General features: G+C 45.1%; 1 protein-coding gene across 1 annotated transcript; it reads left to right on the top strand.

Annotated features, from left to right (window-relative positions):
* The first annotated feature begins 18,762 nt into the window (after window positions 1-18,762).
* LOC138299382 (keratin, type I cytoskeletal 12-like) lies at window positions 18,763-46,054 on the top strand. The gene is made up of 8 exons (XM_069237609.1): window positions 18,763-19,260; window positions 21,802-21,884; window positions 23,647-23,803; window positions 27,437-27,595; window positions 28,799-28,924; window positions 41,307-41,524; window positions 41,667-41,731; window positions 45,718-46,054. Exons 1-8 carry the CDS (start codon window positions 18,811-18,813, stop codon window positions 45,813-45,815), a joined length of 1,356 nt encoding a protein of 451 aa, XP_069093710.1. The 5' UTR covers window positions 18,763-18,810; the 3' UTR covers window positions 45,816-46,054.
* The last annotated feature ends 26,035 nt before the right edge of the window (window positions 46,055-72,089 follow it).

Genomic DNA, 72,089 nt, shown 5'->3' with positions numbered 1-72,089 from the left:
ATGCACCGCCAGCCTGTTGGCGGTGCATCCGCGGTCCCCGGCCCTGGCGGTAGTCTACCGCCAGGGTCAGAATGACCCCCACAACAGTGTTTAGAAAAATATAGAATGTTTATCTGGATATTTGTAGATCAACACAATAAAAGATGCAATAAGAATTGGTAGAAATATCACTGAAAAGTGATATAAAGTGCCTTAAGTCTTTAAAAAGTAAACAAAGTCTCTTTCAAGCACAAAGTACCTGGTTTGGAGTGGAAAATCTCCACAGAGGGCCGCAGAAGAGGAGATGCGTGGAAAAATGGTGTGTGCGTCGGTTACGCCCCTTCACACACTGGGTAGGGAATATTGTGAAGTGCATATAGAAAGCGAAGCAGTGCCATCATCTGAACATGAACAGAGCAACCTTGCTGAGGAGTGACAAGGGGAGTGTCTTCCAGTGCTGTACATCTTGTCTCAGCCATGTCAGCGGAGGTTCCAGGTTTGAGTAGTAAAATATCTATTGGGTCCGGGATAACATAAATTCCTAAGTAGCGAAACCCATTTATCATGACACAACCCATACAACCACAGGGAAATCCATTCCATAAAAAATGTAAATAAGTGGCTTGTCCTAGTTGATAGTGTAGCCATAGTAGTGACGGAACTGGTCAAGTACGTGCATTAGTCTATCTAGCGTTCGAGTCAGGTTTGATATATAGAGCAAAATATCATCAGCATAATGGGAAATCCTATTTTCCCACTCTGCCATCCATCGCAAGTCACCCACTAGAGGGTCTTGCTTGATCCAGGCCGCCAGCTGCTCCAGGAGCAAGGCAAATATTAGAGGGGAGAGCAGGCAGCCTTGTCTGGTACCCCGCGAAAGCTGGAACTCTCTAGACGTACCTCCATTTACCATCACTTGAGCCAACGAGTAGGTGCAAAGGAAACTGAACCACGCTAGAAAGCTCAGGCCAAATCCAAACTTGGTTAGAACTGCAAACGTAAACGGGCATTTGACTATATCAAGCACCATCCTCACATCTAGGGAAATCACAAGGGCTTCTTCACAGAGCCTCATGGCATGTTAAAGAACACCATGTAGGCATCTTAGATTTTAGTTGTAGTTGTAGTTGTAGTTGTAGTTGCAGTTGTAGTTGTAGTTTGTCCTGGCATAACCCCTGAATGGTCTGGGGGAATTTATGATGTGATAACCTGGGTTAAGCAGGAAGCGAGCAGCTTAGTTAGAATTAGTTAGAATTCTAATCTCCACACTACGCAATGAGATGGGCCTGTATGAGGCGCAGAACTCAGAAATTCTGGAACCTTGGATCAAGCTGTGGACACTTCAAGGACCCAAAAAGGACCTCTGGAAGAAGATCCAGAAGTTTGGAGACATTTGGAGCAACTCCATGTATTAAAGAGGTGAATTGTGGGAGTTGTAGTCCCAGACCCAAAGCGGCAAACAAGAGCATCTGATCCCTTGGCTGGTGCTGGGGACCACTTTCCTGAATCAAGAAGCACTTCTGAAAGTAATTGTGACAGTGTTACCTCGTGGGTGGCCTGAACTCTGGACTATGTTCCTTTCCAGTTTGACCTTTTTTAAAACTCTTTGAGCACTACTTCCTTCTATGCTCTAGAAAGCATTAATTCTTTCAATATTCATATCTCTGGTTCCCCTTATCCAATTGTAGCCATTTTGGTGTCATTTTAAAGATAAAAATATAATCTATGTTATTTTGTTTTGTGTTTTACTTATTTTCTCTTTTGTGACTTTTAAATGCTTTACTCATTTGTCTCCTAAGTTAAGCCTTGTCGCTCGTTGACAAGCTACCAAAGGTTGAGCTGGGTTTAATTTACTGGGACCTAACTGGACCTAAGTGGAGGTTAGTGGCCTATTGCTAAGTGTAGGGACTTACCTGCCCTTACCAATAATCAATTTTCCAACAATTCCCCTCCCTGCCTTCCTGCATCGCGGACTCTGAACTGCCTGGCTCCCCAAATGTACAGAGTGCCTGTCACCCACGAACAACATAACAAAGGAGGAGGTGGACGCACACAGCAAGTGTCACTCCAAACACTCCCTCCCCCCTTAATAAAGAATCCTTTTACCAAAGCAATTCTTCCTCGTAAATGTCCTCTGAGCCATCTTATATAATGGTGACCCAGAGCAATAGCAGAGTTCACCAGAATGCAACATGGGCACTGAACACTCCCCCTGCTTGTTGGCCGTGGCTCTCGGTCTTCCACCGCTATATGTACTTAAAGTCTAGCATGTCGGTACTTTACTTGTGCAAAGAGTTCCACTGCTGTGATAGGGTGTTCTCTACTCCAAGCTGTGTCAGAGCAGTGCTGTCCTGTCTTTGCTGCCTGTGTTGTGAGCGCCACTTGGATCCGGGAGCCATTTTCCAGTCATCAAGCCAATCCCATGTTCCTTCCAGGGTGTTGAAATACCAGGTATTTCTCTCTGCCACCACCTGGAGTGTCGCCAGGGAAGTTATAGAATCTTTGATTTCTCGATCTCTGAGTGCTTTCTTGTCCTCTAGGAAACTGAAGCACATTGTCAGGACCTTGATCGTGAAATCTGGAAAGAAGGAGATGTTTGCATTTCCATAGACAAGCAGTGGGGCACTTCGGGCTATTTGAAAAATGGCATCCCGATGATGATAATGAAAGATGCAAGCAATGATTGGACGAGGTGGTGCTCCCAGTTCGAAAGGCCACCAGGTTGGAGCTGTTTTAGTATGAGAATTTCCACAAAGAGATCAACCACCGGTCCCTTTGGTCTCTCGGGATTCCAAATATATGTATATTGTTGCATCTCAAACGTCCCTCGTAATCCTGTAGTTGGTCCTCCATGAGTTTAGTGTTTGTTCGAAGTTCCTTGACTTGAGTTTTCAGTGCATGGCCACTGTATATGTCTTATGGATAGTGATAGATTTTTCCACCTCCATCATCCGAGTTTCCATCTTTCGGAGGTCTGCTCTCAGTAGCGTGGCCTTCATTGAAACTGAGTCAAGTTTGGGTTCCAGTGATGTCCTCACTCCTTGGATAGTGGCCATGATGTCGAGGAGAGCCTGTCAGTTCAGGTTTGTGCCTCAGGGGTTCCCACAGTGCCCAGTATGTCCTTAGTAAAGGTGTATTTTTCCAATTTATTTTGGTGTGTGTGCTTGGCCGCTTCCCCTCCAGTCATCTTGATGCACTGGAGAGTTTGCGAGGAGGGGAGGTCGCCCTGGGGATTGCCACTACCTGTCTAGGGGGGACCCCTGCAAAGATCCCACCAACGGCTTTTCCATGACTCACTCCCCCATCTCCATTGATCCTTGAATTAGTGGTCCCAGGGAGCACCTTAGGGCCAATGGGAGGTATGTGTACTCAGGACCTCACACAGATCAAAGACAGCTTACTGCTATCACCACTGTCTGCTTGATCGTCGTAGCACTCCAGTCCGTCCCAGGTCTTCAAACGTGCTGCTCTAACCCTCAGTCACTGCAGCACTCCAGACTGCCTCAGGCCTTCAAATGCGGCACGCCAATCCTGGGCAGCGGAAGTGCCACTCACCATCTTACCAGGGCAGCTACAGTCGCACTCACCGGTCACAGGAGCAGTGAGGGGAAGACACCATCTCAGCCTGCCATCTCTCACTCCCCAGGCTCTCGTCATCATTTGTCTCCGCCGGAACCCCAGCACATCAACATTTTGGTTGTGCGGTATCAGCACTTATTGGCTCTGCTTGGAGGATTGTGTGGATGTACGGTTGCTAGGGGGATTAGGGTGTTGGCCATTTCCCTCAGCAGATATCCAGGTCCCTCTCATCGAAGAGAATTTTTAATTACAATTCCTCAGACACCAAAGAAGACTTTCCTAACTGCTCCTAATCATCACTTATTAAATGTAATAAAGTAACTCAATGCTATCCAATGGGAGAGGTATTCCTCACAATAGTGAAAAACAGATTTGTGGGTTTTTCACTGCAAGGACATGTAAAACCTGAAAGTACATGCCCAACTTCTTAATTACAATGCACCCTGTCCTACGGGCTGTCCAATGCCTACTTTTGGGGTGGCTTATATGTAATAAAAATGGAAGTATAAGGCTTGGCAAGGGGGTTATTTTGCCAAGTTGAATTGTCTTGAGTTCATTATATTTGCCAACAGGCTGCAATGGCAGACATGGGTGTGGTACCATAAGTGCTGCAAGCCCACTACTAGCATTTAATTTCCTGTCCTGGGTATATGGTATACTACTTCACTAGGGACATATAAGTAAATTAAATATGCCAATCAGGTGAAAAGTCAGTTTTACCATGCGTTAGGGAGTGTGCATGAGCACTTTTGCACTGGTTTGCAGTGGTGAAGTGCACAGAGTCCTAAGGTGAAAAAAATGAAGTCATCAAAATAGAAGGGGTGTAGGTAAATAAAATTAGGGGGAAGACCACCGTAAGGCTGACAGGTCTAACAGCAGTTATCTTGGAATGGAGAAATAGAACAGGATCTCTGACTTTGTGGGAGCGTGCATATTGCTAAGCAGTCATTCATTTTTAAGATAGTGACAATTGTGCTCACAGGTTATTGAAAGTACGATCCTGTGGATTCCATCCATTAATGTTGTTTTTGGAAATTTCAAACGTCTTTATCATGCATGATTGCGATTGATTAAATCAGCTTTAACATAACACTGCTCTTTAATACATATGGGCCCTCATTACAACCCTGGGGGTCGGTGTTAAAGCGGCAGTAAGACCACCAACAGGCCGGCGGAAAACAATTGAATCACGACGTTGCGGAAACCGCCAACATAGACAGCCACTTTAACACTCCGACTGCCACGGCGGTACAAACAAACAGCATGGCGGTCACCACCAACAGACAGGTGGAAGACACAGTACCGCCCACACCATTATGACGCACCAATCCGCCACCTTTTCCGTGGCGGTTTCAACGCAAACAAAAACACAGCGGAAACAGGACTTCGAAGGGAAAACGCTCACCTCTACACACCCCACGAGGAACCAGGACGCCATGGAGCCGGAACTCCAGATACTACCTGCAATTGTCTTCCTGCTCCTCTACCAGGAGCACGACCGACGGCGGCGACGACCACGGTGAGTACTGCACCTACGACCGACACAGGGGAGGGGGGAGGGAAAAGAGAGTGACACGCACACGCAACACGCAACACCTCCACCCTCACCCACAACAACACACACACCAATACATGCTGAAACATTACATTTACATCCCCCAACGCCCCCTGGAAGAACGCAAGGACAAAAGGAAATGAGTTGAACGAACGTAATCAATAAAAATCCATTAGTCAAAAATATATATACACTATTAACAAATATGTACACCATGATTTCAAGTCTATGTACTGCACCATATAGTGCCTGGACCACTGGGCCCAAAAAGCATGCGCGAGGCCCACATAAGAAACCCGATCCAAATGGAGAGAACACTGCAGGGGCATCAGATCGAAATAAAACAGGCACCTCAGGGGGAAGGGAAGAAGAGGGCACCTCAGCCGGATGAGTGCACGACGCCAGCTCCACGAGGGGGCTCAATGCCCATTGATGTATCCTGGGGAATGCAAAGCCACAGTCTCTCAAGTCTCTCCAGTGGGTGGTTTGCCAACTGCTCTATCCTTGGGAGTGCAAAGCCACAGTCTCACAAGTATTTACAGTGGGTGGTTTGCCCACTGCTTCATCCTGGGTAGTGCAAAGCCACAGTCTCACAAGTCTTTACAGTGGGAGGTTTGCCCACTGCTTCATCTTGGGGAGGGCAAAGCCACAGTCTCTCAAGTCTCTCCAGTGGGTGGTTTGCCCACTGCTCTATCCTGGGGAGTGCAAAGCCACAGTCTCACAAGTCTTTACAGTGGGTGGTTTGCCCACTGCTTCATCCTGGGGAGTGCAAAGCCACAGTCTCACAAGCCTTTACAGTGGGTGGTTTGCCCACTGCTTCATCCTGGGGAGTGCAAAGCCACAGTCTCACAAGCCTTTACAGTGGGTGGTTTGCCCACTGCTTCATCCTGGGGAGTGCAAAGCCACAGTCTCTCAAGTCTCTCCAGTTGGTGGTTTGCCCACTGCTCTATCCTGGGGAGTGCAAAGCCACAGTCTCACAAGTCTTTACAGTGGGTGTTTTGCCCACTGCTTCATCCTAGGGAGTGCAATGCCACAGTCTCTCAAGTCTCTCAAGTGGGTGGTTTGCCCACTGCTTTATCTTGGGGAGTGCAAAGCCACAGTCTCTCAAGTGGATGCCTTTCTCCTCTGGTTCTGGAGGGGGCTTAGTGCCCAGAGTGATTCATCCTGCCAAGGACAGAGGTAGTGGATGTGATTCCCCACTGGTTCTGGAGGGGGCTTAGTGCCCAGAGTGCTTCATCCTGCCAAGGACAAAGGTAGTGGATGTGATTCTCCACTGGTTCTGGAGGGGGCTTAGTGCCCAGAGTTCTTCATCCTGCCAAGGACAGAGGTAGTGGATGTGATTCTCCACTGGTTCTGGAGGGGGCTTAGTGCCCAGAGTGCTTCATCCTGCCAAGGACTGAGGTAGTAGATGTGACACTCCACTGATGGTGGTGCTACATGCAAGCTGGCCATGCCCCTGACCACCAGCCTCATACGAATGACAACTGGGGATGGCAGCCATGTCTGCAGTGGTGCCACTGGTTCAGCAAGTGGCGTGGCCGCTGGCGGTGCTGGCGGTGCTGGTGGCGGGCTCAGTAGCAGCGATGCTTGTGGCGCTCATTGGGCAGCGGTGCTGGTGGGGGCCTCACTGACCTAAGTGCTGGCGGCGGTGTCCTGAGCGGCGGTGCTGGTGGGGGGGCTCACTGACCTCGGTGCTGGCGGCTGTGTCCTGAGCGGCGGTGCTGGTGGGGGGCTCACTGACCTCGGTGCTGGCGGCGGTGTCCTGAGCGGCGGTGCTGGTGGCGGCCTGACTGAGGTTGCTGCTGGCAGCGGTGTTCTGAGCGGCGGTGCTGGTGGCGGCCTGACTGAGGTTGCTGCTGGCGGCGGTTTCCTGAGCGGCGGTGCTGGTGGTGGTGCCGGTGGCGGTCTTGTCCGCCGTGCAGGTTGGCGGCGACTTGCCTTTCCTTCTCAGCCCCTTCCCCACCTTGGATGGTGGCGACGCTGTCTTGCTACTCCCAACTATTGGCTTTGCAGAGCCCTTGGTGGCAGGTGTTTTGGCCTTCCCCCTCCAGGATGTGGGCAACTTCTTCTGCTTGGGAGGTGGGGGAATGTCCTTGGCCTCCACCCTTTGGACACTGGCAGCCCTGCTGCTTGGCGCACTCCAGAAGCCGGTTACTGCTGGCACCCCTGTGGCCGGTGATGTGGTGGCTGAGGTGCTGGGTTGGGACCTTGAAAGGCGGGCCCTAGGGGACGGAAGAGGTGAGGGAGGTGAATGGAAGAGGTCAAGGTTTGACAGGAAAAGTTTTTTCGACACACTGGGACAGGTAGATGGAGGGGGTTTGGGAATGAATTAAGAGGTAGTGGTTGTAGGAGGTGTTCATTTGCTGACTGGGTGAAGGTGCATGGGCTGGAGGCTGTCGTGAGGTGGATGGCTGTTGGGTGGGTGTGTGGCTGCGTTTGTGTAGTTTGGGAGGAGGGCTCACAGACACACTGGGAGAGGACACAGTGGATGTGTGAATAGTAGTGGAGGTGGTGAGTGCACGTGAGTGGTGTGTGGTGATGGGCGTGCTGGTGATGGAGGTAGTGGCTGAGGATGTAGTGCATGCAGGTGTGAGTGGAGACGTGACAGGGAGGGAGGAGGGAGACGTGGAAGAGGGAGACACAGTGGAGGCAGTGGATGTTGGTATGTCTGCATTGGTATGATAATTGTGTGAGTGCCTGTGGGATGTGTGGTGCATATGTTTGCCAGAGCTACCCTTGTGTGTTGAGGTGTGTGCATGCTGGTCTGATGGTGTGCTTGGGATAGGCTGAGGTACAGGGGATTGGGTCTGGGTGGAGGAAGTTAGAGGGGGGAGGTTGGACACAGGGACAATGGCTGCCATCAGTGCTGAGGCCAGAGACTGAAAAGCTTGCTGTTGGGCTGCCTGGCCAGAATGAATGCCCTCCAGGTATGCTTTTGTCTGTTGCAACTGCCTCTCTACACCCTGGATGGCATTCAGAATGGTAGACTGCCCAACAGTGAGGGATCTCAGGAGGTCAATAGCCTCCTCACTGAGGGCAGCAGGGCTGACTGGGGCAGGGCCTGAGGTGCCAGGGGCGAAGGAGATGCCGACCCTCCTGGGTGAGCGCCCACGGGGCACACGCTGAGGGGCTGCTGGGAGGGCGGTGCTGGTACGGCAGCTGTACCTGTAGATGCGGAGGGCACAGCGGGGCCCACCACCGCAAGGGAGCTCCCATCAGAGGAGGAGTCGGTGTCGCTGGTCTCTGCTCCAGTCCCCACCGTGGAGCTCTCCTCGCCCTCATTCCCACTGGTGAATTCAGAGTCCGTAGTCTCGCCCTCCAGGGCCATGTGGGATGCAGCTCCCTCCTGCTCCGGTGGCACAGCTCCTCCGCCTGATGATGCTAATGCACATAAGAACAAGGAGACCACAAAAAGGGGGGGAAGAAAGAAGAAAGACATGTTCAGTGCATGCAATACCGCTACCGTTGGCGGACACTGCAGACACAGCAGCCCTCTGCACTACGCCATGCACTTAGAGTTCCCTAATTGATCACAGGGACATGGGGCACATGGTCTATGGCCGATTGCTGCACACATGGAAGTCACAGGAGCCTGACTGGGTGTAGATGGCTCTTACTGCTGGTGGGGTTGGAGTGCCACTTGGCCTGCCTCACAAAGGGTCCTTGCCTACAAGGCTCGCCCTGTCCTAGGGGAACCCACAGCCCACCTCCCCCACGCAGACAGCTCCAATGCACGCAGAGTCAGATGGCTGTGACTGTACTCACCCCCATATGGCTGCTGTAATGCCCTCAAGCGCCCGTCCAACTCTGGATACGCCACCACCAGGATCCTGAACATCAGGGGGGTAATGGTGCAACGGGCACCCTTCCCACGTTGGGAGGCCATCCCCAGCTGAGCCTTCGCCGTCTTCTTGCTCCAGCGGCGAGTGTCCTCCCATCTTTTTGGCAGTGGGTGCTCCGTCTGAGGTGGACCCCCACGGCCCGGAGGTCCTTGGCGATGGCACGCCAAATATCCTTCTTCTGGTGGGCGCTGACCTAGAGGAATAGTACAGGGGAAAAGGGAAAACATTAACCGTCCTGCCCATCACAGTCATTGGCCAACATTCCCACCCTTGCCCTGACGCACATACACTCACCGTCGTATCATGCACGCCTCATCCCCCCTATCCTATCTCCCATCCACACCACTCCAAACAGGCATTGCCCTACAGCATGCTCACAGTGTACGCACCTGTTTGTCTGGAGGACCGTAGAGTAGCGTGTACTGGGGGAAGACGCCATCCACAAGTTTCTCCAACTCCTCCAAAGTGAAGGCAGGGGCCCTTTCCCCAGACACTTGAGCCATTGTCCCTTCCAGACTGAGGTCACAGCAGCACTTGCAGTGTAGGTCCTCTCCTGTCGAAGATCAGGTATCAAGTGAGTGAACAGACAGAAAATGGCGGTCACGTCCGTGGCAGTGCGTACCGTCTCCACCGGCGTACATCGTCATTGGCTCCTGGGACCCATAGGGTCCAATGTTAACCAATGTAGGATTGCGCTGCGGTCTTCGACCGACTACTGTGACGGTGTACAACGCCAGCGCAGTTACCTCATATCCCCTTGTCCCACTTTACAGGTCAGGCAGGCGCCATTTCAGGGGGCCACATGGCATTAATTTCAACTGCATCACACATATCTAGGCCTTGCATACACACTGAGACAGGCACATAGCGGATTGACTAATGTGAGCAAGAAAGTTGTTATTTTTGTACCTTCATGTTGGCTGACCCTCTGATCACTGTTCTCATCCATAGAGCACGTCCGCTGGGGCAGGTGAGGAGATGGCGCCATCCTCCAGTGTACAGACCGCTGGTGGACCTGTCGACAATGGAAGAGTGACATGTAATAGTCACCTACAGACTTGATCGTGCCACAATCCAGGAACTGTGAGCCCAGTTGGAGCCAGGCCTGATGTCAGCAATACCCCCTCTAGTGCAGGTGCTGTCAGTACTCCATTTCCTGGCAAGTGGGTCTTTTCAAACTACAGTGGCCATAGCATCAGGGATGTCCCAGCCTATGTTCTCAAACGTGTTGTCTAGAGTGTTGTCTGCCCTGCTGTAACACATGCGCAGCTGCGTTGTTTTCCCTGAGATGGAGGATTTGCCCACAGTGAAAGGTGACTTCTATGCCCTGGGACATATCCCCAACATCATAGGTGCCATTGATGGGACACATGTGGCCTTGGTACCCCCCGCAGGACTGAACAGGTGTACAGAAACCGGAAGAGCTACCATTCTATGAACGTGCAGATGGTGTGTTTGGCAGACCAGTACATCTCCGATGTGAACGCAAAGTTTCCTGGCTCAGTGCATGATGCTTACATTCTGAGGAATAGCAGCATCCCTTATGTGATGGGGCAACTCCAGAGGCACCATGTGTGGCTATTAGGTGAGGACATGGACCTATACAGTGTGAATAGTTGTCTGGGTCTGGGGTTGTGCCTAAGGGCTAGTGTGTGTCTAACAGCTGTCCCTCGATATTTGCAGGTGACTCTGGCTACCCTACCCTGTCATGGCTACTGACCCCAGTGAGGAATCCCAGGACAAGGGCAGAGGAACACTACAATGAGGCACATGGGCGAACTAGGAGGGTTATAGAGAGAACCTTTGGCCTCTTGAAGGCCAGGTTCCGGTGCCTCCATATGACAGGTGGTTCCCTATACTACTCACCAAAGAAGGTGTGCCAGATCATCGTGGCCTGCTGTATGCTGCACAACTTGGCTTTGCGACGACAGGTGCCTTTTCTGCAGGAGGATGGTCCAGAAGGAGGTCTTGTGGCAGCTGTGGAGCCTGTGGACAGTGAAGAAGAGGAGGCAGAAGAAGAGGATATAGACAGCAGAAACACCATGATCCAGCAATACTTCCAGTGAGACACAGGTAAGAAGACATCACTGCCTCCTACATCTGATATAATTGTTCTACCTCTCATCTGTCTGTCACTTTCACCCAGTGTTGGGAGCCTGATTTGTCACTTTGCCTTTCAATTTCACAGATGTGGGTCCCACTGTGTGACCTCTGCTATGTTACCTCATGGACTAGAGCTGTGTGACATAGGTATGTTGAAAATACTATAGACATTGCTATTTCCCTCAGTTATTGCAAATACACATTAGTGAAAGCACAGACTGACTCCAGTTTGTTTTGTGATTCAAGGGTGTTTATTTAAGTGCAAAATAGTGGAGGGGTTTGTAAAATGGCCAGGGGTGATGGTGGAGGAATGTCCATGGCAGAGTCCAGTCTATTTGTCTCACAGGTGCATTGTCCAAAGGGGCATAGGAAGTGGGGCTAGGGCAGTTTAAGGATGGACAGGGTGACAAAGTGGGATAGTAGGATGACATTCAGGGTGGTCTCATTTCTTGGTGGGGGTCTTGGCATTGTTCTCTGTCTTTGTCCTGGATCTCAGGGACAGTTTGCGGGGTGGTTCTCCATCTGCAGGGGGTGGGCTGCTGGTGTTGTGGTCCTGTGGCGGTGCCTCCTGTCCACTAGCACCGGCGGAGGTGGTGGGCAGTTCATCGTCCAGGCTAGTGTCAGGGGCCCCTTGTTGTGCCACAGTGTCCCTCCTGGTGTTCACAAGGTCCTTCAGCACCCCTACAATGGTGCTCAGGGTGGTGTTGATGGATGTGAGTTCCTCCCTGAACCCCAAATACTGTTCCTCCTGCAGCCGCTGGGTCTCCTGAAAGTTGGCCAGTACTGTTGCCATCGTCTCCTGGGAATGATGGTACACTCCCATGATGTTGGAGAGGGCCTCGTGGAGAGTGGGTTCCCTGGGCCTGTCCTCCCCCTGTCGCACAGCAGACCTCCCAGTTCCCCTGTTTTCCTGGGCCTCTGTCCCCTGAACCGTGTGCCCACTGCCACTACCCCCAGGTCCCTGCTGTTGTTGGGGTGGTGGGTTAGCCTGGGTTCCCTGTAGTGGTGGACACACTGCTGCTTGACGTGTTCTGGGGACAGAGGTATGGGCCCACTGGGTGGGTGCTGTGCTGGTGTTTCCCGAACGGGAGGCTCTGTGGTGGCCTGTGACTGTGTCAGGGGAACCAACTGTCCTGAGGACCCAGATGGGCCCTACTGGTCATCTAGATCCAGTTGGACAGAGCTGCTGTCATCACTGTGGGCCTCTTCTGTGGGGGGAGTGGATATGTCTGGAACCTCCTGTCCAGTGATGTTGGGTTGGGGTCCTGCAGGGGTGTAAAGGCATGATTATTGCATCTGTGTGTGCCATGGTGTGCAATGTGTGGGTGACCCTGTACCCCAGTGCTAACATTCTTGTGTGGGACCTTGTGTGATAATTGTTTAGGGGTCTGTGTGGGTATGTGTAGTGGACATGCAGTGGTGATGGGTGCCATGCTTTGTTGTTGCATGCAGGGCTTGGTGTTGGGATGTGTGGTTTGTGATAGTGGGACATATGTGAGGAGTTGGAGTGATGGGGGTGAGGACGAGGGTAGGGGTATGTGATAGCATGCAGGTAGGGTGGGGGATGTAGTATTTAAAACTTTGACTTACCAGAGTCCATTCCTCCAGCTACTCCTGCGAGGCCCTCAGGATGCAGTATAGCCAAGACCTGCTCCTCCCATGTTGTTAGTTGTGGGGGAGGAAGTGAGTGTCCGCCGCCAGTCCTCTGAACCGCAATTTGGTGTCTTGAGACCACGGAACGCACCTTCCCCCATAGGTCGTTCCACCTCTTCCTGATGTCATCCTGTGTTCTTGGGTGCTGTCCCACTGCGTTGACCCAGTCCACGATTCTGCACCATAGCTCCATCTTCCTAGCTATGGAGGTGTGCTGCACCTATGATCCGAATAGCTGGGGCTCTACCCGGATGATTTCCTCCACCATGACCCTGAGCTCCTCCTCAGAAAACCTAGGGTGTCCTTGCGGTGCCATGGGGTGGTGTGGGTGATGTGCGAGGTGGTCTGTGTTGTGATGTGTGGGGTGATGTTTAGGGGTGTGAGGTGTTTTGTGCGTGGAAGGTGTATGAGTGATGGTGTTGTGTGCCTCTGTATGCTGGTGTGGTCTTTGCTTTTCTGTCTCTCTGCTTCTCAACATTTTTAGGTTGTAAGGGTTTGTGGGTAATGTGGGTGTGTGTTTTATATTGTATTCAGTGTGTGGGAGTGGTGTGTGTATGTGTATTAGGTGTATTTGGAATGGTCCAATGTGGTTGTGTTTTGTAAATGTGTGTGTATTTTGAGCGCGGCGGTGTGTACCGCCAATGGAATACCGCGGTTGAAAGACCGCTGCGTGGATTCGTGGGTTGTGATAGTGTGGGCGTATTCCTATTGGCGTGACAGTGGAGGTTTTGTTATCGCCAGTTTATCACTGACCTTTGGTGTGGCAGACTTGTGTGGGTGTCTAGATTTTAGCGGATTCCGAGCTGTGGGTCGTAATAACTGTGGTGGGATTCCTCAGCCGCGGCGATGTGTTGGCGGTCTTCTGCACGGCGGTAAGCGGGATTTACCGCCGATGTTGTAATGAGGGCCATAGTTTCCGAACTTCATTCTCATTCCTGAACAGCGCTGACCGAGTTTACCGGGTGCTTGAATCGCTAGGGAGTCATGTAAATATTTATTGTCATAGCATTATTCTGGGTGACAAAAAGGAAGCTTTTACATAGTTATGTATCTTTGCTCAGAGGGCTGTGTCTCTATGGGAACAGATTATCCAATTTTTAACACGTGCCTTGGTTGGTGTTTCTTAATGGAAGTTAAAAGGAGAGAATAGAAGTGCACAAACTAAATTGTATTCAACAATCAACTGACACCTAACTGACCAGAAGATACAAAATTCAGAGGCTAGAGTGACCCACAACACTGTACTCACAACACCCCACTCCTCAACTAGCTCAATGGGCTCCCAATCAACAAACAAGCACTTTTCACAATACCCATGCAAACATACAAACTTTGCACATTAGCCCCACTTACCTCAAGATCTGCATAATGTTCCACAAACCTACCAGACACCTCCGATCAGCCAGTTTGACACTCGCACACCCCCTGCACACGCAGAATCGGATCTGGTGGTTGTGTCCTCTGCTAGCTTGCTCCTAAAGTCTGGAACGACCTGCCCCTGCACATCAGAGCTGCATTTTCAGTTCTTGAATTCAGCAAGAAACTGAAGATCTGACTCTTCACCTGGCCACGCCTAGACTCGACCCATGCAGCTCCTACATTTAGTACCATGATAACCTCCCGGTGAGTCATGCACCATACAAATACACATAACACACATTAGCACTGGTGTGTTCTTAAAACCCCATCTTCTGCAAGTTTAAAAACTTAGGGCATGCTTACAATCTTGGCAGATGGAATACTCTGTCACAAATGTGACTGATAGTTCAAGGAATTAGGATTTCCATAGGATATAAGGTCAGGATATCCGACACGTTTGTGATGGAGTAGCCCCATCCACCAGGATAATAATCAGGCCCTTGATGTAGGAGAGCGAGAAAACTAGTTCACAGTATCCTAATGTGCTTTAATAAGGCAGACTGGATATACGTCATACTTGTGATGGAGCACAGGCAGGCACACTCTAAATCAGTTCCTAACTATTGTTATGCTCCCTTACTTACTGCCATCAGAAGGTTGACATCTACTAGCTTCTACTAGCTCATCAACAGGTGACTAAAGCTTCTTGTGATTTTCATCAGGACTGTTGACCCTTTCTGTCTGTATATTTCTATTTTGCCTTCACATAGTGAAAAAGAAGAAAACTCCTTATCTGCGTTAAGCTAAAGTAAGATTCGGAGCGCCAGGGACTAAATTCATAAATACTGGTCCACTGTAGGTGCTGTAGATAACATGCATTTAGCACAGTAGATGTAGTGGTGTCATACGGTGTTTAAATCTTTCCACGCCCTCCTCCACTGTTCATTGACTGTTTTGACTCAGAAAGTGCTCTCTATATTATCAGTACGGAGTATCGTTATCATTGCATAGATTATCGCAGAATATAAGGGGCAACTGGCATGTATCTCATTATTAAATTCTGGGAAGCACAGTGGTCAAGACGAAACTATCACAGTGACATAACATAATTCACACTAGCCCTTAGTGGATGCCCCCTAACAGAGGAACAAACCACGGATATGGAGCAACTAATTTCTATCTCGTAATAGAGACAGGGTTATCAGGGAAAAGTGAGGCAGTAGTTTGGTACATCAGGGTTATCGTTGCACAAAATGTGGCTTTTGTCATGTCAATGCTAGCACCAGACCATCTACATAGAGCCTACCGGACCCCATTTTTGTTTAAAGCATTCATCAACAAGCCAGCTGAAAAGAATTTCAGGTTAAAATGTATGTTCTCCTGTTTCGTGAGAGGAAGCTTGACTAGAATCAGCCAGTGTCCATTTCTGCTATAAGGCCCCTTTAGCACGTGGTCTTGAGCTCAGAGTCATGAAACAAAAAAGTGTTCTAAACACTTTTGGTTTTGGGTCCAATACTTACACTCATTCCTGCCTTTAAAGTAGGCAAACTTCAAAGGAAAGTCTTTGTATTGCACAAGACCCTGCCTTTTCTGCCCTGGTTCCAGACACACTCTAATGGGTTGGAGACTGCATTGTGTAAAGACGTGCACAGCCCTATTCCAGTGCAAGTGCCAGCTACTCCCACCACTTTAGCCCAGGAGACCCATCAGGATATGCAGGGCACACCTCAGCTCCCTTTGCATGGCTTTCTAGAGTGAATTTACAAACAGCCTAGCTGTCGTCCTGACCCAGACATGTATTCCACTGCCAGGCAGATGCACAGAATGGTTAAGCAAGAAAATGCCCACTTTCTAAAAGTGGCATTTTCAAACTTACAATTTAAAAAACAACTTCCCCAAAATATGTATTTTAAAATTGTGAGTTCAGAGACCCCAAACTCCACATCTCTATCTGCCCCCAAAAACAAAAAAGGTCAGAAAAATAGGAGGAAGGAGGCAAAAAGTTTGGGGATGGCCCAGCAAAAAGGGCTAGGTCCAACAGGCAGGGTGGGCCAAACTGCCATGATGGCTGGTGTATCCTTATACTTCAAATGTGTTGCCTCCAGCACACACACAAATGAACCTGAGAGGAGCCTTTTGTCACCCCAAACATCTTGGAGCCTTGGAAGGGGAAGGGAAGAACTTTCCAGAACCAGATGTGGGTTTAGTACAAGGAAACCCCCCAATTCAAAGGCTGGCACCAGGTATAAATACAGGACCCTCATAACAAATCTTCAGTATACTCCTCGTCCTGTGGAATATTTCGGAAGGACTTCTTGGACCCCAGAGGACTGTCCTGCTGCTGCCAGAGGACTATCCTGCTGCTAGGTGCGTGTCTTGCTGCTTGACCTGAACCACCTACTGCATCATCAAGTGACTCCAAGGGTTCATTTGCTGTCCTTCTGTCTGAGTTACAGGGACATAACAAGCTCCAAAGACCTTGTACCCTGCACCTGGTCTCTGCTGATGTGAGTCCTAACAATCCCAGGTGGTGCCCCACAGGTCCTGAACCCTTGGAAGTGGTGTTTTGGGGGTACTGCTCCTGTTTAACCCTAAGTCTTGGGACTGTAAAGGTTTCCACCAAAACGTGGCCTGAAAACTGACAGAGGACTGGGATGCACCTTCCAGCCAATCCATCTAAGTTGCATTGCTGGTTGGCTTGACTCTGCTGTAGCTCCCGCTATGTTCTTCTCCACAGCAGCGAATCCTGTTCAGCAGGACATCTCGGCAAAGGTATTTGGCCTTGTGGAACCATTGTCAGATACAGCCTGCAGCTTTGTCCCAGTGGAGATTTACAACTTCCAAAAAGACACAATGAAGTTAAAAATCTTCACAGTGACTCTGTCCAATGACTCCCCAACAACAATGACTCCTCCTCCAAGGAGACTGCCAGCTGCCTTGCCAGCTAAATTTTACGTTCTTAGGAACTCTTCTTTAAAATTTTTCTAAGTCCAAAAGTAAGTCTAGACCAGGCCCTACCCACCTATTGTGTCCGAACCACACTACATTGATTGCACGATCAGATACCCGAGATTGGCGCTTTGATAATATAGGTGGTAGATTTCATTTAAAACTTTCAAAATTCATAACTCTGGTTATACTCATAGGATTTAATTTTTTTTACTGTCATTTTACTTATTAAAGTTATCCTGTATTTCAAAGTTGGTTTGGGGTTTTCCTTATGTTGTGTTTTCACTTTTTTACTGTTTGTGTGATGCATATTGCACTTTACCTCTAAGTTAAGCCTGGCTGCTTTGTGCCAAGCACCCAGAGGGTTAAGCACAGGTTAATTTAATGATGTTCTGGTTCACCCCACAAGGTTTGTGGTTGTTGCCGGAGGGGGGCTTCCAGCCTCACCTAACTGGTAATCCTAAAGTTTACAGTGCCCATTCATACGCCATCTGTGATTAAAAACTCCTAGCCTTTTTAGACTACTGAAAGTGCTCCAATGTCATCCCAGTGTCAGACTGTGCAAAAGACAAATGCCAGAAGCGCAGGATAACAAAACAAGAATGCAAATTACTGACATCTTTACCACATCTGTGTGGCATAATATTAGTTGGCCTGGCTAAAATTTACATTGTGCCAGTGCATATTGCAAAATTTCATGTTACACGTTATTACCCAATTACACCACATTGAGTAATTTTTCAACCATTCTCGGCAAAATTATAGTATTGGAGCACGGAACAACAGAACCATAACTAGAATGTCACAATTGACACAAATATGCATTCCTCTCTAAAATACAGCATTAAATGACAATTCTGATTTGCATAATTACGCACAATTTTCTGGAAATTCGCGGAAGTTTGCAAAAGAAAATTACACGAATTTCACACACTCCTAGAAATTACGTGAGACCTAATAATATCACAGGGGCCAAGAGTGAGTGTTCTATGAATGGGATGTCTTAGAAAGTTGTTGCACAGACACAAATGTGCACGCTTCCGGCTATTTACAAACTTTTGCAACGCATGTTCTCATTCTGGATAGCGTCGAGATTTTACTCCTATTAAGGACAGGCACGTCCCAACTCTGAATACGGTCAAAGATTTGCTCCTGTTACTGTTTGATTCTGGATGTGGTAGCAGTTGTACTCCTGTCGATGTCTGGTGTACATCTGTCCCCAAGGTGTGTATGGGAGGGAAACACCTCCATAATTGGTGGAGGTGTACGTGAAGGGTAACTGCGTGCGAAGGAATCGCTTTTCCTTTTGTAGACAAAATGGTCTGTTACGTTAATGCATGATTAAATGTCCAGCACGTACTTTTACACACGCATAAATGGTATTGTATTGAATGTGCTCAGATTTGACAGATGACTTGGGAAGGAACAGAAAAATATGTAGTTAAACAGGGTAGAGAGAATTGGTTAAAATAAGAGGAAATGATTGCTTAATTGTGTTTGAAGGATGAATAGAAATTGCATCAGGTTTGACCTCTCCCACTCCACCCCTTTCACATCCGACCATCGTCAATGGATGGTAAACAGCCCTGGGGGCGCCAACAACTCAAGCGAATAGAATCTTCCTAAGAAAGGGAACTCCCAATGCGCAGAAATTGGTGCAGGTGTTGATGTTTGCCCACTCCTGAGGACAGGCCTCAGAAACGGAACACCCACTGAACTCTGTATAAAAGGCTGGGATAGATTTTTGATTGCCAGCCTTTTTAGTAGGAGCTTGTTGCTTGGCTGAAAATCATGGCTTACCAAAGCATCAAATTCCGACGGAGCAGTGTATCCAGTGTGGTGGGTGGTGGCGGTGGTGGTGGTGGTGGTTTTGTAAGTAGTAGTGGAGTTGTTAGCAACAGCTTCAGTGTGGCACCAGGGATCCATTATAGCCAGGTGGGAAGTGGAATGAACTTTAGCTCTGTCAATGCTGGTGATGTGGTTAATGGATTCGGTGGTGGAGCAGGTGTCAGTGGTGGAAGGGATCCCCTTCTCTCTGCTGGGGAGAAGGAGACAATGCAGAACCTCAACACCCGCCTGTCCTCCTACCTAGAAAAGGTGAGGGATCTGGAGGACTCTAACACTGACCTGGAGCGGAAAATCAAGGAGTGGTATGAGAACAATCGCCTTGGTGGTGCTGGGGACTCAGCAGCCAGCGACTACAGCAAATACTACAAGCAGATTGAGGATCTCACAAATCGGGTAAGCATGATTCAGTGCTCCCTTGAAATTCTGAAGCCTCATTTTATGTTGAATTAGGATTAGCAGATTAGTTCACACCACTGGGGAAAACCTTTTTGCAGTTGTTGGCTATCCTTTCACATTTCATAGTTTTAAGGGGGAGTTGAATTGGTTACATTGAACCCAACTAAAACTACAACTCCCAGAATACACTGAATTCTTTAATAAAAAAAAAAGGCTCAGGACTGGAAACTGGGTGTCCATTTGGCCTAGAGTTATCCTGTAATCCTAAACCTGTTGTCTCCCATAACATGAAGCAGCGCACTCTAACGCAGTTAACAGGGATATAGTCTGTGCCAATGGAATTGTCCTAGTCTACACCTTTGAGATGATTTTCCTTTTTTTCATGTATTGTCAACCATCTGTGGCACAATTTGCAGATTGCAACAAAAAATGTTTGTTTATAGCTGGAACGGATCACAAAATACTTAAGAAAGGGTCAAACACATTTCAGTGTGTTAACAGTCTCTTTACACAATCTCACTGGCCACTCTCCAGTTGCGGATTTCTGTATTTAGCTGTTAAAGTGGAACTAATGACGTGAAAACTTTGCCCAGAGAGTAAGCAAGGAGTAAGTTCAAGTCCTTGCATGGACCGTCTGTAAGGCAGAGGCAGAAAATGAGCAGATTGGATTTGCCGGGCAGGACTTTTCTACCATCACTTTCTGCTTCATGCCCCGTCACTCACAAGAAAGGTGAATTAGAGTTAATCAGTTTGCATTTGTCAAATAACTAACTATTTGGAAAGTGGAAATAAGGTGCCCTGATTGAATATAATTGAACTGGATTATTTGTGACTGCCTGGAAAAATGAAATTTATAAATTTCAATTTATTACTTATTTCAATTTATACGTCTGAATGTTTTTTGTTAAGTAGTGTCCTTTTTTGTAAAAAATATTTTGTAGCATTTTTAATTTAGCAATATAGACCTAAAGTCTTTCATATTTAAGTACATGGGGTCTGTAAATCAGGGACCTCTGTCTTAGCAGGTCTGATGCATTACCCAATGTTGTGTTATTTTATGTAAAGAGATTTTGTGTGGAGCATTTTACAATTAGTATGGAACTGTAGTGGTTTCATGATTCATTCGTCCTCTTCGAATGTTTTTGATTAATTCACACGTAAGGGAGCGTGGGCTTGTTTGGCAGCGTTTATCCTTGGTTAGTGGATAGTCATTAAATGTCTAGTTTCTTAATCAGTCCTCTTGGTTAATATGACAGCAAAAAGAGCTTGATCGAGACAGGGACCTCTGCAGTGTATTTCTTTATTTTACTGGGTATGTCACTGCCTAGCCTGTGCATATTGTTTTCTGGACACCATTGCTATAGTTTGGTGTTAATTTTGTGAATTTTGTGAATGTGTGCTATGTTTAAGCTGATTTATCTGAATAGCTTTAGGATGTATGTTGGTGTGGAGCGGTGAGCATGCTGTTGAGGTATTAGGGCATTGTGAGCTACAGAACTTTATGGCCCGGCTGCTGGATTACCTAGATCTTGCAATATTTGGATTTTTGTGTTTTCTGTCTCAGCATCACGAAGCTAATCAAGTGCTCCACAACTATTCACATATGGCTTTGTTGCCAAAATGTACACATGAAGGTGTCAGGGGGTTCTCTAGAGAGTTCTGTTTGTGAGTAAACGATTTATAAGTATAACTGTAAAGGTGTTTTGTTATGGAACTCTGTAATTTACTTCCAGCAGAACATGGAAACCGGATTAGGTGAACAGTACGAGACAGGAGACCCTTAACACGAATATTCTTCCTTGGGACTATCAAGGCCTGCAGGCGAAAAGAAAGAGAAGAGAGACCTGGCAATCAGCACAGTCTTTTTAGAAATTTCCAAGGACCCAAAATTCCTTAAACCAGATAAATATCAAGGGCCTGATTCAGAAAGGATTTTGTACAACCAAATGTCGTTTCAGTGGACAAACTGTTAAATTTGCCGTTAGGACTCAAAATTCTTTATTCACAGAATCACGATCTGTAGATTTTTTTAAGTGCAGATTTTTACAATAATATCACACTCATTATTACATTCCCCTACCTGTACAATGTCAGGTTGGTCAATTTTTTCTAGTCTTAACTTCACCTATATTGGGAGTTAAGTAAAGTACCTATATATTTATATACATAGCACAGGATGTAGTGGTTGGTCAATGTAGTGGATGGGATGTTTTCATCATGTGATATAGCCCATACAATAGTGACCCCTCACCTTTGCAAGAAGGGCTGATTTTCTACCATATGTAAGTATCGCTTTAGATGTGGACACAAGTGGGAAGCAGAATGGTGACATGGCCTCTTAACCATCATTGTACCAAAAATGTTCTTTGAGTAAACCGATGGGGACAGACATGACACAACTTTGGGTGACACCCAGGACAGTTCTATTAACCTCGCAAGATGGGATGGGATTGTTTGATATTCAGTGTGAAAGGTGCTCAGTGATACCTTGACTACCAGAATGCATAGTCATGCACTGATTATCCTCTTGCCTTCCAGATCATTGGTGCTGCTGTTGACAACGCCAGGGTCGTCTTGCAGATTGACAATGCCAGGCTTGCAGCGGATGACTTCAAACTGAAGTGAGTGTTGGGCACTCTGTTTATGGTGGGCACGGAGGGACCTGGCGGGGTCGTCTCTTCTCGCGTCTACCCACATTTACAGTTATTTTAATTTAAAAGGTCAATAGTTCAACTAAGGGTTCAAATGAAAAGTGTGTCTGCCCTCAACAATGAAAATTCTGAGCTATGACATAATAACAGCAAATTGTTTAACTTTTATTGAACACAGCTGAAAGTATTGTAGAGAGTGACATTTATGTGACCATGATCAAACCAAACCAAATAATGCAGCATGTTTGAACAATTTATGTGGCATGTTTTACAAACAAAAGAAAATATAAAACACCTTCTGTGGCTTTGTGTGTTAGCTATTCTGACATTTTAACTCACTGATACAAAATGGATTCTGCTGCTAAAAAAATACACGGGATTCTTAAGAAAGAAAAAATAACGCAGTACAGAAATTCTAATCAGAATGTTGTTCACCAACAATTAATAACTGTGTGCACGGTTTAGATTTTGGCTGCAGAGTAAATTCGGCTATAAGCCTTTGTCTTCTATGGAAGCATAGCAAACTTGCTTATCAACAGTCTAAGTTCCAACTTTCAGAAGGAAACAGATTGTGAGAAACATGCAAGGAGTGGTAAAGATCTCTAAACATCAGAATAAAAATCAGATTCTGCTTGAAAAATCTACATGGGATTTATTCTTAATGAAAATGTTGCTACACAATGTGTCAGCGCTGCGTGTTCGATTCCGTAAGATAGAAAGCAACTCACTGGTGGTGAAGTTACAGTTCTCACCAAATTAATCGAAACGTCTCTAGGATGGTGGCAGAAGACAATTATTTGAAGGAAGACTAACTTCTGCAATATTTTCTCTCTCACACATCTAGCATTTACCTTGACTTGGTCTATTGCCCCAGCAACAAACAGTGCTTTCTTAGATACTGTTCTCAAGCCACTAGTTGATCTATGCTCTAGTTTCTCTAGAGTATAGGTTTGCAGCGATTTTTATTTATGATTTGAAACCCCTATTAGGGGCCAAGATACTGAACTTTCACTGTTCTCAACAAATGCAGGTCTTGTTCCGGAGGTAAGGGAAATCACATATAAAGCTACCCACTTAATGTCCTAATCTCCCCAGTCCCTAAATTAGCAAAAGGTGCTTCTTTAGTATTATGCCGGCAGAATCACCAGTAGCTCTGTCAACTGAATATTTCAGGATACTTTCTACTGTGCCTAGACAGAGAAGGTGCAACCAGAGCACCATGCACCATTTGTCCTAGCCTATTTATGGTGGATGGTGTAAAGGGATTTTTACTTTGTTCACTGCTGGAAAATCTGGTGGTATGAGACAAGAAAAAGACAATGAGAAAACTCCCTAGGTTTAGGGGTCCTTAGTTTTTTTAAATTATTTTACTTTTTATCACATTTAAAAAAAAACACTTTGAGGGTTTCTTTTTGAAGAACAAAAAACTTTTGAAAAGTTTGACTGCAGGTCGTCATGAATGACAATACTGTCTTTCAAACTTTTGATACATTAATAAGTACCTCTGTGATGGTGATTCATGTTAATGTACAGAGTTAATGTGGAATTGGTGAACAACTCTAAATTTGGTGGGTGACGGTCCCTCAGGATGGCATAGGTAATGTCCTTTGCCATCCTGAGGAAGTACACTCCATCCACCAAACTCTAAATCAGGCTATTTATCCTTATGCCTCATTGCACCCTTGTGCTCTCCTGGTTAAAATGACACCTGTTTTTCTTTACTCGTGCTCAGGGGAGAGAATGAGCAGTTTCTGCACCAGAATGTGGAGGCTGATATCAATGGTCTTCGTAAAGTCATGGACGGGCTGACCGTTACTAAGTCAGATCTGGAGATGCAGCTGGAGAGTCTTGCTGAGGAGCTGGCCTTCCTCAAGAAGAACCATGAGGAGGTAGGCTGTACCGCTCAGCTTTGAGGCGTCCCAAGTGGTTCCTTGAAGTTGCAAATTGAGGAATGGGCAGCACAGTGTCACTCGGAGTGAGGTTATGCCAGGGCCATTAGTGTAGCTTCATGCATGGCTGACTATCTCCAGACTTGCTAGTATTTCTAGGGCTCCACTATACACAGATACAGGTGGACATCAAATCAAATAAACCTTCAAATGCTCTTTTGCAATGGTGATTTAAAGACCCAGCCCCTTAGTGCCTGATTTAGACTATGTTGGAGAGCGTGCTCCATCAAAATGGCGCCAGAGTAGAGTATCCTCTATGCCAAAGCAAAGTTCTGCCTGCCTTATTAAGAGATGGGTGTAACTTCAGTATGTAGACAATGGCGACTACTTTGTCTTTGTAGCCTGCATACATCTTTTGAATGTGTGTTTGCTTTCCCTATTTAGAGGTGATGAACAAATGGCCAGTTTTCATTGTCTATCACTGTCAGCTAAAACCTTCGAGTAAGGGGCAGTGAAAACTGCAAAATGCCCCCCATGCCGTGGGAGAACTCCCCCCCCCCCCTATTTTTTTTCAAAAGCAAAATCCCCCTTTGGGATTTTGATTTTGAAAATCAAAAATGCTGAAAGTTTGACGGATGACTCCTTCATGGTGACAGTGCTGCCCGTCAAACTTTCAATGCATTTACAGGAACTGCCATGATAATGGTGCCTAGAAATGCAAAAGATGTCCACTGGGCCAGCGGGTGTCTCTACGTTTGGTGGTACACTTGCCATGGTGGGAGTAAAATACTCCACCATGGCAACAATACAGACTCTGTCTGCCAAAGTATAAATCAGGCCATTAGTCTTTAAAACGGTCTTTAAAACTTTCAGTTTTTTTCTAACTTCCAAACTAGGTTTAGTGTGGACTGTCTGATTGTTGATTTATGTCATCATCAAGGCCAGGACCAATGACAATGTGTATATTCTAGCTCAAAGACAATTGGTGGAGGGTGGGTCACCTACAATGCCAAAATCAATAAATTAATCAATATAATCACTAACCAAAACAGAGACCAGCACACCTTTGTGCTCTGAGAGAGGTTGTGTGGACCTATGTTAGACACCTAATATGTAGCAGGACAGTGTGATGCCAGGATCTGCTATATATTGTTACACTGTATACATTGTTAACTGGGATCACAACTCTTTCGAATATTTAGTATGTTTGTGCTCTGTGGGGCTCAGTTTTATCCTGACCATTCCATAGAATTGTATTTCTAACCCCTTCCACACAACTGCACTTTTGATGAAAGCTGCTATCCGTGATGCAGCTAGGCCACTGGAGGCAGTCGCATTACAATACCAACACAGGTAGACATGAGAGAGAAGGTAGGGAGCTGAGGTACCAAAATTACATTATACACAGGATACCAAAATAACAAACTGTCGTTTGGTATAGGGCTCCGAAAATATTTTCAGTGAAGCAGTTTAATGTTCTGCAACACCAGGCTTCTCTCAAACAGATCTGGGATGTTAGCTACATAAAAACAAATTTACAAGGGTTAGTTAAGACCTCAAAAAAATAAGATCTCTCCAATTTCATTCTCAAGGACTAAAAACGGTTAATATAAGCTGAATGTCATTTATGGGAAATATTGTAGACCTTTAAATCCCATCAGTAGAGTCATCACCTAAAATAGAACTATTAGTGAACCAAGCTTGGTTTCGCCATTCATAGATAAAAGCATGAGCAAGCTAACTACCTTGGTGCCAGGGGGCCCCTCAGGAATGAACAATAAACAGCCACTCCTTGCTGAAGAAATGAGGGCAATGCCTCATCAAACGATCTGTGGGGTCCAGCATATGTTGCAGTATTCTCTTAGTACAGGCTATTGAATATTCTCAAATGTCATCTTGTTGCTCAGAACAAGGGCCTCCTGAGTAACTTCCAAGGCAGGACAGGAAGCAAAGGATTCTCTTCTGATTAGTTGTTTTCTCCATCATTTAGCAAGGGATTCCTTCCCGCACCCTGAGGCCCTCATTACGAGTGACCCAGATAATTTTAGAATGTGTGATATCTACTGTTGCCACACATAACAGAATTATGAATTTGGTGGCTCACACAGCACTCCTGTAGTTTTCCCCATATAACTTTTGGCAGGTCAAACCTGAAAAATATATTGGGGGATAAATGCCAGTAATTCCTGGGACATGTGTATTTTAGTGTAGTAAGCACCAAAACCCTCATGTTATCCCCATTATCAGGCACAAACCCATATGTGTGTGCTATTTCTCACACCCAATGATTTCCCTCCCCTGCAGAGTCAGATTTATCATCACGAACACTAGACCAAATATAATGAGGTCCTAGGCCTATTTTTGCTCCAGTACGGGGAGCTAATTTCAGGAGGAAGGAGTGCAGATTTCTGTCCATAAAAAAAGCACAAGCTCATCTGTAGGATCCTCTCTGTCATTCAGAAGTGATTACATTCTGCCATTTTCACAACAGCTCCAAGGGCAACTTAATCATCTGTCAGCTCCTAATTCACTTAGGGGCAATTTATTAAAGGGTTGCGTTGCTTTTCACCACGCAATGGGGTGCAAGCGTGATGCAACACTTAAAGTGCGATTAATAAATCCAAAGTAATGCAACAGCTCAAATTGCTGCATTGCATTACTCTGCCCCAAGGAGGCGTTCCATGGGTGGTGCGTGGGTGTTCCCATACAACACCCATTCATTTTTTGACACATTCCCCGATTTACCATAGGTGGTAGACTTTGGAATGCACCACAACTGCACCAGGTGTGGCGTAACAATATGAAATTATGTTGCAAGAGTGCCTTTGGTGCAATATGCAATATTGCAGAGGTCAATATGGTGCAAGAGTGCCTGCATTAGCGGTCGGCAGCACAATGTGTGCCAGCGCTGGGAAAAGGCAGGAATGCGTTGTATAATGCTAGATAGGGAACATTCCTGCCCTTTCCCTGTTACGCAGTGCAGCAAGGTGACTTGCTGCGCTGCGTGACTTTTTGATATATGAGCCCCTTAAGGTATAGTGAAACAGAAAACAGCAACAGAGAATAAGATAAAATAAACAATTGGCTAAGAAAGATGAAAACACAATTGGTCATTGGTGATGAACTCTCCAGTTCTTCCAGACCTTTCAACTCTGATATTTCCTCGCATACTGCTATTTCGTTTTAGGACTTAGTTAGTTCAGTTAGCTTAGTGTATTCATTTTGTCACTACGCCAATCACATACACCACAGAAAAAGCATAAACAAAAGTCAAAGAAACAAGGCACATTAATACATTTTTAGGACCTAGTGGATGGAAAAATACCAAAATGCTGTACAAGGGACTACATTTGAAAACTGTTCCAAAAACAGCTGCTTAGTCCCTTAGTGAGAAATGAAAAAAATAAAGAAATTAACAAAATGTTGACAGGTTTAGGCATAACAATGTACAATTTTATTGATTGTGTTTCTCTAACCATTTATTGGGTTGTATTGGTGATGGTCCTAAACATCAAAATGATGGCAATCCAAACATTAATGAAAAACACCACAATTTGAAGTTAAACAACAAAATCTTAATGCACAATGGACGGGAATAATTTGAGCTTTTCACCCTTGTATCCCAATGTCTAGGAGATGAAGGGCTACCATGGAGTGGGCGGCCAGCTGAGCGTAGAAATGAATGCAGCCCCAGGAATCGACCTGATGAAAGTCCTGAACGAAATGAGGGCTCAGTATGAAAAAATGGCAGAGAAGAACAGGATGGAAGCTGAAAGCCAGTTCATTGAGGCGGTAAAAACCAATGCACGAAAACAGACATAAATATATAGGCGGTAAAAACCAATGCATGAAAACAGAGATAATCTACACCCTTAGGCTCTCACCTACATTTGATGTAATTTATTCAATTTTAGGGATTCTCGAGAACTGAAGTAGTACACCTTGGAACTGACTATTTACTTTTACTAGGTATAATCAGTTTCACTTCACTAATGTACAGCTAAGTGCCTAACAAAACTAAGGCCCTCATCTCAACTTTGGCGGGCGGCGCAAGTTGAAACCGCCGGGCGGCCGCCAATGCAGCAGCACTCCCGCAGGGTCTATTTTGAGATCCCCGCTGGGCCGGCGGGCGGAAACCTGGTGTTGCGGCTGTGCGATGGGTGCAGTTGCACCCATCACGCTTTTCACTGTCTGCATAGCAGACAGTGAAAAGCTCCATGGGGCCGTGGCAGGGGGCCCCTGCACTGCCCATGCAGTGGCATGGTCAGTGCAGGGGCCCCGCGACTCCCCTTTCCGCCAGCCTTTTCATGGCGGTTCATACAACCATGAAAAGGCTGGCGGGAGGGGGACTCGTAATCCCCTGGGCAGCGCTGCCCTGGGGGATTACAACCGCCAGGACAAAAGTGGCGGGAAACCGCCGGTCCCGGCGGTGTGACCGTGGCGCTTCCGCCGCGGTCGTAATGCCCAAGTTTGTACAACCAGCCTGTTTTCGGTAAAAACTCCAAAACAGCCGGCAGTCTTTGACCGCCAGGGTAGTCATGAGGGCCTAAATGTGCATTTGTTTTCATTGTTTTTTCCTCCCAGAAATTAATTTCTCCCATTGAGAAACATTTTACCCTACACTCCCTTAAGCTTTGCAGGTGATGCCAACACATTCCCACTCTGCACAGGGGTGTGTCCCACCCATCTTCACAGAAATTAATCATTGACTAATTCCAAGGTCAGGTTGTGTGTTAGAATAGCTGTGAATATCCACAAACTCGTTTGTTTGGGGGTCCTCGCCAAGTTTCCATGGCTAGTGTAATATTAATTGTGAGTACATCCATTCACGACTATTTTTTTTAAAAGAGCTCGTGAATGAAGCCTTTGTACAGCCAAGTTGAACTTAGGTGCACAAATGGTGTTTTAATCAGTTTCTGTATATTTTTATCCATATATTATTGGCTTGTGATGTTGTTTAGAACACTCCCTTATCTTTATGTATTTTCTCCCCAGTGTAAGAGCCTGAAGCAGGAACTCCTGTATGGGGCAGAGGAGGTGCAGTCCAGCAAAAGCGAGATCAGCGACCTCAAACGCACCTTCCAAGCCCTGGAGATAGAGTTGCAGGCTGCCCTGGCCATGGTAGGTGAAAAGTAGCTTTAGCTATCTAAGGCCACTTAATGTTTCATAGTTCTTTCGAATTCTCGCAGGAAGGACAGTTGCAAAAATATTACAATTACAATATTTTTTTCCCTAGGCAAATATTTAATTTCTTGTTTTTTCCAAACTATGTTTAGATTTTCCAATATACAGCAGAGATTTGTGAATTTTAGAATTCTGCTTACCTAACTAGGCAAAAATTCAGAATTTCGCAGTTTTCTGGCATTCCAAAGTTATACATTAATTTTCAGTTAAGCTTCTGGAAAGAAAAATTGTCCCGAAAAAGCCAATCTTCAGAGTTGTTTTCAGCTAATTAACTGAAAAATGTTAAGGGTTTTTAACTTAACTTGCCGAAAAAGCAAGTCAGCAGAAATAACATATTATCACATAAAACACATTTTCAAGTAATTACATAACATTTCAAAGATTTTGTCCATAATTACCATGACGTTTCTAAAAGCAGAACAGGAAATTTCACTCTCCGAAGTCAGAGAACTATACCGAAAATAAAATTGTCTATGCTCACCTTCTGCCTTGCAGCTTCAAAATGGTGCTCACCAGTTTCTGCTGTCGCTCTGCTCTGAAATTTGAAAACTCCTTCCTTGCTTACTTTAATTTTGTTCTTGATTTAATATATGTCTCTGCACCTTCTTTCAGTATGCCATACCATCCATCCATTTACCCTCACTCACCTGGTGTTCAAACTCTCAAAAAGAAGGGATTCACCAGACTTAATTGTATATGCCCAAATTCATTTTAACAAGCGATGGACGCTAGATTTGAAATTGCAAATAATCTACATCAGTTTCCAAAGTTTAAAAAGGAAAAGTAAAAAATATAAAAATGTAAACATCAGCATGTTCCTGGCTTGAAATGACTGAAATATCTGCTTTAAAACCATTTATTTCGCATTGCATTCCAGCTAAACGTTACCCCCGGAACCCTCTTCTCTCATTTTTATAAGCCAACAGCATTTGTTCGCAGGCACTGAAGACTCTGTTTTAGTCCACTTTCATTTCTTCCTTCTCTGTATGAATGGATGACTTGTGTTTTCAAGTGTGAATATTTTGAAGTCCAAACCCCTCATAGACTCTATGTTCAGTATTCGTACAAAAAATTAAAACAGTGTAGGCTCCTGTTTTGAAAACGATCAACTTATTTTGCTATACGATTACGTATATAATATTATTGCTACTTACAGGTTTTGGATGCATCTGTAACTTCAATTTCCATACAGTTCCAATCTGTCCCCTGTAGACATGCAGGAAGAACATCTTGAAAAATGGATAATCGTCATTATTCTGATTCTCCCTTCCACACCCCAGTACTTACACACTCAAGGTGGGTCCACTAAGAGGCACCCTGTATTAAATCTTCTGGCATTTCAATTATCCTTCTAAGTCAGGGATGGGAAGCGCAATCAGTAAGGTATAGAGAAGAGAGACCATTTTTTTTATGTGAACTGTATTTTGGCTTCTATAAACACAAAACAGTCTAATACCTGGTTATATAATATACTTGGCTAAGGCATTAAGGGGTATATTTACAAAAAACTGGTGCATCAGTGCTGATGCATCAGTTTTCCTCCGTCACCCATGCTCCACTTAACGACACCATAGGTGCACTGTATTTACAATACGGCACACCATGGGGCACGTTAGGCCAATAGCGTAAAACTTTTTTATGCTATTGTGGGACTTTGCTACACTAGCGTCATAGATTTTGACAATAGTGCAGCAAAGAACAAGGAGGCTCATTGATTAAAATGGATGTGTCACTTTAACGCCTGCTTTGAGCAGGTGTTAAAAAGTTGCCAAAATGGTGCACTGAAATCTTTTTTATGGCCTCCAAAAGCCGGATCGCCCACCTGTATACATTATTCCTGGCACAGGCATAATGTGGCGCAAGGAGTTGCAAAGTGGCACTATGCATCACTATGCATGCATTGTGCTCTTTGTAAATATGGTGCAGCGAGAATTGCCTCCTTGAGCCACTTTAGTGGCACAAGAAGGCGCTAGGGCCTTGTATATCTGGCCCTAAGTTTTTCCTCATGCATGTGGTATTCGTGCCCACAAGCAACATCACAGTTAAAAAATAAAGAATTAAAATGCCTCAAGAAAAATGAATTACAAAAAAATGGTAAGAAATACACTAAAAAGAAATGGGAAGTCAAAAACCATTGCTACTCTCTGGAGTGCACTAGTTTGGATCATAAGCTTGTTGCACAGTTTTACAACCACAGTTGGATGAAGCATAGTTTGATAAAAGTAGCAGGATCACCATGGTGAAGAGGTTTTCTTCTGACCTTAGTTGCAGGAGCAAGATATTCCTCACATAAGTTCTCAATGAGATACACCTTTTTGGCAGCTCCACAGTAACTGTGAACTTGGAAATCAAAAATCCCAAGCAAGACAATCTGCTAAAATGTGTTCACTAAGTGAGAACTTTTTGGGTGGGTTTGACAACTTCCTCTAAAAGTGGAGGTCCTATCATTTAAAAATGTTCTTTATCTAAGGGATAGTGCTATAACAACATGTGTTCCAGTTGAAAGAAGGCTCTCAGTAGCTACGCAAAAGTCTACCACAACATGTCCAATTAAAAACTGGTTCCTGGGATTCATCTGCTACAAAAAGGGTTACTTTTGCCCATGCGGCTTTCTTCACTGCACATATACAGAGGAGATGTTTCACATGAGCAGACAGTAAATGTGTCCAATTCATCTAATCCATTGAACTTTTTTTCTAGTCAAAACTGCCTCTGTTTCAAGGATTTTCTTAACTATACAGCTACAGGAATTAAATCACATAGACCAAGCAGTCTCAATGCTAGGACCTGATCTCATCATCTTTCAGGATCAGCAGTGGCTAGGTGTCCTACACACGAAGCAGCTGTTCAATCCCAGAGGCCCAATACAGAGTAGGAGGTCCCAGAGGTCCAAGACACAGCAGGAGGTCCCTGAGGTCCAAGACAGAGAGAGAGACACACAGTTCTCTCCAAAGACTTCTGTCAGGCTGATAGAAGTTCCACTCAGCTTTAATCTAAGATACGGTCAAGAGGGCATGTAAAAGGGTCAAATCCAACTCTGATTAGTGACAAACCATAAGTGACTCAAACTGATATTGACACTTTTCTCCCTCAATGTTTAGCAATGTGATGTAGCTGTGGGTCCTAGGATATGCTTCATAGACCTAGCTGTCACAAAGTCTCGTTGAAAATAGAAATACAACATGTTAGCAGTCGTTGTTCACTTTTGCCCTAATCCAGTTCCAAGGATGGCCTGTTACTCAACCAGGAATGAAATAAAAAGCCTCCACCTCCCATGCCCCATTTATTCTTTCCTCCTAGCAGTTTCTGGGTGCAGTAAAGAAGAACTATACCCTGATGGCTGGACAAATTCATGAGACCCAAGTAAAATAGATTTAAAAAAACTCAGATGAATGGGAAAATAATGGCAGAGAGAGAAAGAAAAGAAGGAAGGATTGTGAAGGGAATTTGAAATCACAGATGCTCTGTTTCCAGGGTGAGACAAAAGAGTTGTGAAAATATATTTTAGTCTTGTGAAGAAAAGAGGCATTTTTAAACGCACAATCTTAAAATCAACTTTACTAAAAGATGTATTTTTAAATTGTGAGTTCAGGGACCCCAAACTCCACATTTCCATCTACTCTCTAGGGGAATCTACACTTCAATCACATTTAAAGGTAGCCCCCATATTATCCTATGAGAGAGACAGGCCTTGCAACAGTGAAAAACGAAATTGGAAGTATTTCATTGTCAGGACATATAAAACACATTACTATATGTCCTGCCTTCACCATACACTGCACCCTGCCCTTGGGGCTACCTAGGGCCTACCTTAGGGGTGTCTGATATGTAAGAAAAGGGAAAGTCTAGGCCTGGCAAGTGGGTACACTTGCCAAGTCGAATTTACAGTGTAAAAATACAAACACAGACACTGCAGTGGCAGGTCTGAGACATGATTACAGGGTTACTTGTGTGGGTGGCACAACCAGTGCTGCAGGCCCACTAGTAACATTTGATCTACAGGCCCTGGGCACCTCTAGTGCACTTTACTAGGGACTTAACAGTAAAACAAATATGCCAATCATGGAGAACCAATTACGAACACATTTTAAACAGGAGCACTTGCACTTTAGCACTGGTTAGCAGTGGTAAAGTGCCCAGAGTAACAAAAACAGTAAAATTAGAGTCCAGCACACATCAACAACCTGGAGAACAGAGGGAAAAAGTTAAGGGAGACCACGCCAAGGATGAAAAGTCTAACACGTGTCCCCCCCAGCTAAAAGTGGGGAGCAACTACCCAACCTCATGGGAGTTCTCATCACTAAGGTGGAAGAACCTGGACAGACCATCAGCATTGGCGTGTTCTGTAGTAGGACGGTGTTCCACCGTAAAGTACATCCCCTGTAGGGAAATGGACCACCTCAACAGTTTTGGATTCTCACCCCTCATCTGCATTAACCATCTGAGGTGCCTGTGGTCGGTCTGAACTCGGAAGTGAGTCCCAAACAAGTAGGGTCTTAGCTTCTTCAGTACCCAGACCACAGCAAACGATTCGCGTTCTATGGCACTCCACCAACTTTCCCTGGGTAGTAACCTCCTGCTAATGAAGGCTACGGGTTGATCTAGGCCCTCTTCGTTAAGCTGTGAGAGTACTGCTCCAATACCATGCTCTGGGGCGTCTGTTTGCACAACAAACTCCTTGGAGTAGTCAGGTGCCTTCATCACAGGTGCTGTGCACATGGCAGCCTTCAGGGCATCAAAAGCGTTCTGGCAAGCCTCTGTCCAGATTACTTTCTTGGGTTGCTTCTTAGAAGTCAACTCAGTTAAGGGGGTAACAATGGTACCATATCCCTTAACAAACCTCCTGTAATATCCTGTGAGACCTAAAAAGGCTCTCACTTCAGTCTGGGTCTTGGGAGGCTCCCGAGCCAGAATCATGTCAATCTTAGGTTGTAGGGGTGCCACCTGGCCACTCCCCATCTGGTGTCCTAAGTACACCACAGAACCCTGCCCTATTTGGCACTTGCTCGTCTTAATAGTGAGGCCTGCCTTCTGCAGGGCCTCTAACACTCTCCAGAGGTGTTGCAGGTGTTCCTCCCATGTGGAACTAAACACAGCAATGTCATCCAGGTAGGCAGCACTGAACTCATCCAGTCCTGCCAACACCTGGTTGACCAACCTCTGAAAGGTGGCAGGGGCATTCTTCATCCCAAAGGGCATCACGTTGAAGTGGAAGTGCCCATCTGGGGTAGAAAATGCTGACCTCTCCTTTGCCCCCTCAGTTAAGGCCAGTACCCAGATGTTAAATCAAACGTACTGAGGTACTTGGCAGCCCCTAACCGATCAATGAGCTCATCAGCTCGGGGGATGGGGTGTGCGTCAGTCTTGCTGACCGCACTGAGACCCCGGTAGTCCACACAGAACCTAAGTTCTGGAGTGGCACCAAGAGCAGCAGCCTTTGGGACCAATACCACTGGGCTGGCCCAAGGACTGCTGGAGTGCTCAATAACCCCTAGGGTTAACATTTTGGAGACTTCCTCCCTAATGCAAGCCCTGACCCTGTCAGTCACCCTGTAAACCTTATGTTTAACAGGCGTACTGTCCCCAGTGTCCACATCATGTGTGCACAGGTGTGTGACTCCTGGGATCAGAGAAAACAGCGAGGCGAACTGTCCCAACACGTGGCGACAGTCCCTCTCCTGTTCCTCAGTCAGGGAGGGGGAGAGGATCACTCCCTCCACAGACCCATCTTTCTCTCCTGCAGACATGAGGCCAGGAAGAGGCTCACTCTCTTCCTCCACCCCGTCATCTGTCGCTAGGTGCATGGATAGCTCAGTTCGCTCAAAGTGTGGTTTGAGGCGGTTGACATGTAGGACCCTCAAAGGGTTCCTGGGGGATTGCAAGTCTACCAGAGAGATGACCTCGCTCTTTCTTTCCACCACCTCAAAAGGCCCAGTCCACTTATCTTGGAGAGCCCTAGGCTCCACTGGTGCCCTGACCCACACTTTTTGTCCAGGCTGAAACTCAACCAGAGTGGCATTCTGGTCGTACCACCGTTTCATATCCTCCTGGCTTGCTTCCAAGTTCTCCTGAGTGAGACTCCTGAAGCGGGCAGTCTGGTTTCTTAGTGCCAGCATGTAGCTAAATACATCCTGGGGTGGTTTACTAGGAGCTTTCTCCAAAGTCTCCTTCACCAGACTGAGCAGTCCCCTCACAGGGTGGCCATAGATGAGCTCAAAGGGGCTAAAGCCAAGTCCCTTTTGAGGCACCTCCCTGTAAGTGAACAGAAGGCATGGCAAGAGGACGTCCCACTTACGCCTCAGGGGCTCTGACAGGCCCTGAATCATGCCTTTCAAGGTGCGGTTGAATCTCTCAACCAGACCATTACTTTGGGGGTGGTAAGGGGTGGTGAACTTGTAGGTTACCCCACACACCTTCCACAGAGACTTCCTATAAGTGGATATGAAGTTTGTACCTCTATCAGATACCACTGCCTTGGGGAACCCCATGCGGGTAAAAACTCCCATCAAGGCACGTCCCACCACGGGGGCAGGGACCGTCCTTAGAGGAATGGCTTCTGGGTACCGTGTGGCATGGTCCACCAAGACCAGGATGAACCTGTTGCCCATGGCTGTCTTGGGATCCAGAGGCCCCACAATGTCAATTCCTACCCGTTCAAAGGGAGTACTGAAAACAGGCAAAGGCTGGAGGGGAAGCTTTACATTTCCTCCCACTCTTGCCACTTGCCTGACAAGTCTGACAAGACCTGCAATGTGCATCTGAGTGCCTGCGCATTAGGGGCCAGTAAAAGTGGGTGACAAGCCTCTTAATGGTCTTGTCCTGCCCCAAATGTCCAGCTAATGGCACATCATGAGCCAACCCCAATAGGAAGGCCCTGAAGCACTGGGGTACCACCAGCACACGGGCTGACCCAAGCTCAGGAATCTTAGGCTCGCTGTACAGGAGGTCATCCTCCCAATAAATCAGGTGTGATCCAGGCTCCTTGCCAGCCGCCTGGTCTGCCGCCTGCCGCAAACCCTCCAAAGTAGGGCATGACTTCTGTGCTGCACAGAATGCTTCCCTGGTGGGCCCCCCTTCCTGCTGCCACTGCGACAGCTCAGGGACCTCCCCCAGTTCAGCCACCTGTTCCCCTGTAGCCTCCGGGGCATCACCCTCAGGCTCTGCCTCCTCCCGGACCGTGGGAACTTCTGGGGCCGGTTTTCCCGTGCCCCCTGCCCTTCCTCTTCTTGGCGGTCCCCTGGGCCACTGTTTCAGGCTCCAGGGGCTCTTGACTACCCTGATTGGCTGCCATAGACCGGGTGGATACGCATACCCACCCAGGCAGACCCAACATCTCCAAGTGAGACCTGTGTTCCACCTCCTTCCAAGGGGAATCCTCCAGGTCGTTGCCTAGCAAACAATCAACAGGCATGGTTGGACTCACAGCTACTTTCCAGGAACCTGAGACCCCCCCCATTCAAAGGGAACCTGCGCCACTCTGCAGAGGCGCTCAGAGTTGTCTACTGCAACTACTTGGTGAAGTACCCGGGGATCAATCTGATCTTCAGACACCAGGTGACTCCTCACTGTAGTCACACTGGCTCCTGTGTCTCTCAGAGCCTCCACCCTCTGTCCATTGATGGTCACCCATTGCCTGTACTTCTTAGTGTTATCAGGCACTAGGTTTCTCTGGACCATCTCACTGTCCCCTAGTGAGACAAGGGTCATTTCTGCTGGTTCCCACCCACCTGAAACCAACTCCTCCCCAAGCGCTACACTGACCAAACCCTGGGACGGTGCACCAGTGGGTGCCGGTGTACTTTTGGGGTATTTGGGGTCCCCCCTCACATGACCCACCTGGTCACATGCATAACAATTACGTGGGGGACCACCTGCCACTGACTTCCCTTTGGACAACCATGGCTTCTTTTCACTTAGGGGTTGGGAATCCTTACCCTGGGAATCAGTTTGGGGCCCTTTAGAAAACCCCCCCTGGTTGCCCTTACCCCCCCCTTTCTTCTGAGAGGGACCCTGCCCACCCTTGGCGTGGTCTCCCCCATACCTCTTTTGGACCCTGGTGCTCTCCCAGCGGTCCGCTTCCTGCGCAAGCTTCCTGGGGTCAGTCAGCTTGCTGTCAATGAGGTGCTGGTGCAGCTCTGGAAAACATAAACTGTACAAGTGCTCCCAAGCAATTCAATTGTAAAGCCCCTCATACGTGTTTACCTTACTGCCCTTCACCCAACCATCCAGTGACCTGCAAAAAGAATCAACACATTCCAACCATGTTTGGGATTCCTTTCTTTTGTAGGATCTAAACTTCTCCTTGTACTGCTCAGAGGTGAGACCATACCTGGTGAGTAAGGCCTCCTTCATGACAGGGTAGGTGAGACTCTGAGCATCCCCTAAGGCTGTCAATGTGTCCCTCCCCTCTGCCTCAAAATGCTTCCACAGGGTTGCCCCCCAATGACTTCAGGGACCAGGTTCATGTGGAGAGCTGACTCATAACCCTTGAACCACAAGTAGATATCATCCTCCCTCTTATAATCCCTCACAAGGTCTTTTGGGATGTGTACCCTTCTCTCAGGCTGCACTGTAGGATTGCTGCCACCATCCCTACTGGATTGACTCCTCTGATCTATCTCTTTAAAACTGAGCTCATGAGCCATTGCTAACTTCCTTTCCTCAATAGCCAGCCTTCTCTGTTCCATCTCTAGACTGAGCTTTTTCAGCTCCAATTGGTACTCCCTCTCTGCCTGTCTGTCCTATAACTCTTCAGGTGTCAGACCCTTGGAGGATACACTGCTACTTGCCCTAGAGACTCTTTCCCTGGGAATAACAGGTCCCCCTACTATACCATTATGTACTGATTGCTCTCCCTCCTCATCCTCATCCTCCTCCTCATCCTCAGTGTGCCCTCCAGTGCTTCTGGTTGTCACCCAGGCTACCAGCGCCTTTTTCAGCTCATCCCTCTTGGAAGAGCTCTTAATGGGACAACCAAAATTGTTACAAAACTGCCTTAGCTGAGCCTTGTTATAACTATCCAATTGCTTCAGGTCAAAAACAGCTTCAACTGATGCATCTCCAAGTAGAGACATGATGAAAGGTTAAAAAGAGTGCAAAGTTCCAAATGCAGAAAAGCAAGTTCTCAAATGAAGTTCCAGAAAAGTCAATCACCGGATCAGCGAAAAAAGAAACTGAATGCAGAGCAAAAACAGTCCAAATAGAAAAAACAAAACTCACAAGACTAGCAGTATGTGGTCACGTAGTGGTCTGAACTCAAACAGTAGTGAACACTTAATTACTGTATGTCAAGTACAAATACAAGTCCAAATCTCAACCGCTGATCACCAATGTTAGAAATGGGGTCTTTGGTTGACAGTCAGGTTACCCCCTGTTCTAGCAAGGACCCTCACTCTAGTCAGGGTAAAAGAGAATCACCCTCAGCTAACCCCTGCTTACCCCCTTGGTAGCTTGGCAGAGCAGTAGGCTTAACTTCAGAGTGCTAGGTGTAAGTATTTGTACCAACACACACAGTAACTTAATGAAAAACATTACAAAATGACACAACACCAGTTTAGAAAAGTAGGAAATATTTATCTAAACAAAACAAGACCAAAACGACAAAGATCCGACATACACAAGTCAAGTTATTAATTTTTAAAGAATAAACTCAAAAATAGCGCTTAGAAATAAAAATGCTTCAATGAGATGTTAACACGGCGTCGTGATGAAGTCATTCCCAACAAGCCGATACCAGCGGCGCCGGACACAGAGTCGTGTAGACCCCCAAGTACAGTACCTTTGGTGAAGAGTGAAAACAAGCTGATGCGCGAAGTCGGGGATCGCGGTGTCTGTGCGAAACGTTGAGTCCACGCGCTTCGAGCGGCGTCGGTCACGACGAGGTGCGGCGACTTCCACGGAGCCGCGGACTTCAGCGGGGCTGCAGCGGCGTCGGGCCTGCGAAGAGCGTCGCGTTCCAGCGAAGGTCATGGCGTCAGGTGCAGGCGGCGTCACTGGATTCAGCAGCGGCGTCGGTCCGGAGTCGTCCGAAGTCAATTTCCTTGGATTTCCACCAGCTTTCCTTTCAAGGGCCCAGGGTCTGGATAGGGCACCACTTGTCAGAGCAGGAGTCTCTCCAGAGACTCCAGGTGCTGGCAGAGAGAAGTCTTTGCTGTCCCTGAGACTTCAAACAACAGGAGGCAAGTTCTAAATCAAGCCCTTGGAGATTTCTTCACAAGATGGAAGGCACACAAAGTCCAATCTTTGCCCTCTTACTCTGGCAGAAGCAGCACTGCAGAAAAGCTCCACAAAGCACAGTCACAGGCAGGGCAGCACTTCTTCCTCAGCTATCAGCTCTTCTCCAGGCAGAGGTTCCTCTTGGTTCCCGAAGTGTTTCTAAAGTCTGTAGATTTGGGGTGCCCTTCTTATACCCGTTTTAATCTTTGAAGTCACCTTTCTTCAAAGGGGACTCATACCTACTTGTGAAATCCTGCCTTGCCCAGGCAAGGCCTCAGACACACACCAGGGGGTTGGAGTCTGCATTGTCAGAGGCAGGCACAGTCCTTTCAGATAAGAGTGACCACTCCACCCCTCCCTCCTAGCAGACATGGCTAATCAGGAAATGCAGGTTACACCCCAGCTCCCTTTGTGTCCCTGTCTAGGGCGAGGTGAAAAACAACCCAACTGTCAAACTGACCCAGACAGGGAATCCACAAACGAGGCAGAGTCACAGAATGGTTTAAGCAAGGAAATGCTCACTTTCTAAAAGTGGCATTTTTAAACGCACAATCTTAAAATCAACTTTACTAAAAGATGTATTTTTTAATTGTGAGTTCAGGGACCCCAAACTCCACATTTCCATCTACTCTCTAGGGGAATCTACACTTTAATCACATTTAAAGGTAGCCCCCATATTATCCTATGAGAGAGACAGGCCTTGCAACAGTGAAAAACGAAATTGGCAGTATTTCACTGTCAGGACATATAAAACACATTACTATATGTCCTGCCTTAACCATACACTGCACCCTGCCCTTGGGGCTACCTAGGGCCTACCTTAGGGGTGTCTGTCATGTATGAAAAGGGAAGGTTTAGGCCTGGCAAGTGGGTACACTTGCCAAGTCAAATTTACAGTGTAAAAATACACACACAGACACTGCAGTGGCAGGTCTGAGACATGATTACAGGGTTACTTGTGTGGGTGGCACAACCAGTGCTGCAGGCCCACTAGTAACATTTGATCTACAGGCCCTGGGCACCTCTAGTGCACTTTACTAGGGACTTAACAGTAAAACAAATATGCCAATCATGGAGAACCAATTACGTACACATTTTAAACAGGAGCACTTGCACTTTAGCACTGGTTAGCAGTGGTAAAGTGCCCAGAGTAACAAAAACAGTAAAATTAGAGTCCAGCACACATCAACAACCTGGGGAACAGAGGCAAAAAGTTAAGGGAGACCAGACCAAGGATGAAAAGTCTAACACTCACAAACCACATAAATCATGACTTCGCTTCAGAAGCCCCTACGTAGGCAGTTAAAGCTGATAGGAAGCCTGTTAAGGACAAGGGATGTACACCCACCACTGTAATCACCTTTAAGAGCCTTGGAGGGTGCACTCATGGACCTCATGGACTTTCCTTAACTCTCTCCCAGGCACAGTAGAGAGTTTGGGGATACATCAGGAGTTCCTGTGGCTTTCTGTTGGACTGGTCCTTCTGTGGTGTATGACTAGGCACTGTGGACTCTTGCTCACAGCCACCCTGCAAGAGAGACAGGGCCTGGGTGGCTGGGGAGTTAAAGCAGAGAGTGCGGACTTCCTTGGGCATCTGCTGGACACAAATGAGGCAGCTTCTAGGTCATAAATCATAACAGCTGGGCAAGTGGGCTGCCCTAGAACCTATACTCCTAGCTGCTACTGTAAGAAAGACTGAGTGCCAGGCTGTGAGGAAGCTGAAGAAAATCTGCCCCTAAATACGTGTGCCAGTATGCACATAGCTGCTGGGTCAATAGGCTGAAGCTTGCGTCATTAAGCAGAGTGCTAAAAAACACAAAAACATAGTCAATGGGGACAAATGTATGACTAATTGTCTATCTTACTCAAATATGTCTCAGAATACTCCTATGCTTTTCTTACCTTTGCTTCATCATCCTTTTAAAGTGTTGTTTTTTATTCTTTGTTTTTCCCTTATCCTGCCTTCCAACGTAGCCGCCTTTGTTCTTCAGTGCTATTCATAGCACTCCTTTCCACTGCCTGCTCTTCCTTTCCAGTCCTTATCTCCATTATCTTTTTTAGTTCTTCCAAATCACTACTTGTTCCTTTTTGCCATTTGTGACAGAAACGATCACTTGAAGACACGCTGTTAGAAACAGAAGGGGGTTATTGCCAGCAGCTCTCCCAGCTTCAAGCCAAGATCAGTGCACTGGAAGAGCAGCTCGGGGCCATCCGCAGTGAGATTGCCAATCAGTGCCTGGACTATGAAAAACTTCTGGATGTCAAGACACTGCTGGAGATGGAGATCGAGACCTACCGACGGCTCTTGGAAGGCGATGGAGGGTAAGCCTACAGTTTATCATTGTGGTGTCCTCTGTCCTTGATGGACATTTGTATTTTGAGAAGGGAAACAACATTCATTGACGAAACTAGTGACTGCAGTACTTGAGAAAACCATAAAGTCACGTTCTGTTTTCTGTTTCAGAGTTTCACTGAATTCACCGGAGAGTTCAGGTGGCGGATCACAATCTGGATCCCAACAAAGCAGAGGTAAATCTTGTTGAAAATAGATTTAAGCTGACCCAGTCTCGTATTTTATCTTCCATTGACTTTTCTGTCTCTTCTATAGCTGGGTTAAGTAAGAGAAATGCCCAGAAGCAGCCCAAACCACTGCTTCATGGAAGACCAGGTAGCCAAAAACAATCTAGCAAGCAACTGAATATTGATCAATGGCTATAAATGTTACGTCATTTGTTAATGACTCAATATCTACGTGCTATATTCCATAACTAAATGGCAAGATTTTTTAAGACTATGAGTTATATCATAAACGTTTCTTTCTTTCAATCAATCAAACTTCATAAACATGAAATTTCAGGTCCCAGACCCATGTTGACGCTCGTGCTGTAACTCATAGACTGCAAAAGCCCTGTCCATCGGCTTTGAGCTTAAATACTTCCAAGATGTTGGGTACTACATCTTATTTTGCAGTTTAACAGGTAATAGTCTTCCATAGGGTCCCCGAGTTTCAGTTTACTGCTGATGCTATATTTCATGGGTTTTTTTGCATTTCTCCCAGCTTTATTCCATTCTACTTGCTAGGAAAAAATATCCCAGGTCGACTATACGTTTGAAGTTATGGGAATGGGAACAGGAATTTCTCAAATTATTTTGCCATCATAGGTAAATAACATACCTGTCATTTCATCACTATTTATGACACCTGCAGTTACAGGCCCGCTGCACAGGTGTTCAAATTAGTAATATAATGTGCATTTGTAAAGCACACATTCACCCAAGTCTTAGGTCTCTTGGCGCTGCAAAAACAGATGTTCATTTTACCAGGCTCAGGGGCACTCATTTTTATCAACGTTGGCAGGATCAAAGACTGAGTGAATCGTGATTCGAACCTGGGACCATGAGGTCAAACACAGATCACTGGAGTGGATACATTAGTCCACTGACTCACTAACCAGGTGCTTATTACACCCCCACTCCCATTAAAGGAGTGGAAGAGGCGCTTGTCTGTGGTGGCTATGTATAGAAAGAGGCCCAGGTAGGGATGACGGGTTATTCGGGTACGTTTCTGAATAGGGCATGGTGTCTGATGTTAGATGGGCAATGGCAGTGGCGTTGCGCAAAATGGCCAGCTTTACATTTGCCAGAAGTAGCTCGGCCTACCTATAATGACAATTTGCTCAGTCACACGTTTGCGTACTCTGGTTCAGCGGTGAAGAGAGTCTACTGGTGTTTAAATTGGCAAAGCGTTTTTCCATCTTCGCAAAAAGGTGTACGGTAAAACGTGCAATACTTTAAAGTTTACAAAGATTTTTACTTTGCTACATTCATATAGAAAATACGACTATTGAGAAAATGTTACATATGCCCTATTTATGTCTAAGAAGTCTGCATAAGATATGCTTAGCAGTTCTGTGTCCCATGGTAAATCGGAAAGCGGGTGCGAATTTTTATTCTCAATCTTGATTCTGAGCTGGGTGCAAATTATGCCTTGCCTATGGCTTTTTCTCAGGCAAATCCCTCCCGAAATATTAAGTATAACTATTATACTTGAATTGAGGACAAATAATTCTATATTAAAAGAAAAGCATAACGTTCACACTGCCCCCCTTCCCCACCCAAAAAAAGTCTCGTGTGTGCAGGGATTAGGTATAAATCTTTCAAAGAAAACTGAAGAAGTGGAATGGACAGGACTTCAGAAAGTCTGCTTCTTTAGTCTGTGCACTTGGCTGTGAAAGACCTTTGCTAAATCTGATATACTCAAGGTTCAGAAGAGTTAGGCCGCAACTGGCCACATGTGTTGTGGGATAAACAAAACTGGGAGCATGATTCTTACCATAAACATATCGAGGCCTATTAACAAAGGTAAATTTGGTTGTAAACATACACTCACTTCATCTTACTTATGCCTGTCAAGAATTCTCCATGGGATACCTGGTAGGTGTAAGCCTATTTACATATGTGGAGATCTCTGCCACAAGTGCATCACTCATGGAGGGGTAAACTGGGCCTTCTAAGGTCTGACATATATCCCTTCCAGGGTGAGAAGGGAATCGATCGCATATGTATTTGTTGGGTGACTAGGGGGAAAAGCCTTCTCCAGGGGGAAAAATCCAAGAAGAGAAAAAGATGCATTTTCACAGGAGATCGTAATCTCCCTATGGAGAACTCTGCTCAGTGGGAACAGGAGACTACTGGGAATGTCACATGAGGTTCACAGAAGTACGCCTGGGAACCTGCGCCTGACACAGCTTTCACAGTGTACTCCAGGGAAGGTCTGACTGCATTCAATAGGCACAGTATGTCCAGAAGGATGCTGAGATCGCTACCTGTACTCTTCCAACTTTCTTTGTGAATCAGGCCTGTTATGTACAGGCTCAGTGAGAGCTACCTGAGATTTAGCCCGCACACATCCCTCTCTACAAAGAGAATGTAGCCATGCGAGCAACCCTGGAACTTAAAGGGAGGGTACCGACAGGCCAACTCTGCTTAAAGCCAGCCACAAATCTGCGAACAGCTTTCAGTCCACAAATTGGCAACATATCTCCATCAAGAATAGTTACTTTCATTTTATACCTAAAAGACTGAGCCCAATTAAAAAGGGGATTGAGGGGGTGGGAAGAGATTGCAGGCCAGGGCGAATAAAGGTGCAGGGAACAAACTGCCTTTCCTCTTGCCATATGCTACCAAAGAGTATCTGCCCTCCCCTGAAGATCACAAAGTGCTCACTTTTCGGTGGGGCGCCTAAACAGAGAAAATGGAAGTGCATGGTTAGAACCGCCTCACGGGAATGGTACTGCCCCCATATAATTACCCAAATGATGAGACATTGCCTGCATGCAGCCCTGCCAGGTGCCACGCATTTAGAGTGAATCTAACGCAAATTAGAATATTTTGCACATTACCACAAGTTCAGAAATAAGTCATTCATATTTGAGCTCAACTGACAGCCTGAGAGCCCCCTTTCAAAGGCCTTTTCATTTGGGTACTGGATTGTAGATGCACGGGCTCTGGGCCTAATGCATGCTGCTGCTCACACTAGGTTGTGTGTTGTGACTATTAGTGTCAGTACCTGCCAAAGAATAGGAACTCTCCTCAAAGTCCCCCGACCACACCATACACTGAAGTGCTGAAGTGAACTCTGATCTTCTCTGAGAGGCAGCTTGCAGTTCAGCTTTGTAGTCACAGAGTGCCCCCCACACACAGAACTGTCTGTCACATTTGGACGTTTGTCCCTCCTGACTCTATGCAGATGCTCTCTGCAGGGAAGGCCTGCAGAAAGCTTCTCCTGGCTCAGCATGCTATCCAGTGGCGGTAGGTAGTTTTACAGGAAGAGGGTCAGGAGAGGGGGGGTTACACATGCACACATACACCTCAGTCACACCCATTCATTCACACGCGCACTCACACAAGCATTCACAACAATCATTAATAAAAATACACTTACATTCATACATGCACGCACCAAACATTTTTTTAAAAAGCAGCTCCGACAGGTAAAGCCTCGGAGGTTCCTGGCGGGTTGGGACTGCTGCCTTCCCTCGTTGAGGGAAAGCAGCAGTCCCAAGTTTCGGAGGTACCAGGAGGGCTGGGACTGCTGCCATCCACCACTTCTGTTGTTGTTAAGGCAAGTCCTCAGCTAAGGAGCAGTAATTTTCCAGGACGGAAAAAAACCTGCTTCCAGTCGATGAAATTTCACTGCTTGGGTCATTGGCCAAATTTTCAATACAGCGTCATTCAAAGTGTCACACTTGAGACTTCGAAACCTCACGCATAAGCACATTCCAAACAGAGAAATGGCACACATAAGCAGACTGAAGCCTTGGCAGCCGTGTGCATGGCGAAGGCTAAGCGAGGGCCCACGCAAGGTCATACACAGCCTGCATACGTGGGTAACTTTATCCCCAAAGGAAAGGCCACAAGACCCGCCACTGGGTGTAAAAGGCCAAAGCAAATTCTGTAAATACAGATGAACATAAACTTTTCCTCATCTCGTGCATTTTTTAATTTTATTTCAGGACAACACAAAACAAGGAAGATCCACACAATTGTTCAAGAGGTCGTCGACGGAGAAGTGGTCTCGGAAAGCGTGAAGGAGGTAGAAGAGCCGATGTAAGCGGCAGTTATAAATGACGTCACCACATTATGGCGGCTAAGGACATAAACGGGCTGTTACAAATGGCGACAGTCTAGAAGTTGAGGGCGGAGTCTGTCTATATTCAAGAGAAATAATGGCCTTTGGCTCCAAGCCGTCGGTGTAACCAATTTATCTAAAATGCTGGGCGCTGTTTTTTTGCACTTCCCTGTACTTGAATTTCTAATAAACTTTATTACTGCTTGCAAGCATGACACGTTTATTTAGAGTCGTCTCTGTTTCTCAGTACAAGTTTAAGAAAATCCAACCCGTCTGATATTTATTTTTTAAATGTTTTTTTTTTTATATTTCACCGAAACATTTTCAAAGTGGTTATTGAATATATCATAATACAGTAACTGGGCATATATTTGCGCTACAAGAAGCTTTAGCCTTCGTTCGAAAATCAGTGTTTTGACTGCAGCACTGCCTTGCTGTTTAGTGTAACTGACTGCGTCACTGCATGATATCCAAACACCCTCGGCCGTTTTTGTTCCTTGTACCTCACTATCTCACTACATGGGATACAGGGCAACGTGATAAATTCTGTTCTCTCTCACTGCATGACAAAACACGTTTCTCCAAGTATCTGGTCTGTGTACTTCTCTGTATCACTCCATGACATACACAAAGCCACTAGAATTATGTGACAGTGAAGAACCAAAGCATGTGGCTGGGTTGCCAAATGTATGTAGCACTAAAAAGAAACTTATGCTACACAAGACGACACAATCTGGAACAGTCTTATTTTGCCATTTAAACAGCTATTCAAATCAAAAGTGCGTCTCTTTAGTAATAGTTTAACACCCGAATAAAGTAATCAGGAGTTGAAAGGTGACCCGTTAAGCTTTTGCTAAGGATCTGCCTATTCGCAGAAATGTGTGTTTTGTTTAGTAACTTTGATTCGTTTCAGCTGAAAGCAAAAATCTTGTTTCAGTTTTTTGGTGAGAATTATGCAGCCAGTGCCGGATTATTTTGAAAATGTGTCAAATCCATGATTATGCAGAAAACGCCTTAGCTGCACAATCACAAAATACATTGGTCCTGGATTTACAGAGATACCTCCCCCTGATAGCGCGTCCAGTCTTTATAAATTACTTGTACTCGGACACGCCGGAGGTCGGTGAACCTTTTAACCGAGTTCGGTTCTCCTCATCCAAGAACAGTCGGATCACTTGAATCAATAATCAATAACCATTATAATCAATACCCAATTCTCAATTAATAGATCAAACAACACATTAGGAATCAATAACAATCAGTATTGTGACACACCATGACCTTTCAGTCATGAATAACCACACCAGTTTATTAAAGTTAATGAGTTTATTTCCCTATATTAACAAAGCTAGCACAATATATGTAAGTCTCAAAATCAAATGATATACGTATACGAACATTACTAGCTGTCCATAGCGACGGAAGAAACGCAATCTACGCAATATCTGGATTATAATGCACTCGGTTATAGCAATGCAAATCACTAATATAAGTAACTGAATTTGGCTAATTGCATACATCGGTCAGCATAACAAGATTTCAATTTAGCATGGTGCATCAGATGAATACCTCAACTAACCTCTAATTAGCATGTGGGCTTCATGCAAAAACGAATTTAGTCAACATAAATTTAGAAAACTTCTAGCTTGGGCCCTGTCAAAATAAGCAGTTGGTACCTGAGAAGGAAAACACAATGCATAATACAATTATCCTTTCATATTTACCAAATACAATCAGCATTCAAGGAAAAGTCTTCGTCCTTCAGGTACCGGTTCGATCAGCATGGGGCAGATTTCAGAAGGGGCAAAGTTAAAGCGAGTTTCCTTGCGGCAGCAAGGAGAATGGGGCAAAAGTTACTGCATGGACAGGACGGGGCAAAATTAAAGTTAAAGTCTCTAGGGTGAGAATTCTTAAAGTCTCTTTCTCTGCGACAGAGAAAAGGCATCAAAATGTCATTTAAAATGGCGTCTTGCTTCAAAATGGCATCAAAGGAAATGGCTGACTTCTCTTTGTCCAGTGGGTTTAAGTAAGAAATGTTCCAAATTCTTCAGGGTCTTCCATTGGAGTGTTCACAGGGTGGCTTCCTTTTGACCAATGAATAGTGTCTTTCTCTTAGTACTCATTTATGCATAAGGTGTCCTTGGAGCCTTGGAACACAAGTTGCAACAAAGTTTGCCAATTGATTCTGTATCAGAGTCTTTATTGTCTGCACCTGCAGAAACTGACCTTGCTTCAAAGGGGATGAAACTAGCCTAGCACGAAACCTTGAGATAGTGTATTAGTCATCTCTACTGGAAAAATACAACTTTAAAGTAAAATATATGTTTTTGTTAATACAAGAGAAAACCACGCAGTCAAATTTGAGACCAGTCAACTAGGACAAAGCCTCTGCTAAATTTAAGCTAAGCATATAACAGCTTCAACAAGAAAATCATGGAATACATTTGCAATTATGACGGATTACTGCATTTGTCGATTCTTCATGACTAATTAAGCTCGTTTATAATAATGGCGAACTACCTCGTGGGCACATTTTCCCACGTACATTATTTTTCTTTGCTAAAATCACACTACCCTATACGATTTTGTTACATGATATATGAATATGTGTTAGTCTTTCTTTTTCTGCTTCATCACCCCGAGCCCCCTCCTTGTATGTTACTATATCACTACCTAAAATACAGGACATCAAAATGGGTTTCTTGTCTGTATACCTCGCTGTATTACTGTGTGAAATACAGAAGATCTCATGGCCTTTCTGTCCATGGTATCTCACTGCACAACTGCATGGCTTGCAGTCTTTTCTATTTCATGCACGAAGTCCACTATAACTCGCCCGATGCAGCCCAAAGAAGCCTTAATGCACGTGTGCCATAAATGCTTTAAGCTACCCTAAAGTGACAAAGAAAAACTATAAATAATTTGCTGCCTTGTTTAGCATTCACTGCACTATTTCTTGGTTTGTAGAGCATACCTTAGTGCTACCCCCTTGTCTCGCTGCATCGCTCCATGGAGTCCACAGCAAACTCATGTTTTATTTGGGATTTCGAAGCATAGCGCATATCCTTTGGGTTGGTAACTAAAATAATGACCATTTCATTCTTAGGAAGAACTATTTTTTCGTGATCATTTATTAGTGTGATAACCTGCAGACATGTGTTTTGCTCGGCCTCATATTTCGTAGAGGTTTCTCAAAGGCCAAATAAATTATGCACAAATAGGCATCTTCTTCATAAAAAATTAAGAAACAACATACTAGAGGGAATACCTCCAAAAAAGCAGTATCTTAATGTCCTTATAGTGCTAACAAATGTGAGCTGTAAAGTGAGATGTAGATATTAGAGACATTGCCATGACTTACCGTGAAAGAAGGCAACATTATAGATCTATATGGAATGAAAGCGGTAGTGCTGACCATTGTCTGTGTTTGGTGTTCTTTTATTTTCTAGTACAGTGGTTTTTAATCTGTGGTCTGTGGAACCCTGAGGGTCCATGACGCAAACTCAAGGGGTCTGTGACTGCTTCTAAAATTAAATAATATCAACAGATTAATGAAGTGTATATAAAAAAAGAAAGAAAAATCTGTATACGTACAATTTTAAAACATTCCTTAAATGCAGAGGAATTTGAAATTGGGGGCTAAAATTTAAGTTGGTATCCTTAGACTGATTTGTAGGAGCAGTGCAAGTGCATCAAGCAGAATTTAGTATGGACGATGGGTGGCCTCAACTGAATTTAGAAAAGCTCCACCTTCACATTAAAATGTAATTTTAGATATGCTTATATTTGTTTGTGAATTATAAAAAAATGTTTCATCATTTGAGTATTTGTTGGATGAATGTGTGTTTCTTTTTTTGTGTATTGTTTTGCAGTTCAAATCATAGAAACTACTTTGGCTGGGGTCCCAACATTCCAATATTAACTTGATCCAGGTCCTCGGTTCCCAAAAATGACTCAGTGGGAGTCCCCATATTCCAGTAATGATTGAGGAGGTTCACAAACATAAAAAGGTTAAAACCACTGCTCTATTAGATATCTTGCAATGTCATAGTAAGTTCACAGTTCCTGTGTAATGAACTGTAACACGTCATCTTATATTGTGTCATGTAGACACACTACAATACTCTGTCAAAGAAGGAGAAGGAAGAGATGCGAACTCAATATCAACAGAGTGAAACTGTGAAAAAATAAATACTAACATTTCAGTGTGCTCAGTGGTCAATTGAGCGAGACTTTGAGCTATATATACCCTGGGATAAGTCATGTTATTTTTATTCTATCCTTCTACTAATGATTAGAATAATAAAATGAATTTATCAATTTACAGTACTTAAAATCCCCATGTAACATCTTTGCATCAACACTGTGGGGGCCTATTCCCAATCTGGACTTTGTTGTAAATGTAGCAGTACTACAATAGTATTACTCACATGATTACAGTATTCCTCACAGTATTACAAAATGTTGATCTACCTCTGCCTATCCTACCTTTTCTATGTGGAGATTTCTGCCCCAATTAGGGATCTCTCTGCACATCTGAGTGTACATTTTATTACTGCATGTGAGAGGATCAGAGGAGTAGATGTTAAAAACGTAGTACTTACTACTAAATCAGAGGGATTTAGGAAGGAGCAATGAGGGGTTTATGGAGTGACAGATAGTCATTCACAAAAAGTGTAAGCCCATCAGTATTCACAAACTACACAGCCAAAATAGGTCACAAACCAGTTGTAAATGTACTCTAGCTCAGACCTGAAATGTCTAACACCACACACTGCCAATCATTGGTATGAACCTTTCCTTACAAATGAACAGAGGCATGGATTTTAAACAAAACGTTATAGGAAATAATGTCACAATACATTTTCATTTTTTGACATGTAAAAATATACATACATTTTATTTAATGTAAAAAATATAGGAAATAAAAAAATATTTTATTATATTTTATTAAATATTTTAAAATTTAAAGAGTACTTTACCTATTTTTGTAAAAAGACATGTAATTAAAATTCACTCTGAATATAACCCTTAATAATATTTAATACACATTAAATAATAAAAAATATTTTAATATGGGTGGAATTATTTAAACTAAATGTTGTACTATAAATACATATATTTAAACTAATCAATTGTAATACATTTTTAGGATACTTGTAACCTTTTTTAAATATTTTTTTCTACATTTAAAAGATAATAAAATAATTGACATTAATATTTAACATTAAAATATTCTCACACTTTTTTAAGGTTAATAAACCATTTTACCTTTCCCTGTATTTTTCCATAGGGAGTGCTCGGCCTGTGGCAGTGGCCTCAGCCTACGTGTAAAAAGTTGCAACTAATACATTTAGACATATCTATTTGGGTCCACCTCCTGGTTTGAGGGGGTGGGGACATATTAGTCTACACTTGGAGAAATGTTACACTTGGAAATGAAGAATTGTCCATTGTAGAAAAGTTACTCGTATGTGTAAGAGCAAATTTACATGAATAAATCTGCACATTCAAATTCACTTTTGTGAATTGCACTCCATTTGTGCAGTGTGGCCACAATACATGTACACATTTATTTCTGATTAAACTCAAGTGATCTATAAACCAAAGCATGCAATATCCCATTTCTTTTGCTTCACTAGATGCCACAATATACAGTCAAAAAAATTATAAAAATCACAGATCTCATCCACACATATGACACAAAACATTACTCATTTAGGTCACATTATAGAAATTCACTTCATCCACACAAGCGCAAACACCTCCACTGCATGGAATACTGAGTATTGTTCAGTATTTATAGGTTCTTTCTCACTATATCACTATGTAAAGAACAAAGCACTGTCTGATGTTTGTATTACTTATTCCCTGCAGCTATCACTCAATAAAATGCACAGTTTGTGACAGGCCAAGTACCCGAGAGTGAGTAGTTACAGACATGAGCGGCTCACGGGGTGTGGCATGGCGAGGTGGAGAAAAATGAATAATAAAAAAAAGTACCTGATTCCGCCGCCACCACCGCGACACAGGCACAGGCTCCCAGCCTGCCCTGCGGCCAATCTGAACGCTCCTGTCATGTTGGCTGAGCGCTCCGACCAACCAGCATTCGGATTGGTCAGAGCGCCCAGCCAGGGTGCTCCCATACAGATTGGAAGGGTCTGCCTGCTCGCTCCACCTCAGCACTGCGTTGCCGGGTTGGACAAAGTTTAGTGTGCATGTATGTTTGGCCAGTCTGAGACTGAGGAGAAGTGCTGAACACTCCTCCTCTGTGCTCGTCAGAGCCCATGGCCCCACCCCTTCTACAAAAAAACGATAATAGACAGTTTATTATAGTTTTATTGTAGAAGTTTGGCAGCTGCTGCTGCTAGCGGGGGGGGGGCACGCTCCTCTGCCCTAATGGAGGAACTGCCACTGGTTACCGGAGCCGCTGTGCTCTATACATAAGAAAAAGCTTACAAACTTCAGCAGTCTGAAAGTACTCAGTCTGGGCAGGCAGTCCATATGAGTCAAGGTATACTGTGATGACGCAGAAAAAGAGGGTCCAACATATATTCATACATATCGTGTAATCAAAACGTATAATGTAGTGTGATTTTAGTAAAGAAAATAATGTACGAGGGAAATTGTGCCCTCGGGGTAGTTTGCCATCATTGTAAACGAGCTTTATTAATCATGAAGTATTGAAAAATGTAGTAATCGGTCATAATTGCAATTGTATGCCATGATTTCTCGTTTGAAACTGTTTTGCTTAGCTTAAATTTAGTAGAGGCTTTGGCCTAGTTGCCTGGTCTCAAATTCTAACTGCGTGGCTTTTTCCTTGAACTAATGAAACATATATTCTTGCTTGAAGTTGTATTTTTCCAGTAGAGCTGACTGATACACTTATCTCCAAGGTTTCGTACTAAGCCGGTTTCATCCCCTTTGATACAAGGTCAGTCTGCAGGTGCGGACAATGAAGGTACAGATAGTAAAATAATTGGCAAACCATGTTACAATTTGTGTTCCAAGGCTCCAAGGACAGTGTATGCATAAATGAGCGCTAGTAAAAGACAATTTTCATTGGACAATTTGAAGCCAACCTATGAACCCTCCAATGGAAGACCCTGCAGAATTTGGAATGTTTCTTACTTAAACCCACTGGACAAAGAGAAGTCAGCCATTTTCCTCGATGCCAATTTGAAGCCAGATGCCGGACTCCATTTTGGACGACACCCTGATGCCCTTTTCTCTATCTGAGAGAAAGAGACTTTAAGAATTCTCACCCTAGAGACTTTAACTTTGATTTGCCCCGTCTTGCCCATGCAGTAACTTTGCCCCATTCTCCTTGCCGCTGCAAGGAAGCTTGCCCTAAACTTTGCCCCTTTGAAACTTGCCCCATGCTGATCGAACCGGTACCTGAAGGACGAAGACTTTTCTTGAATGCTGATTGTATTTGGTACATATGAAAGGATAAATGTATTATGCATTGTGTTTTTCCTTTTAGGTACCAACTGCTATTTTGATAGGGTCCTAGCTAGAAGTTTTCCAAATTTGTGTTGACTAAATTCGTTTTGCATGAAGCCCCACATGCCAATGCTAATTAGAGGTTAGTCGAGGTATTCATTCGATGTATCATGCTAAATTGAAATCTTGTTATGCTGACCAATGTATGAAATTAGTCAAATACAGTTAGTCATATTAGTGATTTGCATTGCCATAACTGAGTGTATCATTATCCAGATTTTGCGTAGATTGCGTTTCTTCCGCCGTTATGGACAGCCAGTAATGTTCATATACATATATCATTTGGTTTTGAGACTTATATACATCGTGTTAGCTTTGTTAATATAGGGAAATAAATTCACTAACTTTTAATAAACTGGTGTGGTTATTCATGACTGAAAGGTCATGGTGTGCCGAAATACCAACTGTTATTGATTTCTGATGTGCTATATTGATCTATTAATTGAGTATTGATTACCGATTGCAATAGTTATTGATTATTGATCAGAATGACCCGACTATTCTAGGATGAGGAGAGCCTGACTCGGCTAAAAGATTCACCGACCTCCAACGTGTCCAGGTACAGGAAATTTATAAGGGCTGGACGAGTTATCAGTAGATGGTAGCAGAGATTGATGGTTTAGCCCTTTGGCACCCCATCTGAACAATAGACAGAGTCAAGTTAGAATTTTCTTTGATAAAACAAGTTGGAGGGATGATGATGCCCTAAGTCCCCAATGACTTTCCCGGAATCTCGGAGCTTGCGAATGAGGAACATGGAGGTATGAGAATGGTTTTGGCGTTTCTAGTGACGGTATGAGTGAAGTTAGGGTTTTGCGCTTGCACAGCTTATTGCCGCAGACTAATTGAGAAGTTTGTGAGGATTTAGGGGGTTAAAAGATATTAGAGGAGTGTTACTCTAAAAGTGTGAGAGTAGGGAAGTCGCTGAACTTCACATGTGTATAGCGCTTTGTGCAGAAAAAAAAAAATTGTCCACGTGGTTGTTGATGTTGAGACGGGCCCTGCGAGGTCAAGAGACTCCGGAGTATGTTGAAAAGTGTATGTGACACTTGTTTGATGTTGTGATCTGGTCAGGTTTAATAGGTTGATCGGGCGTGGTCAACAAGTCGGTATGAATGTTGCGGAGTGAAAGAAAACTTCGACTTTGAGATTTGATGAATTCTAAAGTGCACTAGAATAGTTCATTGATCAGTTGAGAGTAAAGTTTGCGGGTCAAATTTTGCTTGCGAAAGTGGGAAACCGAGAAAGATGGAATAACTGCCGAGGCTAGTGAAAATCCCTAAGGTTTCTGAAGCGATTGTATTACCTTTCCTGTAGTAAACCGACAGATCTGTTTTATTCTTTTGGTTAAGGTTAAGTGCTCGCGTTATATTGCAGAAATTAGTTTATGAGTGAAGCCGAAGGAAAAGAGGACAAGCCGCGGGACTTTGTCAGCCGCAGTGTGTGAGTGTGACGTCACTAGGAGCCGCGCTGGGATAGGTCGGTTGGTGAGAAGGGTCGCGCACGGATTGGACGCAGTCCGTGAAGCGCAATTGGAAGGGGAAAGGCAAGCGAAGAGTATTCCGGGAATTAAAGTCACTTATTGATTACATATTTTAGAAAAACAAAAGACGGAAAGATGAAATTTTTCAAAGCATTTAAGAGTGCCATGAGGGGAGATGTTTATATTAAAGCAAATGTAGGAGAAGAGACACCGCCTGAGGGTACACCAGCTTACATTGTCATTGAAGAAAAGGATGTAGCGCCATGTCTTTGGTTAAAACAATGGTGCAAATTAACAGAGAAACATGGAAGTGTAGCGTTCCCTATCCACGGGTCGTTTAATCTAAGGGTTTTAGAAAATCTGAGATTTGCGCTATACGACATGAAAGTACCTCCAAGACCAGCACAGTTTGAGGCACTAGCAATTTGGGAGCTAATAGCTAGAAACCAACAACAAAAGAAGTTTGAGACAAGAATAAGAAAAGTAGAAAAGACACTAGCGGATGCTAGATGGGACAGCACACAAAAGGTTTGGAGATCAGATGTATTGCAGGGGATTAAATTGTTTCCAGCGATTACTGATGAAGCGGAGACGGAAGGAAGGAAAGCCACACATAAGACAAACAGGAGTCAGTCCAGAGATAGAGAGAACAATAGAAACTCGAAAAGGGGAGACGAGTCAGATGATGAGGAGTTCATTATACAATTGCTGAATGATCGCCCACCACCATACGTGGAAAGCAAAAAAGGCTCAAGCATTAGTACTGCCCCTCCAGAACCAATACAGGGTAATGTAACACCAAATTTGAGAATATCTCAGAGGCCGAGCAGCTACGACATGCCTTTCTCACCACAAATACCACAGATTCAGAGAATATACCCAGACGTGCCGACATTGAAACCTGCTGATAACTATCAGCCACAGGTTCAAAGGCACTGTTGTGATGAGCATAACATGGGAATGACTTCTGATTCAAAGGCGCAGGGAGGACAAAACTATCAGAGACCGACATTGATTCAAGCTGAATCAACACAGTTCTCGATGCCCCAAAAGCAGACACAAGAAGGGCGAGTAATAGAAAGCCAGTTAGGTATGCCAGCAATGATGAACCACAATGTGGGGATTAACATGCCACAGAATTCGGGGAACAGACAGAATTCAGACGCAATATCTCTACCTATCACTGTAGGTCCACCAGTACCACTGTAAATACAGGCAAATTCAAGCACAAGCGACCAGGGGTTAATGATACAGAATGGGACAGGGAGAAGATGCATAGAAACCACTCCAGAGAGAACTCCGATAGCGGCACTGCCAAATGGATCTGGGTCCTTGTCGAAATTTAGTCCAATTCCAATTTGTGCTCCGTCAACCGTGGTAAGGTCACATCCACCACTATTAGTACCGTTAACCTCACAGACTGAAACATTACAGAAACCATCAGTGGCAGTTGATGTAACTGCTACACTGATGGGACTGAACGCGCAACAGTTAACACAATGGTTCAACAGCCTGAACTCCCCACAGAGTACATCTAGCGGGAAGGGAGAAGAATACCTGAATAAAATAAGGTTGGGTATGGAGGCAGATGAACTGGAAGAGGGAACAATGGGTTTGAACAGATTAGAATCATACACAGAGGAAGAACTAAGATACATGTGCCCCAGGATTACAAGAGAAGTGAGCAGCATACATAAGAAGTTACAAGAAATTGCAGACAGAAACGAGATCGATATAAGTAAGACTAAACACCTGAGCAGAAGTTACAGGTTAGACTTTGAGACAAAAGATTTTGAACACATGAGATCCTGCAGGGATGAAAACACACCTTAAAGAGATACTGCAGAGTGCACAGGTCTGGAGATGTTTAGACAAGTGGGAAAGCAGGTGGGTTAAGAAAAAGGACAAAAAGAAAGAAAATACTCCAGAGCGGAATGAGAAAAAACAACAGAATGACGATCTGATAACTATGTTACCAATGAGAGAGACAGCAGGGGGAAAACTTGTACATGTACCATGGCACAGGTGCGATATTCAATCCTTTACGGATGACTTTCCCAAATTGAGAGAGAAGCCGATTGAGTGGTATCAACAAACAGATAGATTTGTGAAACTCGCGAAATGTCTCTGGGAAGACCTGAATACTCTATTTGAAATTGTGGTTCCGGCAGATTTGTGGGAAGATTGTAAAAGGGCTGTAGGTTGGTCAACGAGTGAACCAGAGAGAGATAGGGACACAGGTGCGCCATCACCTACGGTAATGAGTTTGTACCACAAGGTGATCGAGCGCTTGAAAACCAAGGTTGCGTCGAAAAATGTGGATTGGCAGAGGATTGACAGGAAACGACTGAGGCAAAGGACATGCTCCATTTTGTGTTCAGGTTTGTGGAAGGGTTGAGACCCGAAATCAGCCAGATGATTAAAACGCATTTGATTTGTTGGCAGTCAAAGTCGATCGATGAAGTGTTGAATTATGCGAAATACTGCAGTGATGAGATTGAGACCAAACAGAAAAGATTGAAAGAAAAGGTGATGGTGATGCAGCTTAGAGCAGCTCAGACAGGTTTGCAAGGGTTGCAAGGGTTTCAACAACAGGTGCCACAGCAGCAGCAACAGGGAAACGCTATGTTTCAGCCGCAGATGAGAGGCAGAGGCCGAGGAGGTTTTGTGAATAATGGTCCTGATTTGAATACCGTTATGATTCCAAATGGTATACAGGCAATGAAGAAGGTGATGCCATGTCACACGTGTGGAATCGTCGGGCATTGGAAACGGGAGTGCCCAATGATGGTGCAGGAAGGTGTAGGTCAGCAAAACAATTATGTCAATGCATTCCAGACTATGAGAGGACCGAAACTGAGAGGTCCAAATCCAAATTTCCAAAACAATATAAACCAGCTGCAGGGTTTACAACCCATGCAACCGCAACAGGTGCAAATGCCCTGTGTACAAATGACACAATTGCAGCCAATTCAACAGCAGTTTCCTATGGTACCTAATCAGCAAATGCAAATACCCTTAGCACCAATGAATCAGCAGCAAGCAATGCTTCCTCAACGGGTCACGGGTCAGGGAATGAGTCAAAATGACACAGTACACCAATTCCCACTACACAGCGAGAATGGAATAAACGATGTATGGGAGAGTGAAAGTTTAGATGAGGAGGGAAATTGTGTGCTTGCAGCATCTTTGGAAGTTGATCAAAAGGGTCCGTATGTGGAGGGAAGAGTTATGGGTCATCGCGTTTCATTCTTGGTTGACACAGGAGCTACACGTTCCACTGTTAGGAGCATTGAAGTACCAAATTTGCCACTTTCAGGGAGAACAGTTCAAGTAGTGGGAGTAGCAAATAGGTACCTGACGAACCCAATCACAGATCCAGTACAAGTCAGAATTGGCAACTACCAAGGGTCACATAAATTTGTGGTGTGTGACTCAAGCCCAATATCACTGTTAGGGAGAGACCTACTGTGCAAATTGGGATGTTCAATTATGTGTTCGAACGATGGAATTAAAATTCAGACGAGCAGTGATGGGGAAGAAGAGGACAGTGTAGGAGGGGACGAAGTGGAAACTGTTGATGAAGAGTATCCCCTGATTACCCTTTACCCAATGATCACTGAAGCAGATATTCCTGCTGAGTTACAGGAAACAGTTGGAAAGGAAGTGTGGGATATGACAGGGAAAGAGGTGGGATTGGTGAAAGGAGTGGAACCAGTGAAAGTGACCGTAAAACCCAATGTAACCTTTCCCCAGACCCCACAGTACCATATGGCACAAGACACCCTCATGAAAGTCGCCCAACTCATTGATGAGTTTGTAAAACAGGGAGTACTGAAAGAGGTGTTAAGCAGTCCATGTAATTCACCAATCATGGGACTAATAAAACCAAGTGGAAAGGTCCGAATTGTTCAGGATTTGAGGAAAATAAATGACATAATAATCAAATGTTGTCCCGTAGTACCAAATCCAGCTGTGATAATGTTTCAAGTTCCCTGTGACGCTGAATGGTTCTCAGTTATTGACTTATCACAAGCATTCTTTTCTGTGTCCCTACATGAGGACAGCCAGTTTCTCTTTTGTTTCAAATTCCTAGACAGAGTTTACAGTTGGTGTCGAATTCCTCAAGGGTTTTCGGAGTCACCGTCAATTTTCAATCAGATTCTAAAGAAAGATTTGGAAGCACTGGAGTTACCATTCGAGTCAACCCTAGTACAGTACATTGACGATTTACTGATTGCATCTAAGACAGAAAGTGACTGCACAGCCGACACCATTGCCCTATTGAACCATTTGGGAAGGAATGGACACAAGGTGTCTCCTTCAAAATTACAATTCTGCCAGAAGAAAGTGAAATATTTGGGTCACCAAATAGAGTAAGGGTCACGGAGAATAATGAAGGAAAGAATAACAAGTGTACTCCAAATGAGTCCCCCAGAGACGAGGAGGGAGGTGAGGAAGTTTTTGGGAATGGTGAGCTACTGTCGCCAATGGATTCCCAACTTCTCAACTCTAGCAAAACCTTTACTGAAACTGACCCAGAAGGATGCATTGGATGAAATTGAGCTGAAAGGAGATGAGATGGATGCTTTTATTGAATTGAAAGAATGCATGTGCAGGGCTCCAGCTTTAGGTATGCCTGACTACACAAAGCCTTTCACATTGTTTTGTCATGAACGTGATGCATGTTCCTTGTCTGTCTTGACCCAAGCCCATGGTGGCGTAAACAGACCAGTAGCATATTTTTCAGCTACTTTGGATCCGGTCGCAGCAGCACTGCCAGGGTGCTTGCGTGCCGTAGCCGCAGTTGGTATCAGCCTCACTCAGAGTGAAGGAATAGTGATGGGACACCTTTTAACAGTCATGGTCCCTCACTCAGTCGAGATACTTTTGACACGTTCTCGAACACAACACATGACTGGTGCTAGACTCACAAGGTATGAAACAATAATTCTGGGATCACCTAATGTGCAGCTGAAAAGGTGCACTACGTTGAACCCAGCAACCTTGTTTCCCAGTGAAAATGCCGAAATTGAGAACGCCGAAGACATCGAGCACAACTGTCTTCAGGTGACTGAATTTTGCACCAAACCAAGACCTGATATCAAAGATACCCGATTGGAAGAAAATGATCAAATTATTTTTGTTGATGGTTCATGTTTAAGAGATGCACTGGGTATATTGAAAGCAGGGTACGCTGTATGTACGGTAACAGGTGTTTTGGAAGCATCTTGGCTTCAAGGAGTTTACTCTGCACAAGTAGCAGAATTGGTAGCCCTTACTAGAGCTTGCCAACTCTCTGCATTAATGAAAGTTACCATTTACACTGACAGCCAGTACGGGTTTGGAATAGTGCATGATTTCGGACAATTGTGGTCACAGAGAGGCTTCATGACCTCTTCAGGATCACCAGTGAAAAATGGTGAAAGAATAAGAGAATTGTTACATGCCATCCAACTACCAGGAGAAGTAGCAGTGGTAAATGCAGTGCACACTCGAAGGGACAAGACTATGGGGGTCATTCTGACCCCGGCGGGCGGCGGGAGCCTCCCGCCTGGAGGGAACCGCCAGAATACCGCTGCGCGGTCAAAAGACCGCCGCGGTTATTCTGGGTTTCCCACTGGGCTGGTGGGCGACCGCCAAAAGGCCGCCCGCCAGCCCAGTGGGAAACAGCCCTCCATGAGGATGCCGGCTCCGAATGGAGCCGGCGGAGTGGAGGATGTGCGACGGGTGCAGTAGCACCCGTCGCGAATTTCAGTGTCTGCTGAGCAGACAGTGAAATTCAAAGTGGGGCCCTCTTACGGGGGCCCCTGCAGTGCCCATGCCATTGGCATGGGAACTGCAGGGGCCCCCAGGGGCCCCACGACACCCCTCACCGCCATCCTGTTCCTGGCGGGCGGAACCGCCAGGAACAGGATGGCGGTGAGGGGGTCGGAATCCCCATGGCGGCGCAGCAAGCTGCGCCGCCATGGCAGATTCCCATGGGCAGCGGAAAGTCGGCGGTACACCGCCGACTTTCCGTTTCTGGCCGCGGCTGTACCGCCGCGGTCAGAATGCCCGGCGGAGCACCGCCAGCCTGTTGGCGGTGCTACCGCCGACCCCGGCCCCGGTGGTCCTTGACCGCCGGGGTCAGAATGACCCCCTATGTTTCTCTGGGAAATGGATATGCGGATCAAGTCGCAAGGTTTTGCGCATTGAACTGTATATTGCTTAGGGATGAATGGAATTTGATAAGTGAACCAGAACTCGAACCAAGCGAAATCTTTTCTCTAAAGGTGGTAGATACGATGGACGAATTGAAATCCTTACAGAAGGATGTCAGTGAGGATGAGAAACTCTCGTGGACCAAATCACAATGTGTAAAGAGACTAGATGAATTATGGGTTTCAAGTGAAGAGAAATTCGTTCTTCCAAACAGCCTTTTGACACAGAAAGCCAGATTTTACCATGGACAAGCTCATCTTGGGAGGGATGCCATGATTAGATTGTTTAAAACTGATTGGTTTAACCCCAAATTCCGTCAAGTTGCTGAAGCAGTTTGCCACCGTTGCGTCATTTGCCAACAGATGAACACAGGGAAGGGAACCGTAGTAAATTTGAGCCACATAGGAAGGGCAGGGGGTCCATTCAGCAGGATGCAAATGGACTTCATTGAGATGCCTGTGCATGGAGGCTTGAAGTATGTGTTGGTGGTTGTGTGCATTTTTAGTCACTGGATCGAAGCATACCCTACACGCAGGAATGACAGTCTCACAGTTGCAAAACTACTCTTGAGAGAGCTAATACCACGTTTTGGATTCCCGATCTCTTTAGAATCAGATAGGGGAAGTCACTTCAATAATGAAGTAATAAAATTGCTTTGTGCAGCACTGAACATTGAGCAAAAGCTGCATTGTAGCTACCGCCCTGAAGCATCAGGTCTAGTGGAGCAAATGAATGGCACATTGAAATCAAGAATGGCGAAAATATGCGCATCAGCAAACTTGAAATGGCCTGACGCATTGCCTCTCGTACTAATGTCAATGAGAAACACCGCTGACAGAAAGACTGGACTGTCCCCACACGAGATTCTCATGGGCAGAGCTATGAGACTTCCAGCAGTTCCTGCAAATGCGCTTTTGAATATTACAGATGATATGGTGTTAGACTACTGTAAAGGTCTAGCTGATGTGGTTCGCTCTTTCTCTCACCAGGTGGAGGCAACCACCTTGCCACTCATCCAAGGTCCAGGACACGCCCTGAAAGCAGGTGACTGGGTTGTGATAAAGAAGCACGTGAGGAAATCGTGTTTGGAACCCCATTGGAAAGGACCTTTTCAAGTGATTTTGACAACTACCACCGCTGTGAAGTGTGCGGGAGTTCCCAACTGGATTCACGCAAAGAGGGTATTGTGTCCCACAGACGAGGAAGTTGAAGCGCTGAAGTTACCAGTACCTGATAACAAAGTGCCAAGCGCTGAGACAGAGCGAAAAAGAACTAGAAGCGAACAGGCAGAAATAGAGGAGGGAGAAATATTCTCTGAGGACGAAGCAACTGATTCACTTGGGGAAGACCAAGGAGGAGCCTCAGAAAGCTACGAAGCAGCTGAAGGTAACAAAGAGCCTGAAGCAGCTGAAAGTGACAAAGAGCCTGAAGAAAGTAACGGTGACAAAGGGCTCGAAACAGGTGAAGAAGCAGGAGAGCCTGATCAGAGGAGGGCTTTCCCAGAAGCAGACGATACAGGAAAAGAAAGGGAAAACCTGATTGACTCGCCAGAAGGAGGGGACAAGGCAGAACAGAACGAAACTGCTCAAACTCCTTCAGAAGAGATTGCAGGTCCATCAAGTGGACACAGTGCAAAAAGAAGACAAAGCATATCACCAGTAAAATTAAGAATCAGAGAAACGTTGAACGACAGTGAAGGGCCGAAAGTGAAAGAGAAAAGAAAGGAAGTGTCTGTTGTAGTACCAACACCAAGTGAAGAAAAGGACTTGGCCAAAGAGGAAAGTACCAGTGAGAAAGAATCAAAGAGAGATGCAAAATTGAAAAGAAAAAGGATACCGAGCAGAAGGTATTCCGGTCCGGAGTGGGCATACTTAGCCAATAACGATTGGTCAGATGAATTCGTATCCCTCAGTCTCGAGAACGAAGAGGCAGAACTTCATTTTGGCACATGAGAAATAAAACTTCATGAACTTTACTGATTAAAGACATTGATCACCTGATTGACTTTCAACCGGCTAAAACATTGCTAACTTGATTGACTTTGAAACCGATTTTCAGACAACGCTGCTAACCGATAAGAGACCAAAGCTGCTAAAGGAAACTGTGTGAACATTGAACTCGTTCAGCTTTGTAAATACCTGCAAATCCGCTTTGATAAAGTGTCTTCAACTTTCTGATTCTATACAGATCATGACTAGCTTCACTACACAGGGGCGTAAGATGAAGTGTTGTAAATACATGTGTATCGGTCTAATAACCGCATGCGTACTAATCATTGTAGCAATAGTTCTTTGAATGCATGGTAAGAATGAGAATGAGACGAATGATGTTCCTACTTCTAAACCTATTATCGTTACTGAACTAACAGCTCTGAAGAGACTCGAGCAAGACGAGAGACACTTGCATGATAAGAAGGAACTTTCATCTAACGTTTTCTATCGCTTACTGAGTGAGTATGTTGAGACCATGGATGCGAAAGATTGTTATGTGTGTACACAAATACCTACCTCAGTGGTGGAAGGGGTGACATATCATAGCATGCCTCTTACGTATGGAATTACATGTAGTATAATAGCTTCCAGATTTTATGGTCAAACGTACATTCATTATTTTTACACTAATTATGATGTTACTTTTGCATATGTCCCCATAATAGGGCACCTGAGTAAAATAGCTAGAGATTATTATGCCAAATTAATGAGGGAATTCTTCGAACCGATGTCACCTTTTCACACAGCACACGCACACAGAGAGAACCTTACATGCTTGCTTTCACGAGTAGAGATAAACTTCTTAGACCGCACTGATGATAGAAGGAAAGAAATGAAGGAGGAATTAGAAAGGGAATTACACAAAAGGACATCTGTAGATAACTATGCTTTTGCTTTTGCCGCAATAAAGACACAAGGGAAGATAGCTTTAGATACATTGCATGTAGGAAGATTTTGTATACATAGACATAAATCATATTATGACACAGTTTTTGTGGGAACGAGTGAATGCAAACATACGTTTTTGTTTCAACCTAAGTGGACGTTCATGCTGAATGGACAAGACCCAGTCATTCCTGGAATATATTATATTTGTGGACTTAGGGCCATATTTATACTTTTCGACGCACAACTGCGCCAACGCAGTTGTGCGTCGAAAAAGTTAACGCCGGCTAACGCCATTCTGAAGTGCCATGCGGGCGCAGTATTTATACAATGACGTTAGCCGGCGTTAGCCGGCGGCGCTGCCTGGTGTGTGTGAAAATAAATGACGTACACCAGGCAGCGCCGGCGTAGGGGAATATGGAGCTTGGGCGCCAAAAAAGGGGGCAAGTCAGGTTGAGGCAAAATTATCGCCTCAACCCGATTTGCACCATTTTTTCCGACTCCCAACCCCCATTGAAATGACTCCTGTCTTAGCAAAGACAGGAGTCATGCCCCCTTGCCCAATGGCCATGCCCAGGGGACTTCTGTCCCCTGGTCATGGTCATTGGGCATAGTGGCATGTAGGGGGGCACAAATCAGGCCCCACTATGCCACAAAAAAATAATAATAATTACTTACCTGAACTTACCTTATGTTCCCTGGGATGGGTCACTCCATCCTTAGGCGTCCTCCTGGGGTGGGCAAGGGTGACAGGGGGGGTCCCTGGGGGCATGGGAGGGCACCTCTGGGCTCCTTCCGAGCCCACAGGTCCCTTAACGCCTGCCCTGACCAGGCACTAAAAAACGACGCAAAAGCGGCTGGAAGTCATTTTTTTTGACCCGCCCACTCCCGGGCGTGATTTTTGCCCGGGAGTGTAAATACGGCGCGCATGCCTCGGAGTAAATTTTTTAGACGGGAACGCCTACCTTGCATATCATTAACGCAAAGTAGGTGTCCACGCTAAAAAGTGACGCAAACTCCATGGAATTTGGCGCTAGACGCATCTAACGCCAGAGTATAAATATGGAGTTAGTTTTGCGTCGAATTTGCGTCAAAAACAACTACACAAATCCGGCGCAAACGGAGTATAAATATGCCCCTTAATGCCTATTATCGTCTTCCTAAAGGATGGTATGGGAGATGTTATTTGGGAATAGTGTTCCCAAAGATTTACCAACTAGACGACATAACGAAATTTCCAAAGCTGTCTGAATCACATCATGTTCAGAAAAGAGAGACAGCTTCTGGTGTGGTAGGAGATATATTTGGAGCATTGATTCCTTCAGTGGGAGTCATATTGAATTCAATTAAAATACGAAAGTTGTCTACTATTGTGGATAACATGCTGACAAAGTTTTCAGGAGCTATAATCCTGATGGATGCTGAACTTGCTGCAGAAAGAGCTATGACTCTTCAAAATCGGCTTGCCTTAGACATTCTTTTAGCAAAGGATGGCGGCGTTTGCAAAATGCTTGGTACACGTCACTGTTGTACATATATACCAGACAGCAGTGGAAAAATTAAAACGATGCTTACAAATTTAACTAAAGAAAGTGTAGATTTAAAGGAATTGAAAGAACCTGGAGTCTGGGAGAAAGTTGGAAAAGGATTTGCTTCTGTGGGAAACTGGCTCAGCAACGTTTGGAACGGATTGTTACTAAAAATAGTAAAGGGAATATTAATAATATTAATCTGTCTATTAGGCTCTTGGGGAATATGGAAAGCTATCAAAATCTTAAAAGCAAGGAACAAAAGGAAGAGAGAAGAGAAAATAGAGAACAAAATGGTGGAAATATATAGAGAAAAATCAAAAGGGACTAAAAGAAAAAGGGAATTGACTGAAGTGCCAAATTACTATACAGAATTTTAATGGAATACAATTTGTGGGTAGATTTGATGTGATGACATAATTAGTCATCAGAGGAGGGATTGATGACGCAGAAAAAGAGGGTCCAACATATATTCATACATATCGTGTAATCAAAACGTATAATGTAGTGTGATTTTAGTAAAGAAAATAATGTACGAGGGAAATTGTGCCCTCGGGGTAGTTTGCCATCATTGTAAACGAGCTTTATTAATCATGAAGTATTGAAAAATGTAGTAATCGGTCATAATTGCAAATGTATGCCATGATTTCTCGTTTGAAACTGTTTTGCTTAGCTTAAATTTAGTAGAGGCTTTGGCCTAGTTGCCTGGTCTCAAATTCTAACTGCGTGGCTTTTTCCTTGAACTAATGAAACATATATTCTTGCTTGAAGTTGTATTTTTCCAGTAGAGCTGACTGATACACTTATCTCCAAGGTTTCGTACTAGGCCGGTTTCATCCCCTTTGATACAAGGTCAGTCTGCAGGTGCGGACAATGAAGGTACAGATAGTAAAATAATTGGCAAACCATGTTACAATTTGTGTTCCAAGGCTCCAAGGACAGTGTATGCATAAATGAGCGCTAGTAAAAGACAATTTTCATTGGACAATTTGAAGCCAACCTATGAACCCTCCAATGGAAGACCCTGCAGAATTTGGAATGTTTCTTACTTAAACCCACTGGACAAAGAGAAGTCAGCCATTTTCCTCAATGCCAATTTGAAGCCAGATGCCGGACTCCATTTTGGACGACACACTGATGCCCTTTTCTCTATCTGAGAGAAAGAGACTTTAAGAATTCTCACCCTAGAGACTTTAACTTTGATTTGCCCCGTCTTGCCCATGCAGTAACTTTGCCCCATTCTCCTTGCCGCTGCAAGGAAGCTTGCCCTTAACTTTGCCCCTTTGAAACCTGCCCCATGCTGATCGAACCGGTACCTGAAGGATGAAGACTTTTCTTGATTGCTGATTGTATTTGGTAAATATGAAAGGATAAATGTATTATGCATTGTGTTTTTCCTTTTAGGTACCAACTGCTATTTTGATAGGGTCCTAGCTAGAAGTTTTCCAAATTTGTGTTGACTAAATTCGTTTTGCATGAAGCCCCACATGCCAATGCTAATTAGAGGTTAGTCAAGGTATTCATTCGATGTATCATGCTAAATTGAAATCTTGTTATGCTGACCAATGTATGAAATTAGTCAAATACAGTTAGTCATATTAGTGATTTGCATTGCCATAACTGAGTGTATCATTATCCAGATTTTGCGTAGATTGCGTTTCTTTCGCCGTTATAGACAGCCAGTAATGTTCATATACATATATCATTTGGTTTTGAGAGTTATATACATCGTGTTAGCTTTGTTAATATCGGGAAATAAATTCACTAACTTTTAATAAACTGGTGTGGTTATTCATGACTGAAAGGTCATGGTGCGCCGAAATACCAACTCTTATTGATTTCTGATGTGCTATATTGATCTATTAATTGAGTATTGATTACCGATTGCAATAGTTATTGATTATTGATCAGAATGACCCAACTATTCTAGGATGAGGAGAGCCTGACTCGGCTAAAAGATTCACCGACCTCCAACGTGTCCAGGTACAGGAAATGTATAAGGGCTGGACGTGTTATCAACTGCAACACAGTGATCTCAGTACCAATAAAGCATAAATGCTCAGCCAAGAATTGTGTGCACAGAACGTTTTAGGTAATGTGTCATAAACATAACAGTGAGACGGACTAAACCTATACACAATACAACACAAACCACATACTAAATATAACGCAATAACAGTACAAATTGCTAAAAAACTAGTAATGAGACACTGAGAGCAATGATCTCATGTGGATTATTGGGCAGCAGCCAGAACAGACGCAATCACAGAACAGTAATGACATCCTGGATATACAGTACACAATGTGCATAAACACCTATTGTTCACGAAGCTCTGTTGTTCACAAAGCTCGGAACATACATAGAATAGCCGGATCAGGTTTTCCTTCATTAGAAAGTGATCTGGGATTTCAGGAACTTCTGCTTACGTGCAGGTGCCCAGTTGAAGATAGCTAAAGCAGCGCAATACAAATAAGGAAACACAATTTTCACAAAACAGTATTAACTTAATAATCTAGTAGAATTTGTGACCTCTACCTTTCAGAAAAGCCTAAATAAAAGAAGGCACAGGAACAACACGATCTCACTACATTACAATGGCTACAAGTAAGGAAACCTACCTGTACATTAGAATTTGTGAAGGCTCGCAAGGGTGTTGTGAAATGATGCTGATCGTGGAATTTCAGGAGACAGGGGGTGCAGGCAGGCGTTGGGCTGCCGAAAACCACAGGTCAAAACCTGAAGCAGACAAACATAATAAAATGTAAGCATGGGGCCAACAGAGCCAGAGATCTTGCCCTAGACAAGTGAATTGGACAGCACACCAGCTCCATACTCTAGAAGCAAGTCAGAAGCGAGTCCACACAGGTCCAAGTCCAGAAAATGATCAATGAACTGAAGGATAGTGGTTTTGTCCAAAACTAAGCATTTGGGCAGGTGCAGTGCATCATTGCAAATTTGAAGGCCTGGCATTTCAGGCTGGGCCTTGTTTTCCTTTCTCATAGAGTGAGCTAAGATTTCAGGAGCTTCTGCTATGTACAGTGGCCCAGGTAAGCCTTTTGATAGGACAATATAGCCCTGAGTACGAGTGTGTAGGTGTCTTCCGATCTCTGCATAAACTCCTGTTTGCACTGGGTCGAAATTACAAAGTGGGTGGTATTTACTGCATTCTGTAATTAACACGGTGTTAAATTTCTCACCCTTTGTTAAATTGCAGCATGTCATACCTGCTGGAATTTAACAGGGGACCAGTGTATTTAGTGGACCATTAGCGGACCTTGGGGATTTTAGTATGATGAGGACCAAAAATAGGCATGTTATTCTCCAGAAACTGGGTGGTCAGCTGTTTTTAGGGTGGGTGGGGGGTTTTGTTTTTAGGGGTGGGTGAGCCAGGGTAGTTTTGTTTTTAAGGGTGGGGGGTTGATTTAGTTATTTTTTCGTGGTGGGGTGGGGGGATCGGGGTAGTTTAGTTTTTAGGGGCAGGGTGTGGGCGCTGGGGTAATTTTTTTTTAGGGGTGTGGTGGAGAAGTCGGGTTAGTTTGTTTTTAGGGCAGGTGGGGGGTTCGGGAAAGGTTTTTGGGCTCAGGGAGGGTGGGGGTACTTTTTTTTTAGGGGATGGGGGGGTCGGGTAGTTTTAGTATTAGGGCGGGGTACTTTTGGGCCTTACAGTGGACGGGGGGTGGCATGCGAGAACCACACATGCTGTTCCCACACATGCCTTTACCAGGCATGCTTTTACAATGAAAAATCGTTGTGAAGGCATGTGTGGTAAAGGCATTCGTGGTAACAACGCGGTTGTTGTTCCAACCTCATTGTTCAGGCGTGCGTAAAAGCACACAGACTTCCCAAAATCAACAAAATAACCACCACCAGCTGGAGTATGAATATGTTAAGGGGGCATACACGTTCGGGCTAAAGATGGGCAGAGAAGGTCTCATTTCGCAGGTCTCGCAAAATGGGGGTTGCCTGCTGTTCCAGGTGTCCCTATGGATTAGGATCCACCAAACTGTTGTCAAAAATTGAACCCACATTAGTACTTGGGTCACAAAGAACAAAATGGGAGGGCATGAACTGCACAAATTGGAAGGTGATTGCATTAAAATGCATATTCATTCCAAACAGTCTTTTGCAAATACAATCCATGTCTAAGGCCTTTTTCATTGCATGTGCAGGATATTACAACCCAAACTAATGTTACCATTAATTTCGTTAGAAAATAATTCAGAAATGTATGGCATTTTGACTTTCTCCCCAAGTTTGAGCTACATTGTATTTCCAACAAAGAACCTTAATGCTAGTTTATTGTTGTCAGCACTATGGCGCTCACTGTGATACAGCTCCAATTAGTACTGGTCAGTCAAATGGGAAGCCTTTGCTTACCTAATTTGAAGAGAGGCATCAGAATCTGCAATGAAATTGAGCAGCAAGGGAACACAAAATAAGATCTACCAAATGAACTGAAGAAGTGATAACAGTGGGAGGGCAAGTGTGGAGTTCTATCATCTTCCCTGTAGCTTATTAATGTAACCATGAATGTGTAAGCATTTGCTGGACAAACAAATAACGCAGTCAGCGTGGACGTCGATTAGGGGTAACCATGGGTTACAACGTGATCCCTATGGCACCTGTTGCGATCCCTGCCACCTCGCTTGCAACCTCTAATTGTTTGTTAGCCTTGGCAAGTGCTCTGGTGGCATAAAATCAGCCGCAGTGTGAACAGTGCTTGATTTTAGTGCTGTGCTGAAGCTCTGCCTACAGAGACATCACAATGGCCTACAAACTGGGCCTGGATGGAGAAAAGAACTTGTTTGATTTGCTGCTGTAGTGACACCGGGCAGACCGATGCAATCCTTGATTTGATACATTGTATGCATCTGCTGCAGGTCTGGGCCAGGAAGATGAGCGAATGAGCATGAAGCACACGCAGCATAGCTGGGCATGATTGAACAGTGACTAAATACACGTTTGAGCTAGCAGAATGTGTGTGCAAGTGCAAACGTGCACCTGCTCCACCCTACTCTAGCTGAGGACATGGTCCTTGTGCAGTATGTGTACCATTGTGTTTGGGACCTCTAACCCGGTTCCAGGGACGTCAACCTGGTAGTGTGCAAAAGCTATAACAATGATTACGGCCCTGGCAAAAAATATTGGCCAGCCCCCACACTGCAATAAAAGGAGCGATAACGTGGTGCCGTCTCAGAGTCAGAGTCGAGTCGAACTCATGCCTGCTTCATGGGTGCTGGTTGTCAAGACTCTAGAGTGACTGCCTAGAATCAATACAAGTTAGATATGTGAGTGACTGGCTTCACTTAACTATCACTCTCTGACTGAGTCGGACGGTTAGACCTCTGGCTTGCCGCCGGGCAGGTGAGGTCATGTGAAAGTGAGACTGACTGAGTCATCACATCAACTAGCCTAGAGTCTCGACTCTTTGACTTCCCTTGTTGTGGTTGTGCCAGTCATTGTGACTTCTGTGAGCTGCGGGCCCTGGGCAAACCTCTAACAGAAGCAACAAGTAAAGTAAGATAAGATTATCTGTTTTTTGAGGTTGACAGGATTTTCAAATGCCCTGAAAAATTTCAGAAATGACTGCCAAAGAGGACACATTTCAGCTTCATCCCTTCTAGTGGTTAAGCCATCTTCTAGGTAATGTGACTAACACATTAATTGCCATTGTTTTATGATGAACACTGCATCCGTGTAGCCACAGCATGCACATGACAATCAGTGAGTGATGGTGGACTGGTCAACAAGACATTGTGGCCCTCATTCTGACCCTGGCGGTTTGTAACCGCCAGGGCAGAGGAAGCACCGCCAACAGGCTGGCGGTGCTTTCGGGGCAATTCTGACCGCCGCGGTAAAGCCGCGGTCAGAAAAGGGGAACTGGCGGTTTCCCGCCGGTTTTCCCCTGCCCCAGGGAATCCTCCATGGTGGCGCTGCATGCAGCGCCGCCATGGGGATTCCGACCCCCTTCCCGCCAGCCTGTTCCTGGTGGTTTACACCGCCAGGAAGAGGCCGGCGGGAACGGGTGTTGTGGGGCCCCTGGGGGCCCCTGCAGTGCCCATGCCATTGGCATGGGCACTGCAGGGGCCCCCTAACAGGGCCCCATTAAGATTTTCAGTGTCTCCAAAGCAGACACTGAAAATCGCGACGGGTGCCACTGCACCCGTCGCACCCCAGCAAATCCGCTGGCTCCATTCGGAGCCGGCTTCATCTTTGCTGGGGCTTTCCCGCTGGGCCGGCGGGCGATCTGCTTGAGATCGCCCGCCGGCCCAGCGGGAAAGTTGTAATCACCGCCGCGGTCATTTGACCGCGGTGCGGTGTTTGGGCGGTTTACGCCCGCCGGGCGGCGCCCGCCGTCCGCCGGGGTCGGAATGACCCCCTGTATCTTTTGAAAACCACCAAGGACGGAATGGCCGCACCATGCATTGGGCAATGGGTGAGCACTTCCCCGGGAGGCTGGAAGGTTGGGGGGCAGGTTTTGTTAGTGGGGCTGGTTTTGTAACAGCACATCAGTTTTAAAAGCACTGCAAAGTTCCTTGTATGTTAAGCAGTTTTGCGGCAACAATAAAAGTGTCAAGTTAATTCTGGTGATTTTTTTCTTGTACCTGCTGGAGAGAGAGGGGAGTTTTGTCTATTGGCAGTTTTCACTTATCTAAT

The sequence above is a fragment of the Pleurodeles waltl genome, chromosome 6 (genome assembly GCF_031143425.1).
Source record: "Pleurodeles waltl isolate 20211129_DDA chromosome 6, aPleWal1.hap1.20221129, whole genome shotgun sequence".
Classification (NCBI taxonomy): Eukaryota; Metazoa; Chordata; class Amphibia; order Caudata; family Salamandridae; genus Pleurodeles; species Pleurodeles waltl.
The sequence above is the reverse complement of the archived record's forward strand: the minus strand, read 5'-3'. Positions and strand labels throughout refer to the sequence as shown.

Bases quoted from the DNA above. Each gene is read 5' to 3' on its own strand.
- LOC138299382 (XM_069237609.1), top strand. From the start codon at position 18,811: ATGGCTTACCAAAGCATCAAATTCCGACGGAGCAGTGTATCCAGTGTG. The intron at 41,525-41,666 runs GTAAGCCTACAG...TTTCTGTTTCAG, and splicing joins CTCTTGGAAGGCGATGGAGG to AGTTTCACTGAATTCACCGG. The intron at 41,732-45,717 runs GTAAATCTTGTT...ATTTTATTTCAG, and splicing joins TGGATCCCAACAAAGCAGAG to GACAACACAAAACAAGGAAG.